Consider the following 60948-nt stretch of genomic DNA (forward strand, 5'->3'; position numbering starts at 1 on the left):
GTCGCTCAGCTTTTAAGGCTGAGTAGGTTAGCTCCTTACTGCAGCAGGGGTCACTGGGGTAGCAGGAAGGAGGTAGCACAGGCTGCAGGCATTGCCTGATCTGTGTGCTGCCTCTTCAGAGAGATCAGCACACGTCTTCAATTTGAGGGAGAACTCATGAAAATGAGAAGTTTCTACAGAAAGATCAGAAGAAGTTTTTTTCTCAAGACAGGTCTAATAGGGAACATGAGCTGGGTTTAGAGCATTGTGAGACAGGATGGGTTTACCCTACTGACAACTGATCAGAGGCTTGTGTCATTCTCATCAGAAACAGGCAACAGGTATTTAAGTGTGTCCAAAGTGTGAGGTGGTTGTGAGAGAAGAGAGGGTCTGTACTTACTTTATGGTTCCTCACTAATTATGTTTATGCTTCCTCACTAATTATGTTTATGCTTCCTCACTAATTATGCTATCCAAAAAAAAAAAAAATATGGGATGATAAGGTTTGGAGCAGACTGCAGAGTGGCTCTGCTCAGTCAGTATCCTGTATATAAAACAGAGTCATCTATCACTCTGGGCAGAACAAAATATTCTCTAAGCAAGGTTTAAGGTTTAAAGATCCTACCTGGAGTACTGCATCCAGTTCTAGAGCCCCTGTTACAAGAAGGATCTGGAGGTGCTGGAACATGTCCAGAGAAGGGCCACGAGGATGAGCAGAGGGCTGGAGCTCCTCTGCTGTAGAGACAGAGAGGGTTGGGGTTGTTCAGTCTGGGTAGATTCAAATTAGATGTTAGGAAGGCTAAGTTCTTCCCCATGAGGGTGGTGAGACACTGGAACAGTTGCCCAGGGAGGAGGTAGAAGCTCCATTCCTGGAGGTTTTTAAGGGCAGGCTGGTTGTGGCTGTGAGCAACCTGATCTAGTGTGAGGTGTCCCTCTCCGCGGCAGGAGAGTTGGAACTGGATGATCCTTGAGGTCCCTTCCAACCCTAACAATTCTATGATTCTATGATTGACAAATCATACTGAAGAAAGGATTTTCAGAAACTGGACTGCATTTAGAATCACGGAATCAGGGAATCAGAGAATGGTTTGGGTTGGAAGGGACCTCCAAAGGTCATCCAGTCCAACCCCCCTGCAGTCAGCAGGGACATCCTCCATTAGATCAGGTTGCCCATAGGCATTAGGAGACAATTCTTTCTGAATAAAAAAGATAATTACATTCCAGAGATCAGCTGAGTGCTTGTAGAATGTTTGTTTTTCCTACTAGTGGTAGTTCATCCACAAAACGTAGCCTACTCTTTTCTCCATAAATGAAGATGCAGAAAAAATTTTCTTGAGTGGGTTGGTACACTCACTTCAGAAACCAAATCTTTGTGTGATCTGTAACTTGCTAGACTGTTGTCAGTCAAGCAATCAGAGTTAGAAGAGCATGCTTGGGAAGATCAATATGGCCTGTGAAGCACCGGTGTGTTTGTGGCATGGTGTAGGAAGCATAACCTCATTCTGCTGTTCCCTGGGTAAAAGGAGAGCTCCCAGGAATGTTGGCAGATGCTGAGCAGAAATGCCAGAACACTAATCCTTCAGAGGAAATCTTCTTATTGCTACACTTCAACTAACATGTTGCTGTGAACAGGACCTGCAGATGGTAAGTACATACTTTCTTTATTAGATTTGATAAGAATTGGATCAGATTAAATTAATTACAGGGAATGCCTTCTACATCCCACATGGAACTTGTCACCTAACTGTGGGGCTTAATATGCTGTGTTACCTTCTTAAAATGTCCTCTAAGAATCTGTGTGAATGTTCCTGAGAAAGACTTGGTGTGCTGAGGTGGGGCAGGAGGAGAAAGCATTTTGAACTGATTTCCTGAGGTAACCATTACCAAAGTGAGTTGTGGAGTAGTTCTCTAGGAAGAAGGGCAGCTGAGGCCAATACTTTATGTGCATATGTAAAGGACAGTGTCTGGTGCTGAACATAAGCCTCATGGCTAGCTTGTCATACAAGACAGCAGTGGTGATGTCCATGCTCTTTCCTACTCCTGCTTTGCATCCCCACTGCATTGTGCATTTGTGGTTCAGCACTCCTGCATAACAAAGAGAAGCAAATATTCCATGCCTCCACATAGGCAATTTGGCAAATGGACGTTCATACACAGGAGGTCTTCTCTTTCCAGCAGCAACTTGCTGTTCCACACGTAGACTAAAGCAACTTAATCCCTTGGAATGGTCCTGAAAGGTCCTGAAAAGATAGTAGAAAGGTAGCTAAAAGTGCAACCTGTGCTTGAAAATGGGCAGGACTGAGTGTGCAGCCCAGGTGCACAATGCACACACCTCCTGTTTCCACACAAGTATTGTCACTTTTAGGTGTTTTTCAGAATGCCATTTCCTTCACACCCTTAGCAGCTGAGTGTCTCCAGTTACAGAACAGGTGAGTGAAGTAAAAGGGCTTAGAAGCCTCTAAGTCAAGTGCAGAAAGTAGAGGGACAACAGGTGGCAACAAGAGTCAGAGAAGGACAGAGAGGTGGATGGAAGGGAAATTAGGGTTACTAACATGATATTACTATTAGAAGGCAAATGACTCAGAAAAAAGAGGTTAGGTGGCCTGTTCCTTAGCTGACCCTCCATCTGTCACAGAACTGGAGAGGTGCTATGATGCAGGCAGATTCTGGTAGCTCTGATGTGTGTTTCCCAGGCACTCTAGAAGGAAAGTACAACTAAACTATGCTTTGCCTGAACTTTATGTGAATCTTTCCTGTCCATTTCAAGCTGTAAAGACCATTCCACTCAATCACTGCTCTACCCAGCATGCAGGCATGACCTTTGCATTCTGCATCCATGTTCTCAACTCCTTGCAGCTCTCAGGGATTTCTCCAGGAAGCCTTCTGTGTCCTCCTGGAGCAGGGTGACCTCTAGGGGCCTATGGGCAGAGCTGGCATGGAATGAGCACATGCCTGGCACTGCCTTCCACACCTGCAAATGCTGGGCATTGCCTCTGAGTTCCCATGATCTGAGGTCTCTGTGTGTGTCATACTCCAAGCAGTGTTGTCTTGTCATGCAAAGCACTGCCCAGGTAAGTAGAATGAGACTCTTCAGCAGACTTCCTCTCTCTCTTCCATGATAAAGATAGGATTGCTTTCAGCTGGCAGTTTATTCTGGGAGTTGAACAGACTTGTAAGGCATGAAGAGCTGAAGTTTCTTTCTGCAGAACAGGAATATTTTCAGTTAATATTATTGAATCAATGAAACAGTGCGTATTTACTTAGGGAGGCACATCACTGATGTCCAAATTATTACAGCTTTAAGAGTCTTTGCAATCCATACAGCTCCATTGGAGTACACCAGCTGTATCTATTTTAAACTTCTTCTCAGAGATGTTCCTTTATGGATCAAAGCCTTTTCTGTAAGGTCACTAACACTTACTTGCCAGCTAGCAGACAGTCTGACTCTATGGTGCGTTTATGCAAGCTGATTCTAATCTTCAAGGTATGACACCAAACTATAAATACATGAGAAATGAAACATATTTTAACGCATATGAATGAGTGAGAGAGATTTCCTCAGTACAAATAAGGAATATTTTCAGATTCACAAGAACTAAACAAGTATTTAAGACAATATATTTGATACTGGAACTTTTCTTGATATATGGAGCCTTGATGGAACGTGCAGGGTGAGTTGTTGCTATTAAACACTGTCACCACTGTAAGCATTCCTCATGTTAATTGTCGGTGTAGTTTAATATTTTCCTGTTTGAACAGTGAGAGTCTGGGTGTGCTTTGCTTGGCTTCACAGTGCCATTTTCACATCCACCTCACACAGGAGAATATTGTGGTTATTGTGTCTTTGAAGCAGCATAAAGGCAAACTATAGGAGCGGCTCATCTGCACTGCAGGCTGCAAAGGGCTTTCACTGTCTCCTTCCTGGCCTAAGACACTAGCAGGTCCTCATCTCTGGAGGCTGGATCTCATGGCCATCTGCAGATGAGTGAGGGTGACCCAGAGCCCTCAAGCAATTCCTGTCCTATGCAGGACCAGCCAGATCACAGCTCTCTAGAGTGGTGCTGCCATCACTCTCCTTAGGCTGCTCTAACCAGGAGCATGGTGGAGCTGTCAGGGCCACAGGTTCCTCATGATGCCTTTCCAGTAGCCATCTGTTTGCAAGCACCTACGAGGTGCCCTTTGTGGCCAGAGGCCCCAGTGCAAATGAGGCCCTGCACACTGACCAGCGGCTGCTTCTGTCAGCTCAGGGACTTTTTTCAGCAGTGCTAACCCTCACTCACATTTGCAGCCCTTTGCTGGCCTGTTGCACCTGGCTTTGTCCTGGCCCAGTGGTGAACACCTGAGGCTGGCTGACCCCTCTGGCTGCACTCTAACCAATCTGCTGCTGTGTGCTGGCCCAGCTGGGCACAGGAGAGGCCACCCTGGTGGCTCCATGCTGCCCTCCCCTGGCGCTGGGAGCCCTGAGCAGTGGCTCCAGTCGGTTGCTGCCTGTGACTGGCAAGAGCCTGCTGGAGCCCTCCAACCAAGAAAGCTGATGGGACCTGTGCCCTCCTAGCAACAGCCCAAACGGGGAGGCAAAAAGCTCAGCCACCATCCCAACCAATGTCTCTGGGCCCTACAACAGCACCCACCTTGTGGTCTCACCAGGGCTTGCTATGCTTCCTCAATCTGTCACCACCACCTGCAACCAATTGTCAGTGTGGGGGGACCTGGGCACTGCCTCATGGCACCCACAGTGTCCTCAGCCCGTTTCTGCCTGGAGATGAGTAGTCAGGTTTGCAGCCTCTGCCAGCACTCAGGCTCATAGGCTCAGCCTCCACCCGTTTGGCAGGATGCCTTCCTTCTCACCAACTCCTCACCACATGGCTTCAGCCTGGAGCCTGGAGATGCATTCTGCAGTGGCTCCTGCCTTGTGTGTACCATCTCAGTCTGGGGTAATGAGACAAGCCATGGGAATCTGGCTGGGAGGAGAATATTGTTTGGGCATATCACATGGCACAGCAGTTTTGCAGCACTGAAGTTCATTTATCTCCAGCCCAGTTTCCTAAGTAAAGAGAACAGGGAGGGCAAGAGCCAGCTGTCCAAACAGGTTGTTAAGAAGATGTCTCTCCACAGGCTCCTCAGAAGTGCTGAGGGGTGCCAAGTACACAGCTCCTGGCAGTTCAGCCTTGGTTCTCTCTCATCTGATAGCTGTGCAAGAGGAAGTGCTTCATACCTCAGAATGGATTTGTTTTTTCCACTAGGCACTTATAAAAATGTTATTGATGAAAGAGTTTTAAGCCCTGATTTAAGCAGGGTACTAAAAGGGGCATCCCAGACTTCTTCTGGCCTCCATTTATAGACTAGAAAAATCCTGCTGAGATAGAAATTTTATGCATACATGCCAAGATTTTAGGTCAGTCTACGGAGCTCAGATTTGTATGGCTAGTTCCTGAGGTGGGAAAGGATCTGCCAAGTCATTTGACACATTTTCAATAGTAAAACTTCTTGCAGCAGTACAGTTTGCCCTTTTCCTTCTATACAAGGTTATCTTATGAAGTCTCCCCTCAAAGCAAAACTGCATTTGACAGAGGCCCAGAACACCTGCACCTCATTCTGACTATGGAAGGGCCCTCACAATCTGCTAAAGATTTCACAGTAATCTGTGCATTGTCTGTTGCTCGATTGTAGGGTGTCTCTAGAACCTGTTTTACACATAAACTCACAGATCCTGATGGGGAACATGGAAGGTGAAACATCTTTGTTATGGGCACTTTGGTACATACTCTATATGTGGATCTAAGTGCCCATTCTAAGCCTAATGATAAAAATCATCTCACTGATATAGAAAAGTCTCATTAATCATAGAACCATAAGATAACAGGATCAGAGAATCAGAGATAGAATGGCTTGGGTTGGAAGAGGCCTTAAAGATCATCCAGCTCCAAATCCCCCTGCTGTGGACAGAGACACCACCCTCTAGACCAGGCGGTTCAAAGCCCAGGCCAGCCTGGCCTTGAACACTTCCAAGGGAGAGGTCATCCACAGCTCTCTTGGCAACCTGTTCTAGTGTCTTACCAACCACAGTGGAAAGAATTTCTTCCTAATATCTAAACTGAATCTACTTTCCTCCAGTTTGAGACTGTTGTCCCTTCCCTACCACTACACTTTGACAGAGTCCCTCCTTGACAGAGTTCCTTCCCAGCCTTCCCGTACAGGAAGGCTGCTGTAAGGTCTCCACAAAACTTTCTCTTCTCCAGGATGAACACATCCAATTCACTCAGCCCAACCTCACAGGGAGGTGCTCCAGCCCCCTGACCATCTTCATGTCCCTCTTCTGGTCCTACCTGAGTAGGTCACAGCCTTTCTTATGTTCAGGTCCAGAGAGCTGGACACAGCACTGCAGGTAGGCTCTCACAAGAGTGGATAATTTCCCTCAGCCTGCTGCCCACACTTTTTCTGATGTAGCCTAGGATGCTATTGGCTTTTTGGGCTGCAAGTGTACATTGCGAGCTCATATTCAGTTTTTCATCCACCAACACTCCCAAGACCTTCTCCACAGGCCTGTTCCCAATCCACTCATAATAAAAACTGTTTGCATTTTTACACAAAATCCTTCCTCATAGCAGCCTTTTCCCCTGTGGCATTATTCTTCCACCACTGCTTTCACTGGTTACCAACTGATGTTTAAAAGGCGCAGTTTCCCCTGCCTCAGTTATCATGAAAGATGATTTATTATGCAGGGACACGATGATCTCAGAGGTCTCTTCCAAACAAAACAATTCTATGATCCTATGGTTCTGTGACATCCAAGGCTTGTCAGGCCTTTACTGCTCACAAAGCATAACCTAACAGTAATAGCTGTTAGACTATTACAGTTATTAAAATGACCGAAAACCAGTTCAGGCCCAGACACATCCTAAGACTATGCACTGTCAGGTCAACACAAACCCTCCAGCTTTTTGCTATTAATGGCTAAAAAAAATTGTATTTACTGCTCTGCACTGATGGAGATTGTAAGAAACTGAAGCTTTTTAGTATAGACAGAGAATGGACATTCAGAGAAAGAAGTGAAAGAAGAGGAACTGATGGCAAAGACAGTGTCAAAAAAACAGAGTCAGGCTCTCAGGAAGCATGAGTGCAGAGAATAAAATGAAGTGAAAGACATCTGAAGTGCACTAGGGAACCACAGGAAGCCTTCTAATGTATCATGGGAAGGAAGAGTTAGAGAGACATCAAAGCTAGCTCTGTTGGATGGGTTTATTAAGCATTTTGTGACTAAACTCAGGTTACTTCCAAGAAGACTCACTCCCATCACTCTTTCAGACAGCAAATACAGAGAGCTTTGGGGTTTCTGCTTTGTCATCCTCACTACTGACAGCAAGACAACCACAAAACTTCTAATGTCTTGGTTAGTCTGCACCATTGTCTGGTGGCAGACCTTAAATGTGGAAGAAGGTGCCTGAGAGGTTCACATTTTGTGAAGCCCCCAGGGCACTTTGCTGCCTCATGACAGCCTCACTCCTCCTCTTCTATCTTCTTGCCATGGAACTCACGGCTTTTCACTCGGAGCTTGTTGACCTGCGACTCTGCAATGTCAGCTCTCTCCTCGGCTTCCTCCAGCTCGTGCTGGATCTTGCGGAACTTGGAGAGGTTGACATTGGACAGCTCCTCCTGTGCGGGGAGAGGGAGTCGGTGGGGAGGAGCCCAGGGCAGAGGCTTCACTCCTGATGCTCCTCCACCTTGCATGGCTCCAGCTCTTCCCTAGGGGCAGGCCCAGACCTCCATCCCCCACTCACCACTGCTGACATGGAAGCCTCCCACAGTCCTCCCCATCATCCCTATTCAGGACCCCACTGTGGCAAGCTTCACCAGGGCTGTGAAAGTCTTGAGAAACAAATTGGGTCCCTTTTGCCTGCTTCTGCTCCCTGCACTTCAGTTCAATTGTCAGTGTCACTTCCAACAGTGGATGTGCCCCTGGGCTTGTTTAGCCTGAGCTCTGCTCTAAAACAGGCTGCAGAGCTTCTCTCAGTTCATCCCTGGCTGCAGGGTGCCCAGACCTTTGCATGGCTTTATGTCACAATAGGGACAGAGTGTGGCCAAGGCTGTTGTGTCTTGGCAGGTTCTTTCATGCTCTCTCCTGCTATTCACACTCATCTCACTGAGCTTGCTGCCCTGGAGGAATGTGCCTTGTTCCCATTCTTGAGCAATACTTACAGCCTCCTCAGCTTGTCTCTTGTAGGACTTCACCTTCATTTGCAGCTTGTCCACCAGATCCTGCAGCCTGAGAACATTCTTCCTGTCTTCTTCAGACTAGATGGGTTAGTAGACAGGAAAGACACAGATGGATGAGTTCTGCATCGTGTCAGGTGATTAATTCCCTTGGGATGGTGTGTGCAAAGTTTGACTTGCTGTGAGAAAGCTCTGTCAGGCCAAGTGTGTCTCCTGCCTTACCTGGTAGGTCAGCTCCTTCACCCTCCTCTCGTACTTGCGCACCCCCTTCACAGCTTCAGCGCTGCGCTTCTGCTCAGCATCCACTTCCCCTTCCAGCTCTCGCACCTTGAAGGGAATATAGATCATCATTGGAGTTTCCCTGGTGGCTACTTAATCGACATCTTCAGTGAAGCATATATAAAAGCCCTACGCACTCTGGCCTCCAGTTTCTGTAACTGCTTCTTGCCTCCCTTCAGGGCCAGCTGCTCAGCCTCATCCAGACGGTGCTGCAGGTCCTTCACCGTCTGGTCCAGGTTCTTCTTCATCCTCTCCAGGTGGGCACTGGTGTCCTGCTCCTTCTTCAGCTCTTCTGCCATCATGGCTGCCTGAGGAGAGCAAAGGGTCAAAGCCATTTTGGTGCTGGAGACAGTTTGGGGGAGAATTCATCTACCAGCAGCACTGAAAGGAATCCCCAACTCACATCAGTGATGGCCTTCTTGGCCTTCTCTTCTGCATTTCTGGCTTCCTGGATTGTATCCTCCATTTCACTCTGAATTTGCATGATGTCTGTTTCCAGCTTCTTCTTGGTGTTGATCAAGCTGGTGTTCTGTGCAACAGCAAAGCAGGATTGGTACTTTCAGAGAAAAAGTCTCCACACCAAGTGTGAGTATTGTTTAAAAAAAATCTTTAAATCAGGAGTCCTTTTTAGGGCCACAACAGCAAAACCAACATCAGTCTCCAAATGTTTACATAGCAGCTACTGACAAGTTGCAGAGCAGTTTCATTCTGTGTCATCCCTTGTTGAGGGGATGAATTTCCAGCAGTGTCCTACCTGGGTATGGAGCAGCTGCACACGTTCAGTGGCATCCAGAAGCTCCTGCTCAGCCAATTTCCTTGACCTCTCTGTTTGCTCCAGGGCTGATCTTAGCTCCTCTACTTCAGCCTGCAGCAGGTTTGCTCTGCGCTCCACCATGGCCACCTGCTCCTTCAGGTCCTCCTGAGTCCTGACAGCATCATCCAAGTGTAGCTGAGTATCCTGGAAAGAGAGACAAGAGGAATGACACAGTGAAGGTGTGAGCTTGGTGCCAGAAATAACAGCAATGACTCTTTCTGCAATTTTGCTGAGGAGACCTTGAGCACAGCCTGAGTGTTCCTCAGGTTCTTCTGTGCTTCTGCAGCCTGGCGGTTGGCATGGCTCAACTGGATCTCCATTTCATTCAGGTCTCCTTCCATCTTCTTCTTCAGCCTCAGAGCTTCATTCCTGCTCCTGATCTCAGCATCCAGAGTGCTCTGCATGGACTCCACAATTCTGAGGTGGTTTCTCTTCAGCTGGTCGATCTCCTCATCTTTCTCTGCTATCTTCCTGTCAATCTCAGCTTTCACTTGGTTGAGCTCAAGCTGCAGGCGCAGGATCTTCCCCTCTTCATGTTCCAGGGAGGCCTGAACAAGACAACAGGAACAGTGACTCAAACTACAGCTTCCTTCCTAAAGAACCTCTTACACATTATTTCATGGGCCTTCTTTCCTGCACTTTCTGCAGAGATATATTTCCATGCATTCAGTCTGGACATCATTTATTAACACCCTGTATACCTCAGCTTCCTCCAGGGAGGCTTGGAGTTCAGATTTCTCCTGCTCAACCTGCTTCTTGACCTTCTCCAGCTCATGAATTGCCTTTCCACCCTCTGCAATCTGCTCCGTCAGGTCAGAAATCTCCTCTGTGGAAGCAAAGACCAATGGCAGGGGAGGCACAGAACAGCATGGTAAGGGCCCTGCCACACCAACCTGACAGGCACCTGTGTCACCTGCAGGCACAGACCCATGTGGAGCAGTGGGGGTGGTGGATGGCAAGGAAGGCCATCCAGGAGCAGAGGGCCAGGCACTTACGCTGCAAGTTCTTGTTCTCCCGCTTGAGTGTTTCCAGGTGGTCCAAGGACTCCTCATAGGCATTCTTCATCTTGAACAGCTCTGTGCTGAGAGAGCGAGACTCCTTCTGGGAGGCTTCCAGCTCAGCCTGCGTTTCCTCATACTTCTGCTTCCATTCTGCCAGGATCTGGAGAGAAATGGGATGTGAGTATGGATGTGCTGCTCAGGAGGACATGCTCTGCCCTGAAACCCCAGGGCTGGAGCCCAAAAGACCTTGTCAAAGTTCTTCTGCTTCTTATCCAGAGCTGCACAGGCAGCATTTGATCTCTCCACATCAATCATCAGGTCCTCCACTTCATTCTGCAGCCTCTGCTTTGTCTTTTCCAGGGAGGCACATTTGGCATTGACAGCTTCAACATGTTCCTCTGCATCCTGCAGGCGTTGTGCCAGCTTCTTCCTGGGGGTGGTGAGCACAGGTTATGTTAGACCTCAAAGGGCAGCCAATTTGGTATTGCTTGAGAAAGGGCAGTTGGCCAGTTTCTGAGCCCAACAATCTTCCATATGTTTCTTCTGAACCAAGACTGCATACAGTCTGCAGTGTCAGCCACGTCTCTATCCTAGCACCAATTGAGTGTTCAGCCCATCTCAGCCTTTCCAGCCCCGAGGCCTACTCTGTCCTTCCAATACACACTTTCTCCACAGCACACTCTTCCTCTACTCTCCTCTCTCCCCTCTCCCACAAAGACTCTATTGCTCTGCCTCTGTGCCACCCCTGTCGTGACCCACTCTCAGACACACTTGGCAGCCTCAGCCTTCTCTAGCCATTCAACATCCTGGTTCCCACGTACTTGGCCTCCTCCAACTCCTCCGTGCGCTGGATGGCGTCCGTCTCGTATTTGGTTCTCCACTGAGCCACTTCTCCGTTGGCCTTGGACAGGGCTCGCTGCATCTCTGCCTTGGCTTCCTGCTCCTCCTCATATTGCTCCCGGAGCAAGTCACAGTCATGGCGAGCAGACTGCAGGGCATGGGCCAGGGCGTTCTTGGCCTGTGGAGACATTGATATTGGCAACCTGAGTACTTGTTTGAGATGCCTTTTGACAGTGAAATCAGAATGAAGCTCTAACTGGCCAAATGTAAAGGCAGGAACTGGTGATGCCTTCAGCAGTCAATTTTGGAGTTGTTAGTGACAGGTTTTGTGGTTCCTTACTGCATTTGACATGGGTGTCTGAATTCTGTCTTTGAGGCTGTCATCAGCATCTCATGGAAGCCCTGTGGATGTCTCCCTCCAACACCAAAGACTCTGCATTTCCCTCCCTCTACATAAGCAGGGGTGTGTGCATTTACTGCTGTTGCCTCCAGTAACACTTGTGTTTGGGCACAGAGTATTGAATCAGTCCTGGGTCAGATAGAGCTCTGGTTATTTGTTCAGGGGTGATGTGAGCTGTGGACAGAAGAGTACTTCCAGACCTTGATTTCTTCCTCCAGATGTCTCTTGAGTTCCTCAATCTGCTGGGTGAATCCTTGCTTGCCCCTAGACAGTTGAGAAATCAGAGCATCCTTCTCCTCCACCTGGCGTGAATATTCACCTGGGGAGGGTAAAAGGAACAGAGGTAAGTGGACTGTGAATAATGAGACAGTTTCTGCCTTTAAATTCACAGGGTCAGGAGAGGGCTGAAGAGGACACAGCAGATGTTGCTTTGCACACTGTGGTATCCACGTGGCATGCAGGTCCTCCCACTGCAGCTCAGCAAGGAGAATGTCTCACCTGATTCTGTCTGCAGACGAGCTCTTTGAGTGTTGAGGTCATTGATCATGCGCTGGTTCTGCTCCTCCTTGGTTTTCAGCTCACTCAGCTGATCTTCCAGAGTGCGGCACATCTTCTCCAGGTTTGCCTGCAGAGCAGTCACAAGGAAGGACATCAGCGAACACCTGCCCTCTGCCTTATCACCACAGAGCCTTCCTGATGAGCATCTGGCTGGTAGATGCAGCCTTTGTGACATACCTAGGCCCTGTGAGCATGTTCTACTGCAATTCCATACCTTGGCTTTGGAGACAGACTCCATGTTGCTGGCCAGGTCGTCAATCTCCATCTTCAGCTCACTCTTCTCCTTCTCCAGCTTCTGCTTCACTCTCTGCAGGTTGTCGATCTGCTCCCCAAGCTCAGCGGTGCTGTCCGCGTGCTTCTTGCGCAGGGCGGCAGCCGTGGCCTCGTGCTGCAGCGTGGCCTCTTCCAGGTCACGACGCATCTTCTGGAACTCTGCCTCACGCTTCTTGTTCATCTCAATCTGTGCTGCTGTAGCTCCTCCTGCCTCTTCCAGGCGCTCACTGATCTCCTCCAGCTCCCGGGAGAGGTCAGCTCGATGCTTCTCTGCTTTTGCGCGAGAGGTTCGCTCGGCCTCAATTTCCTCCTCCAGCTCCTCAATGCGAGCCTGGGGAACACGAGGGACCCTTCACACCCATGCCCTTCTCCTGCCTGACCTGAGTCTAGGTGCAAGAGGGGAAGCAACAGAGACTTGCCTGCAGCTCTTTGATCTTCTTCTGGAATTGCATGCCCAGGGCTTGCTCATCCTCGATTTTGCTCTGGATCTGGCTGATCTCAAAGTCTTTCCTTTGGGCAGAGCAAACCATGTTAGAGCTTGTAAGAAGTGGTCTGAAGAACATTACCTGCCTGTTACTGTCCTCAGGAATCAGGACCCCCCCACCCCAAAACTTGGACTAATGTTGAGGCTAACATCTTAGCATGAGTTTACAGCAGCCTGCTCCATAGTTATTGATTAAGTTACTGAGCTTGTACAATGGAATGCAGTCTCCATTGACATGCAGGTACAAGTTCTATGGGAAAAGACCTACATGGTACTAGGAGCACCCAGCCATTCTGGTGACTGAGTGGATGTCTGTTAACAGAGAGTTCACAGTATCACAGTGTATCAGAGGCTGGAAGGGACCTCAAGAGATCATCGGGTCCAACCCCTCTGCCAAAGCAGGATCACTTAGGGTAGTCTGCACAGGAATGCATCCAGGTGGGTTTTGAAAGTCGGCAGAGAAGGAGACTCCACAACACCCCTGAGCAGCCTGTGCTGTCCCAGCTCATTCCTTCCAAATGAAAATCATACTGTCTTGGGTTGAGGGGACAGGAAGCTAATTTACCCCTTCCCAAAGGAGTAAAATAAAAACTCTCCACAGAATTGGAAATTTTAAATAGAAATGCTATTCTTAAATATATACAGAAATGCAAAATACACAAATTCAAATTCAGCCTCGGTCCAGTTCTCCAACCTGGGCTTACCAAAACCTCACTAGGCCAGCATCTTCCAAAACTTTCCCCCCAGCCAGGCCAAAACCCAAGCCTCAGTGCCCCCTCCACATGACTCCCTGCTTCACCCCCACAGCCTAGGCCCGAATTGCGTAGCTAAAAATTAGCTTTGCCAAGACCACAGAAGGCTGCAAACCTCCCCTGCAAGAGATAAGGTTCCAATCTGGGAGCAAGGAGAGGGAAAAAAGGGGAAGAACTGGCCATGCAGCCTGTTTATATAGAGCTTGCAGGCTGATAAGATGAAATAATAGTAATTACAATTTCCTGTGTCCACTCCATGGACTGTCTAGTCCCTGGAGGACTGTACTCTATGGTTAAGACATCTTAAACCCATAACACATACCAAATATCAAAGGGGATTGATGCCCTGCTGTTGCTAAGGAAACCATGAACCTTAGGCAAACTTCACTCATTCTAATGTCATTATAATATGAAAACACACCTCCTGGTCAAGAGCTACCTGCCTCCAACCCCATATATCCCTCCTTAGGCCCAGACCACACCTCAGACACTTCTCCTTGGGCCTCTTTGGAAGCCTCACTCGTGAGGGGCAGAAAGAGGTAGAGATAGGACTTGAACAGCTGTGACTGACAATAAAAGATGTTCCCTACCAACAAGACTTTGAAAGCTTTCCCCACCAGGATCAAGAAAGGATTGGAAGGACCAGCAGGACTGAACTTGGAACCAGAGAGGTGTCTTTGGGCCCTCACGCTGGCAGTTGCAATATGCCTCTTTCTCTTTTCCCTTCACTTTATTCTACCTTATATTACTTTTCTCTTTTCTCCTCTGTTGTGAATATTTTTACAATATTCATGGAGGAATATGTGATTTGTGTCAAGTAAAAAGTTAAGTTCAGTGAATTTTGTTTGGAAGATTGTTTTCAAGGGGCTCAATTTGACCTCTTATTAGACAAATCAAAGATAAAGGTGGCCTTGCTTGGCTCTGCCTTGGAATGAGTGTGTCAGATAAGTATGTAGGAGTTCTGCGGCGTTCTGTGAGAAAGATGCTTTTACTCTCTGATCCCTTTTTTTTTTCTCTCCTGAGCACTTCAGAACATTCTGGGGGCTCATTATCATGTCCTGCCTTCTATTTAACATAAGTCTGTTTATGTAAATGAGATAGCTATATAAGAAGGAGAGAAAAACTCTTCCTTTGCTGGATTTTTGTCCCCTTTTCTCAGCCCAGCATGCTGTTTTCTTTGCTTGTCCTTATTCTTAATAAAACTTTAAAAGACACTTTTGGTTAGTTCATTTACTACATCCTCTCACCTTTTCTCACCTAAGACATGCACCATATGGGCAAACCATAAAGTTTTACTGTTAATTGAAGTGATCTCCTCTGTCATGGTCACTTGAGTTTTTGTACTTCAAGATCACGGCAAACAAACCATCATAAGTCCACTGAGTGGATTGTGGCAGAGCCCAAAGGAAAGAGAAAAGTACAGCATCACAGTGCTCAGCTGCCCCACAGCCTCACTTACTTCTTCAGTTTCTCATCCAGCTGCTGCTTATCATTTTCCAGATCCATGATGCTGTCTTGGGACAGCTTCAGGTCTCCTTCCAGTTTCCTCTTGGCTCTCTCCAGGTCCATGCGCAGTTTCTTCTCTTGCTCCAGGGACCCTTCCAGCTAAAGACAAGAAGGCCATCAGTGTTCTGCCACACACCTCAAACTCCACACCTGTCCTCTTCTTGCTCTTTGCCTGTGTGCTTACATCGTCCACTTGCTGCTCCAGCTTGGTTTTAGCTTTGGTCAGAGTGTTGACTTTGTCCTCCTCTGCCTGCAGGTCATCCAGTGTCTGCTGATGTGCCTCTTGGAGGGCTTTCTTCTCTTTTGTCAGCTTAGCAATGGTCTCATCCAGGGCTGCCATCTCCTCTGTGAGGTTTTTCACCTTTGAGAAGAAGGAAGAGGTGTCAATAAAGGAAGTCAGTAGAGAAGTCCTGGAAGTGCACAGTGCTCTTTTCTGAGTTGTGAGGGAGCCCTCCTGCCTCATACCTTGTTCTCAGTGGCATGCTTTTCCTTCTCCACCTTGGCCAGTGTTAACTCCAGGTCATCAATATCTTTCTTCAGCTCTGAACATTCATCCTCCAGTTTTCTCTTCTTGGCTGTCAGCTCAGCATTAATTTCTTCCTCGTCTTCACATCTTTCAGTCAGTTCCTTAATTTTGGCCTCCAGCTGGATTTTGTTTTTGATGAGCTGGTCACATCTCTCCTCAGCATCAGCCAAGCTATCTGCTTCCTGGTTGGGAGACAGTGATTGTTGTGGGTTTTCATGGTTTGAAGTTTGTCTCTGTGTCCCGTGTATCCCTGAGTACGCAGGAGTTAAAATGGGAGCTGAACCTGGCCTACAATCCAGCAACTAAAGATCTTGCCCAGTGTTTACTGGGCAACCATTTCATCTCGTATCAACTGATTTCAAATTTTTGGTGACTTTTTAAAACACCTCACACAGAGGATAGATGTGAAAATAGCTCATCTGCTCACAAGCAAATCAGAATCACTTCACTTACTACCTTCCTCAGGAACAAGCTCCTGGAGTATTTTTTCATGGCAGAAACATTATTTAGTAGCTTTTTCCTTTCAGTTGTCTAATTGAGAAACTTATAACATCTGAGAGGTTAAGGCTTCTTAGTTTTTAACAAGAGTTGGGAAAGAAATTTATTACTTTTTAAAATGCTTTTAAAATTGTTGCAGAACAAATAGAGGCCTTGCCTTTGCTACCAGCTACATCTATGCCTTCCATCCAGGCCATGCCTAGCATTCCCTGTAGTGCCTAGTTGATCACTTCCTTGGAAGTGAAGATACTGCCTGTTTCTGACTGAGTCTGCAGGGGAAGCATCCATGTATTGGAAAGTAATCAAGGCCTTCTAGTGAAGCTGCAAGTAGGAAATGTGAGTCCTTCTCAGCTTTGCCTTTACTCTCTTAGCAGATGCTCTGCTTGGAAAGGTGAGCAGATGGAGATACTTCCCCTCCAGCTCAAGGCTCTCTGCTGTGGCTCTTTCTTCAGGCAGCAGGAGTGACAAGTCTCACATGGAACTACTCTGAGAGTCACCATGCCCCAGCAAGCAGCTGCTTACTCAGTGTCAGCCTGACTCACTGTGTGTCAGTGACTCACAGTGTCACACACTCACTGTGTGAGTGCATCTGTTCTCTACTGCACATCTGTCAGCTTCCTGGGAATCTCTGCTTAGGACAGGAAGCATTCTGCCTTTGTAATGGTCTCTTTCCTGGGACAGATGAAGTGTGATACTCACAGCCTGCACTTGCAGCTGCAGGTCATTTTTTTCCTGCAGCAAGGCCACCATTTTCTCCTCCAGCTCCTTCCTCTTGGCCTCAGACTTTGCAAGCTCTTCCTTGGTTTTCTCAAACTCTTGCTTCATGTTGGCCATTTCCTTCTCAGACTCTGCACTCTTCAGCAAGGGCTTGATCTTGAAGAATAGCTTCATCCAGGGCCAGTGCTTGACGTTCATGAATGCTCTAACATTGTACTGGATGCAGAAGATGGAATCCCTGAAATGAAATTCACATAGCTATTGTATAGCTTCAGTGTGATAGATTTAAAGTTTAGTCCAGCACCATGAGAACAAATTAAATATGAGGAATGTCTACCTCCTCTCCACCATTTTCCTGTACTCCACTCTCATCAGGAAACCTCTGCACCTGGCCTGAGTGCGAGTGATGATCTCTGCCAGCTTGTCATCTCGCATCTCCTCCAGGAGTCCCAGCAGCCCAGCTTTGAAGAACACCTTGAGAAAGGAAATGTTGCAGCCTGCCATTGTCAGGTCGTACAGGACAGTCACACAGTATCTTAACGGCCATGACGAGCGTCACCTTGGGCCCCCTCCCAGACCTTCTGACCAAGGACAAATGAGCTTCCTATAAGTTCAGCCCTAAGCATTCAGTCCCTGTCTGAGCTATGTGGTAGGAATTATGATTTCCAGCCACATCTTCAGCCACATCTGTGCCTTATCACGGACCCTGGTGAGCTCAACCATGTCCTGGGGACTTACTTCCTGGCTTCATGTCAGATCAATCTCATTGACGTGGATCTGTTCAGAAATTAAGGAATAGTGCCTGGGCCATGTTAGCCTACCTGTATGTGACCTTAACTAGCCTCTAATACCAAGACCTTATAGCCTCACCTCCAACATTCCTTATTGTCACAAACTTGCCTGATGATCCGAACTCTTAACCTCACTACCATTTCAGGGTTTTCCTCTCCTGCCTTCCTTGAGTACTGTGGAGCTGAGCACTGAGGCTTCTACCCTTACCACTGCCTGACTAAATTTTCAGACGAGTCTTGTGTCTACCTTGGTGTGACCAAATCTGTATTGGGTGTGGTCCACATCAATGGAGCCAAGAAGCATTTCTGAAGCCTTCTTGCTGTCCATGAACTGTCCCTCTGGGATAGCACTGGCATTAAGCACCCTGTATCTGTAGGAGAAAGCAGAACACGATGAAATCCCCATCACAGACATCACCATTGTGGTTGAAGTTGAAAGCCTTCTGAGATTCAGGTGAGCTGGAACATGTCCAGAGAAGGGCCATGAGGATGAGCAGAGGGCTGGAGCTCCTCTGATATGAAGATGGATCGAGAGAGTAGGGGTTATTCAGTCTGGAGAGGAGAAAGCTCCGAGGAGACCTTCTTGTGGCCTTCGAGGATCTGAAGGGGACTACAAGAAAGCTGGAGAGAGACTTTTTAGGGTGTCAGAGAGTGATAGGACTCAGGTGGATGGAGAAAAACTAGAAGTGGGGAGATTCAGATTTGATGTTAGGAAGAAATTCTTCCCCATGAGGGTGGTGAGACACTGGAACAGGTTGCCAGGGAGGTGGAAGCTTCATCCCTGGAGGATTTTGCAGCCAGGCTGGATGAGGCTGTGAGCAACCTAATCTAGTGTGAGGTGTCGCTGCTTATCCTCTCAGAACAGGATATGGAGAGTGTTTTTACTATTAACTCTACATGTATTTGAATCCTGATCTCAGCAGTGCCATACTGCCATGAACTAATGGTGAAACATTTCTATATTACTGCTCATTAGCAATTTAAAGTGTCATGTTTAACATTTTTTGAGATACTTCAGCTTGCTCTGAATGGGCAGAAGGGTGAAGCACTCTCACCTCTGTTTGAAGTCGGCGTAGAGGACTCTGCTGGGGAATCCCTTCCTGCAGATGCGGATCCCTTCCAGCACACCGTTACAGCGCAGCTGGTGCAGCACCAGCTCATGCTCCATGGCACCTAGCAAACACCACCATTAGTGACTGCCCTCTTGTTTGGTACTGAGGAGAAGAGATTGGGTACATGGAGTTTTCCTCCTCTTGGGTCACTTACCAGGTGTTTTTGTTTCATTTGGGATGATGCATCGTACAAAATGGGGATGAGTGCTTCTCAGATTAGTCATCAGCTTGTTTAAATTCTCCTGTGGGATTATAAAAGTGAAGTTTAACTTATTAAGCACAGGTACTGGAAGCTTAATAATGGATATATCAAACTAAGTATTTCAGGATGCAGACCTGTCTTCTCTCCATCTAGCAGAACTCCCAAAGGGAAATTTGAAATCTGAGGACTCTCAGAGTTTTTGGAGCTGACATCTCACAATTTTCCTTTCAGCTCACAGAATTTAGTTGGGTGATATGTTACAGTTGGTACATTCAGTGAGTGACATGCTGGTGTTGGTACATTCAGTGACTGACACAGACTCTCGGTTAAGTGTGACTAGCATCTAATTTGGCAGCTAAATAAGTGCTTCTGAAGTGGATGGAATATATGTACAGCCTATTTAAGTTTGTTTTTAATAGTACTTCACTCTCACTCTCTCCATATCAGCCAAATGAAACCTTGACAACATAACTGAAACCCGACCTCAACATTCCATAATTTCATGTAAATCTGTGTTTCTCTTCCTTGTATCTTGGATTCTACAAGAACTTTTGTAGAATTCTTGTTTCAAATACTACAGCATGTCAATATTGAAAATCCTCATAGATACATAAAAGAAGTATAGGAAACATCTTTGAAGTCTCCAGGGAAGATTTTAAGGAAGGTCATGAAATATCTTTGGAGTCTCCAGAGAGGATTTAAGGGAGTTCCTCAGATCTGTTCTTCACTCCCAGTTTAAGAAGGTGAACTTCATACTTCCGTGATTTTTATAGATTATTCAGAGAAGGCAATAACAAAACTAAGGCAGGTGGAAGAAATCAGCCAAAATACAAGGATGCAGCATCAAGAGTTCTTTGGAAAAAAACAGTCTGAGCCAATTTGCTAGGGAGTTCCAGGAAGAAACAAGGCCATTCCCTCTTCTGAAATAAAGGGAAGTTCATGAATGAACTAAAGCAGGTGTTGTGGTGTCCAAGCAAGTTAACCGTGCAGTATTGAAGGGAATGATGCGATATTCCCCTGCCAAAAGGCACAGATTTGCAAGGATGACAAAAGGTATGACCAAAAATGCAACAGACATTTCAGAACCACAATCAAATTCCTGTCCATCTCCTAACAGATAATGACTTTTTCCTTACCCGGAAAAGAGCTGAGACAGTCTGGAAAGAGGAACCCTTCTTCTTGCCACCCTTTTTGCCACCACCAGCATCTGTAAATGGAAGAAAAAAGAAAAGAAAAATGTTAAAACATGGATGCCACATATTGGAGACTATGGAACACAAAATAATTTAAATGTTTAGTGCTTTTTTTTTCCCCTACTATTTTAATTTTCTGTCAACACTGCTCCGCACTGCAAATACATTTCTCACAGAGCTGACCTGCATCTGCTCCACCATAGTTGGCAAAGAGCAAGGCCAGTGTCTTTACAGATGATTTCTGGTACAGCCCAATGACAGTTTCATTCAGGGGGTCCTTGTTCTTCTCCAGCCAGCCAGTGATGTTGTAGTCCACAGTGCCAGCATAGTGCACCAGGGAGAAGTGAGCCTCAGCCTTGCCTTTGGCAGGTTTGGGCTTCTGGAAGTTGTTGGACTTGCCCAGGTGCTGGTCGTAGAGCTTGTTCTTGAAAGAGGTGTCAGTTGCCTTGGGGAACATGCACTCCTCTTCCAGGATGGAGAAGATGCCCATGGGCTGGAAGATACCACAAGAAGTGAGAGATGGTCATGATGAGAAACATCTTATGAACATCAAAGGTACCAGCATGTGGCTGGTAGCATCTCAGCCTGGGGAAGGACCAAAGGATGCCAGTTTGCTTTAAAGAAGGAGTCCAGGCTATCCTTTCCATGCCTGAAGACCAGGGAATGCAGGAGTCATGGCACAGATTGGTATTCCCTAATTCCTCTTTCCTACACCAAAATAAACTTCATTGCCAAGTATCTTTTTGACCTGACCCTCAATGCTGCGTGTGAATGAGCTCTGAGCCGCATCTGGCTCAGACACATCACAGAACATCATACCCTTGGATGGGAAAGTACCTTCTCAATGAGCTCGATGCAGGCAGCCAGGTCCATGCCAAAGTCAATGAACTCCCACTCAATGCCTTCCTTCTTGTACTCCTCCTGCTCCAGCACGAACATGTGGTGGTTGAAGAACTGTTGCAGTTTCTCATTGGTGAAGTTGATGCACAGCTGCTCAAAGCTGTTGAACTGCACAAAGCATAGAGAGGTGCACAGCTTCTCAAGGTGTGGCAATCACCACAGGCTTTTGCTAACACTGGTTCAAGTCCCCCAGTCAAAGCACCACTCCTAAACCTACTGCATCTCCCAGTGTAAAACTGACTGTCCCCAAGGATCCTGTTGTTATCACTTGTGAACGCAAGCTAGAAGTAACAATTGCTTCTTACTGTACTACTCAAAAGCAAATCCTGTAGTAACTTTAGCTGCAGCACTGTCTGCTGTCTCAGCTCTCTGATCCATCAGAGAGTGTCCCACCCAAGAATTTCTCTGCCCTCAGACCAACAACCAGGGCACTTCTCTGCTCTGACACACACGTCCTAGCACCGTCACTGCTTTTACAACACAGGAAACATGCTGCCAGCTTTCTCATACAACCCCCTTTCCTCATCCCCTTCCTGCCCCTCTCTGGGCTATGGTGTCAAATCCTCGTGCCTTACATCAAAGATCTCAAAGCCAGCAATGTCCAGCACACCAATGAAGTACTGCCTGGGCTGCTTGGTGTCCAGCTGCTGGTTGATGCGAACAACCATCCAGAGGAACATCTTCTCAAAGACAGCTTTGGCCAGGGCACCAACTGCGTTGTTCACCTACAGCAGAGAAGAAAGGACCAGAGTTCCTTCCCAGGGTCAAAGAAGACCACTCAGGTACTCTTTCAGTCTTGTCTGTTCCACCTTCAGCTCTCACCTGGGTCACGTTTTGACCTTTGGTCACGTATTCATTGCCGACCTTGACTCGGGGATAGCACAGGGCTTTGAGCAGCTCAGCTGAGTTCAGGCCCATCAGGTAGGCAGCCTTGTCAGCCACTGAGGAGAGGAGGGAGAGAGAGGAAGAAGCATTTGTCTGTGGGCAGTGGCTAGAGTCTGGTCAGTGTGAACATTCTACTGTGCGTGTTCTAGAAAGGGGAAGGCACTGCTCTGGTCCCAGAAGCTCTGAGAAGGAAGATAAATTCTAGAAGCTAGTGATGGCTTGCTTTGAGAGCAAGGACAGACACACTTGCAGAGGGAGAGCTTGAATCTGGAGGTTCCCTGAGGAACTCCAAAATGCCTGGTGCAGCACAGCTATTTTCCATGGAAGGTGGATTTCTGCATGGCAAAGAATGCAGGATTTATTTCACAAAAACTAGGACTGCAAACACGATGAGTTGGTGGTTGAAGGCTATACAGAGGCAGAGCTGTGCCGTGTGAGGCTGAAGCTTCCCCTCCCAGGCCCTGTGTGTCTGGACTGTGTCCAGTGGCTAAGAGAATTGCCCTTCCCGTGGGCAGGGAAGCAGCCCTGCAGTTAGACAGCAATGAACAAAGATTTTCCTCGGGGGTTTAGTGGTGGCACAGGCCAACAGAGGCCTGTATGTGGAGGCTAAGACAGCATCTCTGCTAGCAGAGAAGCTCTTTGAAGGAATTCCCTAGTACCTTCTGTGCCATCAGGCTCTGCCTGCTCCTCTCGTTGTTTCTGCTTGAACTTCAGGTTCCCATAGTGCATGACAGCCCCTGTCAGTTTGTAGATGGCTGTCTTCTCATCAGCAGTGAAGCCCAGGATGTCAATGGCACTCTGCCATCAAAACCATGAATTAAAACACTTGTCCTTGGCAGGCTGCCTTTGTCACCTTTCTCAGCTGTAGAATAGGTGCCTCCTGGCTGTGTTACTTACATCTGTAGCCATCAGCTCCTCTTGGTCATCAATGCTGGGAACAGTGACCTCACCTTGACTCACATAGTGGAAGTCATAAGGGTTGGTGGTTATCAGGAGCATGTCTGAAAAGAGCAGGAGGTAAGGCACAGGATTAGCTTTACCAGACAGGTGGCTACTTTTCAGTGATCATCAATCAAAGGTCAGAATAATCCATCCTACCAATTAGCTCTGGCTTCTTGTTCGACATGATCTGATAAAAGATGTGGTAGCTTCTTTCTGCTGGCAGCTGGAAAGTGACTCTGGACTTCTCCAGCAGATCTGGCAAGGATGGCAGAAAGAGTCAGGCACAAGAAGGCAGGTAAAAGTGGGAACTGAGGAAGTTAAGGTGGGAATTTAGGAAGGAATGGGATTGTTTCAGGAGGCCTCTTACAAGTTTCAATGTCAGCAGAAGCCAGTTTGCCTGTGGCCCCAAAGTGGATTCTGATGAATTTGCCCTGTTAAGGAGAAGCAGCAGCATCTCAGCCTGAGTAGGTTCTTTTGACATCTCTTTTACATGGAGTACAGCTTGGACCATCACTCATCTTGTCATGAGAGGGAGAGGTTTTGTGCAAAGCAACAACTTACAAAGCGTGAGGAGTTGTCGTTCCTCACGGTCTTGGCATTTCCAAAGGCCTCCAGCAGAGGGTTGGCGCTGATGATTTGATCCTCAAGCGTGCCCTGCAGGATGATCATCATTGGAGGTCATCTTTTTTAAAATATTCCAGGAATGGAGGAAGGCATTGATTCAAGCTAACATCTATTAATTTAACACTAAACGTGGTGATAATAAGCAAGGTGATCATTATTCACTGACAGAGTTCAGCTGACCTGGCAACTACATGTTGAGTGTTCAGTTTGTTTTCCCAACTCACCTGCATCTTGCCTGATGTCTGCTCCTCCTTCTTCTTCTCCCCACTGGCTGCAATTGTTGCAAAGTACTGGATGACACGCTTGGTGTTCACAGTCTTGCCTGCACCAGATTCTCCACTGCCAAAGCAAAGGGAGAAGCAGAGAGCCTGTGCTCAGGCAGGAGGTCCCCTGGCACCGGGCAGCCCTGCAAGGGACCCGAACAGGGAGGGTACCTACGTGATCAGGATGGACTGGTTCTCCCGATCTGTGAGAGACAGAAAGAAAGATATTGTTACTGACTTTCCTGTATAGAATTTGTGAGTGCTAAAAGCAGTTCTTTTTGGGAGGATAGGTGTCTTATGGAGAGGCTTAGAGTGATCAAGTTTGTATTGCTCCTGCACGGTTTTATTTTAAACTCCCTTTTCAGTCATTCAAATAGGACACATTCTTAATTTAATCTCCTTCTTTAATCAACCTCGTTTTCCTTTCCATTGACTTCAAGAAGTCAAAAGGATTATCTTCCTTACAGAAGTCTGTTACTGATAGTGGAAGGCTCTGATACGAAAGAACCTGCTGTAGAATCCACAGAGATTCATATCACATTTCTTGTGTGCTTTTTTATGATCCCAGGAAGTGTAACTAACAATTTGCACATTAGCAAGTTCTTAGACAGTTCGAGATTTTGAAGTCAGCTTATAGCTGTTCTCCTTTAACAAAGTACCCTTTGAAAAGTCTGGCAGGTCACATTCCTAAGTAGCAAGGGATTGGAGCACAAATTGAACGAATCAAAAGCTTCACATCTCCTCCTCTCCTAAATCATAAATGTATAATTGTAGAGATTTGATCAATGCTAGAAATGGTTAAACAAGTTCTTTTTTTCTCTCCTTTTTCCTATTTTTTCCTTTTAACCAGTGCTTTAGAAGGAACAAAAGATTTTTCTGAATTAAGAAAAAATGCTGGGTTTTCTTATTCTGGTTTGATTGGTTTCAGATGATCTCTGCCCATTTTTTGCTTACTTCTGTCTTTGCAAATCTGTTTTTAAAGGCACAAACTACAGAAAAGGAAGAAAGAAATAGTAAATTTGAAAAAAACCTATAAAATACTTGTTATTAGCGAACCTGATTCAGTGTTAAAAGTGGAAGTGAAAAAGGAGAAGAAAAAGAACTACTCTCTTTTTTTTTTGTAAATTATGGAATTTAAAAATTCAGTAACTTTTTTAATAGTAAACATTATTATCACTACTGTTCAGTAATGTCCACTTGGAGTCATGAAACAAAAGCATTATCATCAAATCATTGATTCCCTTCTGCAGATTGTGGTTTTCATGCACAGAATTCTAGTCTTTTTCAACCAAGTAACATTCATGTTTTGAAAGCAAATCCATAGTAAAGGAATATTAACTACAAGGGAATTTGCAGTCAAAACAGTTATCACTGTTTGCAGAGGGTGCAAGTGGGGATTCTGGCCTTTGATCATTGCAAGTATCACTATAACGCTTGAAATCAGGTAATTTCCTATTTCAAGCAATGTAGTGATGAAGCCAAACCAGGTAAAAATTAATCTACAACAGTTTGGGGAGAGATAAACTAAATTGTTCAGAGCTCTATGAATATTTCCTGACAGATTTTGCTAAATCTGATCTCAACAGCAAGTGGGGGAGAATTTTTGTTTCCCCTGATTCATTTAATCCTATTAATTATTCTTCTAACTTTTTTTGTGCTGCTGTCTACATCACCCTGGAGATATTCAAGGTGAGGCTTGACAAGGCCCTGGGCAACCTGGTCCACTTGGGGGTGTCCCTGCTGACTGCTGGGAGGTCGGACTGGATGACCTTTGGAGGTCCCTTCTGGTCCAGACCACTCTATGATTCTATAATCACTAGGACATAACTGTGTCTCATGCATAACATCAGCCTCTGATTAAGTAAGATAATTAAAGGCTCATGCTGAGGTTTACACACAGGAATTCTTTTAAAAAAAAAAACAAAAAACCCCCGAATTTGATATGGCTATGAAGATGCTGCCATTGTCTCACCAGTCAGCATGAACTGATAGGCATTGTCAGAGATGGAGAAGATGTGTGGAGGAGCCTCCTGGCGCTTCTTGCCTCGGTAGGCCAACACCACCTCCGGGTTGTACACCGGCAGCCACTTGTAGGGGTTGACAGTGACACAGAAGAGACCTGAGTAGGTCTGTGGGGAAGGGAGACAGCAGGTTGGCTTCCCCTCAGCCTGGCACAGCAGATCCTGCTGGCACCCCAAGGCAGACTGCTGCTGCTACTTACGTAGATCATCCAGGCTGCATAACGCTCTTTGAGGTTGTACAGCACGGCGGGTTCGTGCAGGTGGGTCATCATGGCCATGTCCTCTATCTTGTCATACTTGGGAGGGTTCATGGGATAGACCTGATCTTCCTTCACAGTCAGGGTCTGTCAGAGGAATGAAAGATACACTTGTGTCACTGGAGATCTCATTGAGGGAATTAAATGTTGTTTGTAAATCTTGCATTTTACCAACCTCTCCTGCTTCAGTCTTGACGGTGACCTTCCCTGATTCTTTGCTCTGGATTGTGCTTTTCACAAAGGATTCTTTAGGATGCACCACGAAGACAGATGTCTTGGCATCAAAGGGCTTGTTCTGGGCCTCGATTCTCTCCTTCTCTGACTTTCGGAGGTAGGGAGCAGCCTCCCCAAACGCTGCCATATCAGCGTCTGGAGTTGCCATGGTTGCACTTGTCCAGGAGGCACAGCCAGCACAGAACCCTGTGAGAGAGAAATTCTGTTGAGTTAGTGAGAGATCAGCTTTATGTACAAAAGAAGAAACCTCCTGCACCTTGATCTGTTCAAATATTTAAACTAGATGCTGGGTTTAAACTTCCCAGGCTTGTCTGGAAATGCTTGCATCCTCTCCAGAAATTAATCCTTATATATTTTGCTAAGGAACAATGTGCAGAACAGATCTTCAGTGTTTCAATATTGCAATACAGTTTAGAATTATCACTTCAAATTCATGGATTCTAACGAATTTGGACATTGCCATAATAGAGATTTCATATTTCCATAACAGAGACTTGATATTAAATAAATCCTTGCTTTTTGCTACTCAGGATCCATTAAGAGCCCTCCTTGTCTGACAGAAAACGGCAGCTTTTCTCTGGAAAACTGACTTGCTATGGACCATTTATCTTGTATTATGACAGTTTTAACTGTCACCATTGCCTAGTCTGCTTTCCAGAAATCTTAAAGTGTTGAGTTTCTTAACAGTTTCCTTAACAGTTGGTCAATTTTGGTATTAATTCTGGTGGCAGAGGCTAGAAGTCAGTCACTGCTCTTTGAATACACAGCAATTCATTTGTGTTGCACAGGTAACCAGAGCTAGTATATAAGCTGTAGGAAAAATGCTGCCCTCCAATCTAGAATAAAATCACTGGTGAGACAGTCCCTGATAGAAACGGATATTCAAGTCTTATAGGAAGTCAAATGGAGTAAAAAGGCACATGCTTTGTCCAGAAGTTCACAGGAGCCATACACTTACCTTGAAAGTTTCTGTAAAGACTGGGCACAGAGCTCCAAAGAGACTTTTATAAGGTCTGGTATGCAGATGCTCTGGATGTTTCCTTTTCCTTCAGTAAAAATATATTTGGGGAAACCATCTTGGGCAAATACATTGTCAGGCAATGTTAACTAATGGCATAAATGTCATTTGATTTGACTGGGTATATTTAGAAATGTTTTACATCTTACCAGTCTTGTAGATACCTTTCCTATAAATAGTTTGACAGGGATATTAATAAGGGAACCTTGACAAGTCAAGGCACTTAAAAACTTGGATGCAGAATTTATAGGTTATTGCACTGTGTCTACTGATAATTTGATCTTTGACCCAGGTGAGATTCTCCAGCATTTCTGTACTGCAACTATTCCAAGTTTAAAATGGGAATAATAGAGCATAACTTGTGCTCACGGTCCTATGAAATTTGCAGCATGAGAAAAGATAATTCTACAAAACACAAATCCTGACTAGATGTCATTCAAAGGGGAAAACCAGAGATATATTGTGGGCAAGGACTTTGCTAGATGCAGAGGGAATACAAGAGACAGTCAGAATATGCAATTCAAGCCTGGATACACAATTCCTGCCTGGAACATGAAAGGTGATTCTTTAGTTAGAAAAAGAATTTGTGTGATCAAATCAGCACTTGGTATTCTGCAGAAATTGAAAAATTCAGAATGTACATGCTAGAGGAATGTTCACTGTTGCTGCAGTCAGTCCTAACTGGTACTACAGGAAACTCTTACCTAGTCTTAAACAAATTACTGATGGTACCTCCTACCTGAAAAAAAGAAAGAAAATTATACTGCCCTTTTTTTTAAACATTTCTGATTTTAAGTACCAGTGCTTTTGTTGCAGAAACAGCCTGGTATGTTTACTGACTGGCACTTTTAGTAATAGAGAAGTTGTTCACAATCAAAGTTAATTCTGTTTCTCAACTTTTATTAAAGACAGTGCAAGGGTTAAGAGATAGAAACATGCAAAAGTTACCTAGGGTTGGAAATACCTTCAACGTCAAATATAAAAATATATATATGTGCATATTCAACTAATGCACAGTGATTATTCCCATTTCCCTTCACACAAACAAGAAGTGCTAGCATGCCTTAAAGAGCTCAAGCCTGTGCCTCCCATGTATGTGTGCTCTTTTTCAACACACATCAAGCATTGTCCTCAAGCAAGCCAGGAAGCAGTGGAAGTCCTTGTTGCCCTTCACTACAGACAACTAAAAAAAAAAAAACACCACCCCTGCACTCAAGGACAACTCCACACACAATCACACACACAGCACACAGCCCAAGCACCCTTGCACTCCAGCTCATCCTCAGTCCAGCACTCCTATCTTGCACACTTACACATCCATACAGCTCCAGAAGCAAAAGCCATCAATGCAGTGTTGCCTACACCAGAGCATTAGGGATGGAGGCAGCCCTGTGCAATACTGATACTCAGAGAAAGGGGGAACTTGCTGCTAGTCCAGGAGGGTGACTGATCTAGTTCTAGGAAAAGGGCATAGTCACTTGAGCTGCTTCAAACACCGTCACTTCTCCTGGTCATTGGCATTTTGTTTATTGAAAGAGCTCAGTGGATAAAGCTCTGTGAATGACCCAGGGGCAAAGTCAGACAAGTGATGCCTGTGATCCAAAGTAATATCCAGCATCAAGCACTGGCTTGTGCATGAAGATCTTGTTGCAAGGAAGGCTCTGGCATTGCAGTACCCACATTTTTTGGAGTTCAAAGCCAGAGTTCATCCCTGGGCTCCCTGCACAGCACGTGGAGAAGCTGATAGAAATTCCCTGTGCCCTACCCAGTAGGAGCCCAGAGACAATGATGCAGAAATGGTGAGTGCAGGAGTGCAGAGAAGTCCTGACTCTCTAAGCAATTTCTGACTCCCAAGGACATGCAAAAGTTAATGGGCAGAATCACGGAATGGCTTGGGTTGGAACAGACCTTAAAAATATCATCTAGTGCAACTCCCTTGCCATTGGCAGGGATATCTTTGACTAGCTCAGGCTGCTCAAAGCCCCATTCAGTCCAAGCTTGAACACTTCCAATAAAGGGGCTTTCCCAAATTCTGGAGCAAATATGTTCCAGTGTTTCACTAGCCTCACCTTAAAAAAAGAAGTAACCCTTATATCCAACCAGACCTTACCACCTTCACTTTAAAACCTTTGCTCCTTGCTACAGACCCTGGTAAAAAGTTGTTCTCCATCTTTCTTATTGTGCTAGTTTAACACAGCCTTTTCCCTACAACACAGAAGTGAGGGGAGAGCAAACACACAAAAAAAAAACCTTCTATGTTAAGACAAAGAATTAAGAGTTTACTGAATAAATGAGATAATAATAATACAACACACCATTGCCTTAGCCTATTTGCAGAAAAAGAGCAGCAGAAAGCAGCAGCAAACAGAAGCAAGCGAAGTAAAAGCACAAGCCAGGGAGCTACTCCTCCATCCCTGTCTGTCCTGGTGCCATCTCAGTGGAAGAGCCAACACCCAAACACCCAGAACCCAAATGCAGCAACCAGAACAGGAAGCCTCTCTTGCTATTATCTGAACTTCAAGCCCTATAATACTTTGTTCCAGCCAGCACTTTCATTTTGAAGCTGGCATGAGGCAGGATGGTTTTGAATAACAGCAGTGAATATTCAACTTAATCCATGACACTTATAAACCTACTTTATATATATTGAAAGGCCTCATTATGATCTCTTCAGTCTTCTCAACTCCGGGCCAAGCAGGCCCAGTGCTCTCAGTTGTTCTTCATAGGAAAGGTGTTCCATTCCTTGGACCATTTCTGTAGCCCTCCTTTGTACCTACTTGAGCAAGTCCATGTCTTTCTTGTAATGTTGGCCCCAGAGCAGGATACAGTGCTCCAGGTGAGGTTTCATGAGAGCAGAGCAGAAGAGCAGAATCAGCTCTCCCTGCAGGGCTGCTCTCCATTCCTTAGCAGATACTGTTAGTGGGGATTGTCTTGACCCAGTACAAGACCTTGCACTTGGCCTTGTTGAACTTCATCAGCTGACTGAGAAGGTGATCTGTCAAGCTGATCTAGGCCCCTCTGGATGCCATCCCTTCCCACTGGTGTATCAACGGCACCCGTTCACCTTGATGCCATCTGCAAAGTTGCTGAGGGTGTGCTCAGTTCTACTCCATATGTCGTTAATGAAGATACTAAGTACTGTTGGTTCCAGTAATACAAATGCCTGAGGGACACCACTGGGTTCCATTGGGACACTGAGTCTTTGGCTGTACTTCTGGGATGAGGCCATCTGGCCAGTTTCTTATCCATCTAACAGCCCATCCATCAAAGCCATAACTCTCTAATTTAGTGGGAAGAACGCTGGGGGCTGTGAGACCTCCAAGGGTTTTGGCTGTCTCATACAGCGCCACTGAAGGGCAGGTGTGCGTGCGGCGTCCTGCGCAGCTCGGGGGCGCTGCCCTTCCCCGCGCATGCCGAGCTTGGGCTGAGGGGGTGACAGGGGTCTTCCAGGAAAGCATGATGGAGCAAGGGGGGTGAGAGGGAAACGCGAAGGGGGAAGGCTTCCAGGGAAGCATGAGGGAGCAAGGGGCTGGGGGAAGCTGCTCCGTTCCCGCCGCTGCCTGTGTGCCTGAGGGCTTTACCACGGGCAACCTGCACCACCGGCCTTGAGCCATTCCGCTCCCCCTGCTGCCTGTGTGCCTGAGGGCTTTACCACGGGCAACCTGCACTACCGGCCTTGAGGCATTCCACTCCCTCCGCTGCCTGTGTGCCTGAGGGCTTTACCACGGGCAACCTGCACTACCGGCCTTGAGCCATTCCACTCCCTCCGCTGCCTGTGTGCCTGAGGGCTTTACCACAGAGAGCCTGCACCACCGGTCGGGCCTTGCGCCGCTCCGTTCCCGCCGCTGCCTGCCCCATGGAGGAAAGCCATGGCCGCCGCTCCTCGCAGTGTTTGCGCCTGCCGCCAAAACTCTTGAACTGCCCCTGCCACAATTCCACGATTTCAAGCCAGGGTGATATCCCTTCTCTGTGATACACATTTTCCCCACTGCTTTTCTTTCCCGTTTTCCCGCTGCTGCAGTCCGATCCAATGGAGTCGTTTCACCTCTCTTTACTCCAAGGGAATTATTTGAACCTTAGCACGACCCCCCGCATACGCACTGCTGTCCAGGGTTGGTGCAGGATAACCAAGCCATGACACAGGGGCCACATGAAAGGCCTTACAGAAGTCCAGGAAGAGGACGTTAGTTACTCTTCACTCGTACAGTGAAACACAAAGAATAATTCCAAGGATGAAAATAATTTCAGTGGAATGCTTGTGTAAGTATGTGAACCTGAGTGTGGGCAGAGTCAAGGGGACACAATGAGCTGATTTTCATTCAGATTTAGAAGGGAGGATATTCCTAAAGACCATTTGTAGGATGACAGGATCCCAGTATGTTAGGGGTTGAAAGGGACCTCTGGAGATCATCCAGTCCAACCGCCCTGCCAGAGCAGTCCTCAGGTCAGACAGGAATGCATTCAGATGGGTCTTGAAAGTCTCCAGAGAAGGAGACAACAAAGTGTGTAAAAGAGAACCCTGAAAACTGCAGAGAGCAGTGTCCTGAAAGGAAGTATTAGAAGGCTGCCTGACTGCACAAGGTGCAGAGGAATTGTGGCACACAACACATTGTCTCAACTAACCCTACATGTGGGGTGTTGGAGGAGGTTGTCCCTTGACAGACATTTTTTCTGGTCAAATGCTAACAGGCGAAACAAATCAGAGTATGAATGTATGCACTGACCACCTCTTGAAGAAGAAACTGCCACTGCAGCAGAGCTCTATTTGGAATTCCTGTGCTCATCACAGAAGTTCATCTCTACTAATAGCTCTGCATTATTGCCTTTGTCCTTAGTACACACAATGGAAGTTAGCATAAAGCAGTTACAGATGTGTGGGCTGTGTTTGGTGTGATTAACAAAACATCCTCTGATGGGTGATTGCTATTAAGTAAAAGGAATTCACAGAAAGCAAGCAAAGATAGGATTTAAAAGCAATCTCTGTGGGATTTGTGGTGTCAGCCACTGATTGCTAAAGTGGGAGCTGAAGTAAGGGTGAGGTGTTGGTGTTTCACCTAAACATCCACAATTTCTTCCTTCCTTATTACTATTTAACTTGTTTCACAAAAAGAATTTCCTACTCATAGGGTTAATGGTAAGGGAGATTCTCATGGGTGTTGCTCTTCTTAGGGGAAAAAATAAAGATGTCTTAAATCTCCCTTCAGTAACAGGCAGGGACTGCATTTGTTCTGTACCAAACTCGAGGTGCTTAGAGGAGAAGTGAAAGCATGAGCAGAAACCAAGTGCGTTTGAGAACATTCAGAGTAAGAAGTGTGGCTTTCAAATATTGTGGTCAGTTGTGCTGCAATTACTTGTTCAGCATGCTGAGAGAGAAGTCCCCAGGCCCAAGGGCAGCCAGACAAGGAGTGCCCAGCCTCCACTCTACCAGTGTCTCTTAGGGCAGCAGCCCCCCTGTGTAAAAGGAGAACTCCCAGGAATGCCAGCCCAAGCCAAACACAAATGCCATCGGCCTTATCCTTTAGAGAAGAACTGCCCTTCCCTGCCCTTCTGCCAAGACATGGCTGAGTGCTGAAGTCTGTGTGTGGTAGGGACATGCTTTCCTTATTCAGAAACCTGTTTGTTCTGCTGGTATGCACTGGGTCATGTGGAGTTAAACAGGAGGAGTGCTTTCTCTGCACCTGGCACATGAGTATTCCACATAAGTGTTTGTGGGTTATCAAGTGAAGAGATATCCTATCTCAGGGGAGCCATGAAGACATTGGCTTGGCATTCTGCCATTTCCTCATACTGCTTCGCCACTAAGGGACCAATTTCTTCAGGTATTTGCTGACCCCATAACAGAGCAAAAAGAAATGCATGCGTCTTTTCTTTAGGGAGACGGATTCACAGCTCTTTGTCTTGGTTGTTCCTTCTCTTTCCAGTGATGACATTCTTCAGTGGTTTCCGGCAGTCCGAGAAAGACTGAGCATCTCAGTGGAAAGGGACCAGATTGTCTAATTGGAAAGGTAAGCAGAGTGGCTCTTAGCCCTGTCATTTGAAGTTGGACTGCTCTTGCATGAGTGCCAAAGTTGCACAGTTACTGAGACACCTGTTACATTCTCAGCTAACATCTCTGGAAGAAATTAATGCTGGGCAGTGGGTCCAGGCTGAGAAGGTGACCTTCCAAATGCCATTACTATCACCTACTAAAGCAACTGGAGTGATTCTCCAACAAGTAAGGAGGGGAGCAGATCTCTTGGGTAAGACCAAGGAAACAAAATAGTCAAAAAAAGAAATAACGATGGCAATGTGCCACCAGATAGCCAGCAACCATAGCATCAGGGTGCTCTATTCTGAGGAGATTCCCTGCTTACTCTTCTAAAGGCCTTGGGGAGATACACTTTTCCCTTCACAAGGTTTGTGCTTCCGTGGCTTAGATGAATGGGTGCTTCACTGCATAAAAAACTGGCTGGATGGCCAGGCCGTAAAAATGTAGTGAGTGGAGTTAACTGCAGTTGGCCAGCCACAAATCCAGTAAATCCAGTCACCAGTGGTGTTCCCCAGGCCTCAGTGCCTGGGGCCAGTTCTCTTAAATACCTGTGACAAAGATCTGGACAAGAGGATCAAGGGCACCCTCGGTAAGTTTGCAGATGATACTAAATTGGGTGTGAATATTGATCTGCTTGAGGCTAGGAAGGATCTGCAGAGGGTGAATCAGGCCAGGCTGAATCGATGGGCTGAGGTCAGTTGTATGAAGTTCAACAAAGCCAAGTGCTGGGTCCTGCATTTGGGGCACAACAACCCCATGAACTCTCCAGGCTTGGGGCAGAGAGACTGGAATGTGCCCAGCAGAAAAGAACCTGGGGGTGCTGGTTGACAGCAGCTGAAGATGAGCCAGCAGTGTGTGCGAGTAGCTAAGAGTGCCACCAGCAGCCTGGCCTGGAGCAGGAATGATGTGGCCAGCAGGGGCAGGGAAGTGGTCATGCCCCTGTGCTGGTGAGACCAGACCTTGAATACTGAATTCATTACAAGAAGGGCTCATTGATAGGGCTTTAAACTAGTTTTGAAGGGGGAAGGGGTTAATAGTGTCCTTCTGGCCAGTGACAAACAGTGGGGCAGCTCACCAGAGGCAGAGGGATGGACAGCTAGTAAGGGCTCTCAATTTGCTGCCCTGAAGCAAGCCAGGGATGATGTACCAGGACACTCTGTGGAAATCAAGGGGAGTTGGCACAAGAGGACTACAGGGCCAGCCCAGTCCCTCTATGCAAATGCATGCAGCTTGGGCAACAAACAGGATAAATTAAGGGCACTGTGCTGCTGGGATGCCATGACATAGTGGCTATTACTGAAACTTGGTGGGATGATTCCCATGACTGGAAGCTAGGGATAGATGGGCACAAGCTCTTTAGGAAGGTTAGGCAGGGAAGGAGAGGAGGAGGCATTGCCCTCTATATCAGTGACCAGCTGAAATCAGTGGAGCTCCACCTGGGGAATGATGATGAACTGGTTGAGAGTGTATGGGTTAAAATTAAAGGCAAGACAGGGGAGAGTGATGTTACTGTAGGGGTCTGCTACAGGCAACTGACCAGCAGAGCCAAGCAGATGAGGCCCTCCACAGGCAAATAGAAGTGGCTTCCAGGTCACAAGCCCTGGTCCTCATGGGTGATTTCAACCACCCTGACATCTGCTGAAGGGGCAACACAGCAAGGCACCAGCAATCCAGGATGTTCCTGGATTGCATAGATGACAACTTCCTCCTCCAAATGGTAGAGGAACCACCAAGAAAAGGTGCTATGCTGGACCTTGTTCTCACCCACAGGGAAGGGCTGGTGACCAGTGTGAGGCTCAGGGGCAGCCTTGGCTTCAGTGACCATGAAGAGGTTGAATTTAAGATCCCCAGGGCAACCAAGAGGACGTATCCCAAGCTTACAACCCTGGACTTCAGGCATGCAGACTTTGATGGCTTCAGGGATCTGCTGGCCAAAGTACCATGGGACAAAGCCCTAGAGGGAAGAGGGGCCCACGACAGCTGGTCAGTATTCAAGGACCACCTCCTCTGTGTCCAGGAGCAATGTATACCAATGAAGAGGAAAGCAGGGAAGAATGCTAAGAGGCCTGCCTGGATGAGCAAGGAGCTGCTGGACACGCTATCACTTAAAAGGAAGCTCTACAAAGAGTGGAGGAAAGGACAGCTAGAATGGGAGAATATAAGGAAGCTGCCCGAGCAGCAAGAGATCTGGCTAGGAAAGCCAAGGCACAGTTTGAATTGAATCTAGCCAGGGAGGTTAAAGGGAACACCAAGAATATCTACAGGTATATTAATGGTAAAAAGAAGACTAGGGAAGGTGTGGGCCCCCTCAGAAAGGAAACAGGTGAAATGGTCACAAGTGACATGGAAAAGGTTGAGGTTGTCAATGACTTCTGTACCTCAGTCTTCACTGCAAAGGGCTCCAGTCACACTCCTGGAGTCATGGAAGATAATGACAGGGACCAGAAGGAAGAACTGCCCATCATAAGTGAAGATCAGGTTCGTGATCACCTGAAGAACCTGAAAGTGTTCAAGTCCATGGGACCCGACGGGATACACCCAGGGGTACTGAGAGAACTGGCAGATGAGATGCTAAACCCCTCTCTGTTATATTCCAGAAGTCCTGGCATTCTGGGGAAGTCCCCACTGACTGGAAAAGGGGAAACATAACTCCCATTTTCAAAAAGGGTAAGAAGGAAGAACCAGGGAACTACAGGCCAGGCAGTCTCACCTCTGTGCCTGGTAAGATCATGGAGTAGATCCTCCTGGAGGCACAGCTGAGACAGAAGAATAGTGAAGAGGTGATTTGGTACAGTCAGCAGGGCTGCACCAAGGGCAAATCCTGCCTGACAAACCTGGTGGCCTTCTGTGACAAGGTCACAACATTAATAGATGAGTGGAGAGCAACTGACGTCATTGACCTGGAGCTGAGCAAAGCCTTCCACACTGTCCCACACCACAGCCTGGGCTCCAAGCTGGTGCAGTCTGGGTTTGATGGATAGAGCATTCAGTGGCTGCACCCAAAGAGTGGCTGTCAATGGCTCCATGTCCCAGTGGAGGCCAGTGACAAGTGGAGTCCCTCAGAGATCAGTCCTGGGACCAGTCTTGTTCAACATCTTTGTTAGTGCCATGGACAGTGGCATTGAGGCTCCCTCAGCAAGTTTGGTGATGACACCAAGCTGTGTGGTGCAGCAGACAGGCTGGAGGGAAGGGATGCCATCCAGAGGGACCTGGACAGGCTGGAGAGGTGGGCACAAGCCACCCTCATGAGGTCCAACAAGACCAAATGCAAGGTCCTGCATCTGGATCGAGGCAATCCCAAGCACAAATCCAGGCTGGGCAGTGACTGGCTGGAGAGCAGCCCTGAGGAGAGGGACTTGGGGGTGCCAGTGGACAAGAAGCTCAACGTGAGCCAGCAGTGTGCACTTGCAGCCCAGAAAGCCAACCAGATCCTGGGCTGCATCAGGAAAAGTGTGGCCAGCAGGTGATTCTCCCCCTCTACTCAGCTCTGGTGAGACCCCACCTGGAGTAATGTGTCCAGTTCTGGAGCCCCTGTTACAAGAGGGATATGGACATGCTGGAAGGTATCCAGAGAAGGGCCACAAGGATGATCAGACGGCTGGAGCACCTCACTTACGAGGACAGACTGAGAGAGTTGGGGCTGTTCAGTCTGGAGAAGAGAAGGCTCTGAGGTGACCTTCTTGTGGCCTTCCAGGATCTGAAGGGGGCTACAAGAAAGCTGGGGAGGGACTTTTTAGGCTATCAGGTAGTAATAGGACTGGGGGAATGGAACAAAGATGGAAGTGGGGAGATTCAGACTGGATGTGAGGAAGAAGTTCTTCCCCATGAGAGTGGTGAGAGCCTGGAATGGGTTGTCCAGGGAGGTGGTTGAGGCCCCAACTCTGGAGGTATTTAAGGCCAGGCTGGATGAGGCTCTGGCCAGCCTGCTGTAGTGTGAGGTGTCCCTGCCCATGGCAGGGGGGTTGGAACTGGATGATCCTTGTGGTCCCTTCCAACCCTGACTGATTCTATGATCCTAAGGACATTGAGGGGCTGGGGCAGGTCCAGAGAAGGACAAGAAATCTGATGAAGGGTCTGGAGAACAGGGCTGATGAGGAGCAGCTGAGGTAGCTGGGGTTGTTTAGTCTGGAAAAAAACAGGAGGCTGAAGGGAGACCTTCTTCCTCTCTCTACAACATCCTGAAAGGAGGTTAGAGCCAGGTGGGGGTTGGCCTCTTCTCCCTAATAACAAGATAGAAGAGGAAATAGCCACAAGTTATTAGATGACCAAAGAAACTTCTTCACCATTGTGTTTCCCCTCCACTGATGGACTACTGCAGCTAACCCTTCCGTGCTTGCTGTCTGCTCTGACCTCTGTTGCCTTTGGCTTTGGAGAGAAGCTCCTGATTGAGGCCATGAGACACAACAAGACCATTAAGGGAAGCACCATTTTGAATCACATTGTGGTTTCTCAAGAGCCATGAAAGATTTCCCCAGGCAGAGTAGTGCCTCAGAGGGTAATGTGCCAGAGCCTCAGCATGTGTGGACACTGCTCTGGTTTACAGCAGTTAAAGGAATTAGCACAGAACTCTCTCCAGCATCCTCCAGTTCTAGTTCAAGGCCAAATGATGCTCTTCATGGTCCTGCTGTCTAATTAAAGACAAGAAGCAAACCTAGTGGAGAGTAAAGACCACTTTCTTTCAGCCACCTCTAAACCTGAAAACTCTGTTGGTTATTAGCCCTTCACAGATCTGCCTTGAACGACAGCCAGCAGAAAGACACAGCCCTGGCCAATGGAAAGAGACACAAAAGAAAAGCACAGCTCACGGTGTGTGTGCGAAGGTCTCTGCAGTCTTTATTCTCTACCTACTGAGATGGTGGCAGACCTTAAATGTGGAAGAAGGTGCCTGAGAGGTTCACATTTTGTGAAGCCCCCAGGGCACTTTGCTGCCTCATGACAGCCTCACTCCTCCTCTTCTATCTTCTTGCCATGGAACTCACGGCTTTTCACTCGGAGCTTGTTGACCTGCGACTCTGCAATGTCAGCTCTCTCCTCGGCTTCCTCCAGCTCGTGCTGGATCTTGCGGAACTTGGAGAGGTTGACATTGGACAGCTCCTCCTGTGCGGGGAGAGGGAGTCGGTGGGGAGGAGCCCAGGGCAGAGGCTTCACTCCTGATGCTCCTCCACCTTGCATGGCTCCAGCTCTTCCCTAGGGGCAGGCCCAGACCTCCATCCCCCACTCACCATTGCTGACATGGAAGCCTCCCACAGTCCTCCCCATCATCCCTATTCAGGACCCCACTGTGACAAGCTTCACCAGGGCTGTGAAAGTCTTGAGAAACAAATTGGGTCCCTTGGATTTCTCTTTTGCCTGCTTCTGCTCCCTGCACTTCAGTTCAATTGTCAGTGTCACTTCCAACAGTGGATGTGCCCCTGGGCTTGTTTAGCCTGAGCTCTGCTCTAAAACAGGCTGCAGAGCTTCTCTCAGTTCATCCCTGGCTGCAGGGTGCCCAGACCTTTGCATGGCTTTATGTCACAATAGGGACAGAGTGTGGCCAAGGCTGTTGTGTCTTGGCAGGTTCTTTCATGCTCTCTCCTGCTATTCACACTCATCTCACTGAGCTTGCTGCCCTGGAGGAATGTGCCTTGTTCCCATTCTTGAGCAATACTTACAGCCTCCTCAGCTTGTCTCTTGTAGGACTTCACCTTCATTTGCAGCTTGTCCACCAGATCCTGCAGCCTGAGAACATTCTTCCTGTCTTCTTCAGACTAGATGGGTTAGTAGACAGGAAAGACACAGATGGATGAGTTCTGCATCATGTCAGGTGATTAATTCCCTTGGGATGGTGTGTGCAAAGTTTGACTTGCTGTGAGAAAGCTCTGTCAGGCCAAGTGTGTCTCCTGCCTTACCTGGTAGGTCAGCTCCTTCACCCTCCTCTCGTACTTGCGCACCCCCTTCACAGCTTCAGCGCTGCGCTTCTGCTCAGCATCCACCTCCCCTTCCAGCTCTCGCACCTGCAAGCAGAAGCCCAACTTGGCAGCTTCCCTCATACCTCTCCAAGGGATCTCCTCACTCACACACCAATCCCAGCCCTACGCACTCTGGCTTCCAGCTTCTGGATTTGCTTCTTGCCTCCCTTCAGGGCCAGCTGCTCAGCCTCATCCAGACGGTGCTGCAGGTCCTTCACCGTCTGGTCCAGGTTCTTCTTCATCCTCTCCAGGTGGGCACTGGTGTCCTGCTCCTTCTTCAGCTCTTCTGCCATCATGGCTGCCTGAGGAGAGCAAAGGTCCAAGCCATTTTAGTGCTGGAGACAGTTTGGGGGAGAATTCATCTACCAGCAGCACTGAAAGGAGTCCCTAACTCACATCAGTGATGGCCTTCTTGGCCTTCTCTTCTGCATTTCTGGCTTCCTGGATCGTATCCTCCATTTCACTCTGAATTTGGGCAATGTCTGTTTCCAGCTTCTTCTTGGTGTTGATCAAGCTGGTGTTCTGTGCAACAGCAAAGCAGGATTGGTACTTTCAGAGCAAAACTGTCCACACAAAGAATGAGTATTGTTTACAAAAATCTTTAAATCAGGAGTCCTTTTTAGGGCCACAACAGCAAAACCAACATCAGTCTCCAAATGTTTACATAGCAGCTACTGACAAGTTGCAGAGCAGTTTCATTCTGTGTTATCCCTCGTTGAGGGGATGAATTTCCAGCAGTGTCCTACCTGGGTATGGAGCAGCTGCACACGTTCAGTGGCATCCAGAAGCTCCTGCTCAGCCAATTTCCTTGACCTCTCTGTTTGCTCCAGGGCTGCCCTTAGCTCCTCTACTTCAGCCTGCAGCAGGTTTGCTCTGCGCTCCACCATGGCCACCTGCTCCTTCAGGTCCTCCTGAGTCCTGACAGCATCGTCCAAGTGTAGCTGGGTATCCTGTGAAGAGAGACAAGAGGAATGACACAGTGAAGGTGTGAGCTTGGTGCCAGAAATGACAGCAATGACTCTTTCTGCAATTTTGCTGAGGAGACCTTGAGCACAGCCTGAGTGTTCCTCAGGTTCTTCTGTGCCTCTGAAGCCTGGCGATTGGCATGGCTCAACTGGATCTCCATTTCATTCAGGTCTCCTTCCATCTTCTTCTTCAGCCTCAGAGCTTCATTCCTGCTCCTGATCTCAGCATCCAGAGTGCTCTGCATGGACTCCACAATTCTGAGGTGGTTTCTCTTCAGCTGGTCGATCTCCTCATCTTTCTCTGCTATCTTCCTGTCAATCTCAGCCTTCACCTGGTTGAGCTCAAGCTGCAGGCGCAGGATCTTCCCCTCTTCATGTTCCAGGGAGGCCTGGACAAGCGGACACAAACATTTGTAACCCAGATAAAGCTCCAGCTGCTCTCTAGGTAATTAGGCACCATCTCAGGAAAGCTCAGCTGGCTGCACTCCCCAGCCAGCCCAGAGAGGGAGCAAGCACTTTCAGCCATGTTTCTCCTTTGCTCATATTTTGACTGCAGACACACTGATCATGGCCATGTACCTCAGCTTCCTCCAGGGAGGCTTGGAGTTCAGATTTCTCCTGCTCAACCTGCTTCTTGACCTTCTCCAGCTCATGAATTGCCTTTCCACCCTCTGCAATCTGCTCCGTCAGTTCAGAAATCTCCTCTGTGGGAACAAAGACCAATGGCAGGGGAGGCACAGAACAGCATGGTAAGGGCCCTGCCACACCAACCTGACAGGCACCTGTGTCACCTGCAGGCACAGACCCATGTGGAGCAGTGGGGGTGGTGGATGGCAAGGAAGGCCATCCAGGAGCAGAGGGCCAGGCACTTACGCTGCAAGTTCTTGTTCTCCCGCTTGAGTGTTTCCAGGTGGTCCAAGGACTCCTCATAGGCATTCTTCATCTTGAACAGCTCTGTGCTGAGAGAGCGAGACTCCTTCTGGGAGGCTTCCAGCTCAGCCTGCGTTTCCTCATACTTCTGCTTCCATTCTGCCAGGATCTGGAGAGAAATGGGATGTGAGTATGGATGTGCTGCTCAGGAGGACATGCTCTGCCCTGAAACCCCAGGGCTGGAGCCCAAAAGACCTTGTCAAAGTTCTTCTGCTTCTTATCCAGAGCTGCACAGGCAGCATTTGATCTCTCCACATCAATCATCAGGTCCTCCACTTCATTCTGCAGCCTCTGCTTTGTCTTTTCCAGGGAGGCACATTTGGCATTGACAGCTTCAACATGTTCCTCTGCATCCTGCAGGCGTTGTGCCAGCTTCTTCCTGGGGGTGGTGAGCACAGGTTATGTTAGACCTCAAAGGGCAGCCAATTTGGTATTGCTTGAGAAAGGGCAGTTGGCCAGTTTCTGAGCCCAACAATCTTCCATATGTTTCTTCTGAACCAAGACTGCATACAGTCTGCAGTGTCAGCCACGTCTCTATCCTAGCACCAATTGAGTGTTCAGCCCATCTCAGCCTTTCCAGCCCCGAGGCCTACTCTGTCCTTCCAATACACACTTTCTCCACAGCACACTCTTCCTCTACTCTCCTCTCTCCCCTCTCCCACAAAGACTCTATTGCTCTGCCTCTGTGCCACCCCTGTCGTGACCCACTCTCAGACACACTTGGCAGCCTCAGCCTTCTCTAGCCATTCAACATCCTGGTTCCCACGTACTTGGCCTCCTCCAACTCCTCCGTGCGCTGGATGGCGTCCGTCTCGTATTTGGTTCTCCACTGAGCCACTTCTCCGTTGGCCTTGGACAGGGCTCGCTGCATCTCTGCCTTGGCTTCCTGCTCCTCCTCATATTGCTCCCGGAGCAAGTCACAGTCATGGCGAGCAGACTGCAGGGCATGGGCCAGGGCGTTCTTGGCCTGTGGAGACATTGATATTGGCAACCTGAGTACTTGTTTGAGATGCCTTTTGACAGTGAAATCAGAATGAAGCTCTAACTGGCCAAATGTAAAGGCAGGAACTGGTGATGCCTTCAGCAGTCAATTTTGGAGTTGTTAGTGACAGGTTTTGTGGTTCCTTACTGCATTTGACATGGGTGTCTGAATTCTGTCTTTGAGGCTGTCATCAGCATCTCATGGAAGCCCTGTGGATGTCTCCCTCCAACACCAAAGACTCTGCATTTCCCTCCCTCTACATAAGCAGGGGTGTGTGCATTTACTGCTGTTGCCTCCAGTAACACTTGTGTTTGGGCACAGAGTATTGAATCAGTCCTCGGTCAGATAGAGCTCTGGTTATTTGTTCAGGGGTGATGTGAGCTGTGGACAGAAGAGTACTTCCAGACCTTGATTTCTTCCTCCAGATGTCTCTTGAGTTCCTCAATCTGCTGGGTGAATCCTTGCTTGCCCCTAGACAGTTGAGAAATCAGAGCATCCTTCTCCTCCACCTGGCGTGAATATTCACCTGGGGAGGGTAAAAGGAACAGAGGTAAGTGGACTGTGAATAATGAGACAGTTTCTGCCTTTAAATTCACAGGGTCAGGAGAGGGCTGAAGAGGACACAGCAGATGTTGCTTTGCACACTGTGGTATCCACGTGGCATGCAGGTCCTCCCACTGCAGCTCAGCAAGGAGAATGTCTCACCTGATTCTGTCTGCAGACGAGCTCTTTGAGTGTTGAGGTCATTGATCATGCGCTGGTTCTGCTCCTCCTTGGTTTTCAGCTCACTCAGCTGATCTTCCAGAGTGCGGCACATCTTCTCCAGGTTTGCCTGCAGAGCAGTCACAAGGAAGGACATCAGCGAACACCTGCCCTCTGCCTTATCACCACAGAGCCTTCCTGATGAGCATCTGGCTGGTAGATGCAGCCTTTGTGACATACCTAGGCCCTGTGAGCATGTTCTACTGCAATTCCATACCTTGGCTTTGGAGACAGACTCCATGTTGCTGGCCAGGTCGTCAATCTCCATCTTCAGCTCACTCTTCTCCTTCTCCAGCTTCTGCTTCACTCTCTGCAGGTTGTCGATCTGCTCCCCAAGCTCAGCGGTGCTGTCCGCGTGCTTCTTGCGCAGGGCGGCAGCCGTGGCCTCGTGCTGCAGCGTGGCCTCTTCCAGGTCACGACGCATCTTCTGGAACTCTGCCTCACGCTTCTTGTTCATCTCAATCTGTGCTGCTGTAGCTCCTCCTGCCTCTTCCAGGCGCTCACTGATCTCCTCCAGCTCCCGGGAGAGGTCAGCTCGATGCTTCTCTGCTTTTGCGCGAGAGGTTCGCTCGGCCTCAATTTCCTCCTCCAGCTCCTCAATGCGAGCCTGGGGAACACGAGGGACCCTTCACACCCATGCCCTTCTCCTGCCTGACCTGAGTCTAGGTGCAAGAGGGGAAGCAACAGAGACTTGCCTGCAGCTCTTTGATCTTCTTCTGGAATTGCATGCCCAGGGCTTGCTCATCCTCGATTTTGCTCTGGATCTGGCTGATCTCAAAGTCTTTCCTTTGGGCAGAGCAAACCATGTTAGAGCTTGTAAGAAGTGGTCTGAAGAACATTACCTGCCTGTTACTGTCCTCAGGAATCAGGACCCCCCCACCCCAAAACTTGGACTAATGTTGAGGCTAACATCTTAGCATGAGTTTACAGCAGCCTGCTCCATAGTTATTGATTAAGTTACTGAGCTTGTACAATGGAATGCAGTCTCCATTGACATGCAGGTACAAGTTCTATGGGAAAAGACCTACATGGTACTAGGAGCACCCAGCCATTCTGGTGACTGAGTGGATGTCTGTTAACAGAGAGTTCACAGTATCACAGTGTATCAGAGGCTGGAAGGGACCTCAAGAGATCATCGGGTCCAACCCCTCTGCCAAAGCAGGATCACTTAGGGTAGTCTGCACAGGAATGCATCCAGGTGGGTTTTGAAAGTCGGCAGAGAAGGAGACTCCACAACACCCCTGAGCAGCCTGTGCTGTCCCAGCTCATTCCTTCCAAATGAAAATCATACTGTCTTGGGTTGAGGGGACAGGAAGCTAATTTACCCCTTCCCAAAGGAGTAAAATAAAAACTCTCCACAGAATTGGAAATTTTAAATAGAAATGCTATTCTTAAATATATACAGAAATGCAAAATACACAAATTCAAATTCAGCCTCGGTCCAGTTCTCCAACCTGGGCTTACCAAAACCTCACTAGGCCAGCATCTTCCAAAACTTTCCCCCCAGCCAGGCCAAAACCCAAGCCTCAGTGCCCCCTCCACATGACTCCCTGCTTCACCCCCACAGCCTAGGCCCGAATTGCGTAGCTAAAAATTAGCTTTGCCAAGACCACAGAAGGCTGCAAACCTCCCCTGCAAGAGATAAGGTTCCAATCTGGGAGCAAGGAGAGGGAAAAAAGGGGAAGAACTGGCCATGCAGCCTGTTTATATAGAGCTTGCAGGCTGATAAGATGAAATAATAGTAATTACAATTTCCTGTGTCCACTCCATGGACTGTCTAGTCCCTGGAGGACTGTACTCTATGGTTAAGACATCTTAAACCCATAACACATACCAAATATCAAAGGGGATTGATGCCCTGCTGTTGCTAAGGAAACCATGAACCTTAGGCAAACTTCACTCATTCTAATGTCATTATAATATGAAAACACACCTCCTGGTCAAGAGCTACCTGCCTCCAACCCCATATATCCCTCCTTAGGCCCAGACCACACCTCAGACACTTCTCCTTGGGCCTCTTTGGAAGCCTCACTCGTGAGGGGCAGAAAGAGGTAGAGATAGGACTTGAACAGCTGTGACTGACAATAAAAGATGTTCCCTACCAACAAGACTTTGAAAGCTTTCCCCACCAGGATCAAGAAAGGATTGGAAGGACCAGCAGGACTGAACTTGGAACCAGAGAGGTGTCTTTGGGCCCTCACGCTGGCAGTTGCAATATGCCTCTTTCTCTTTTCCCTTCACTTTATTCTACCTTATATTACTTTTCTCTTTTCTCCTCTGTTGTGAATATTTTTACAATATTCATGGAGGAATATGTGATTTGTGTCAAGTAAAAAGTTAAGTTCAGTGAATTTTGTTTGGAAGATTGTTTTCAAGGGGCTCAATTTGACCTCTTATTAGACAAATCAAAGATAAAGGTGGCCTTGCTTGGCTCTGCCTTGGAATGAGTGTGTCAGATAAGTATGTAGGAGTTCTGCGGCGTTCTGTGAGAAAGATGCTTTTACTCTCTGATCCCTTTTTTTTTTCTCTCCTGAGCACTTCAGAACATTCTGGGGGCTCATTATCATGTCCTGCCTTCTATTTAACATAAGTCTGTTTATGTAAATGAGATAGCTATATAAGAAGGAGAGAAAAACTCTTCCTTTGCTGGATTTTTGTCCCCTTTTCTCAGCCCAGCATGCTGTTTTCTTTGCTTGTCCTTATTCTTAATAAAACTTTAAAAGACACTTTTGGTTAGTTCATTTACTACATCCTCTCACCTTTTCTCACCTAAGACATGCACCATATGGGCAAACCATAAAGTTTTACTGTTAATTGAAGTGATCTCCTCTGTCATGGTCACTTGAGTTTTTGTACTTCAAGATCACGGCAAACAAACCATCATAAGTCCACTGAGTGGATTGTGGCAGAGCCCAAAGGAAAGAGAAAAGTACAGCATCACAGTGCTCAGCTGCCCCACAGCCTCACTTACTTCTTCAGTTTCTCATCCAGCTGCTGCTTATCATTTTCCAGATCCATGATGCTGTCTTGGGACAGCTTCAGGTCTCCTTCCAGTTTCCTCTTGGCTCTCTCCAGGTCCATGCGCAGTTTCTTCTCTTGCTCCAGGGACCCTTCCAGCTAAAGACAAGAAGGCCATCAGTGTTCTGCCACACACCTCAAACTCCACACCTGTCCTCTTCTTGCTCTTTGCCTGTGTGCTTACATCGTCCACTTGCTGCTCCAGCTTGGTTTTAGCTTTGGTCAGAGTGTTGACTTTGTCCTCCTCTGCCTGCAGGTCATCCAGTGTCTGCTGATGTGCCTCTTGGAGGGCTTTCTTCTCTTTTGTCAGCTTAGCAATGGTCTCATCCAGGGCTGCCATCTCCTCTGTGAGGTTTTTCACCTTTGAGAAGAAGGAAGAGGTGTCAATAAAGGAAGTCAGTAGAGAAGTCCTGGAAGTGCACAGTGCTCTTTTCTGAGTTGTGAGGGAGCCCTCCTGCCTCATACCTTGTTCTCAGTGGCATGCTTTTCCTTCTCCACCTTGGCCAGTGTTAACTCCAGGTCATCAATATCTTTCTTCAGCTCTGAACATTCATCCTCCAGTTTTCTCTTCTTGGCTGTCAGCTCAGCATTAATTTCTTCCTCGTCTTCACATCTTTCAGTCAGTTCCTTAATTTTGGCCTCCAGCTGGATTTTGTTTTTGATGAGCTGGTCACATCTCTCCTCAGCATCAGCCAAGCTATCTGCTTCCTGGTTGGGAGACAGTGATTGTTGTGGGTTTTCATGGTTTGAAGTTTGTCTCTGTGTCCCGTGTATCCCTGAGTACGCAGGAGTTAAAATGGGAGCTGAACCTGGCCTACAATCCAGCAACTAAAGATCTTGCCCAGTGTTTACTGGGCAACCATTTCATCTCGTATCAACTGATTTCAAATTTTTGGTGACTTTTTAAAACACCTCACACAGAGGATAGATGTGAAAATAGCTCATCTGCTCACAAGCAAATCAGAATCACTTCACTTACTACCTTCCTCAGGAACAAGCTCCTGGAGTATTTTTTCATGGCAGAAACATTATTTAGTAGCTTTTTCCTTTCAGTTGTCTAATTGAGAAACTTATAACATCTGAGAGGTTAAGGCTTCTTAGTTTTTAACAAGAGTTGGGAAAGAAATTTATTACTTTTTAAAATGCTTTTAAAATTGTTGCAGAACAAATAGAGGCCTTGCCTTTGCTACCAGCTACATCTATGCCTTCCATCCAGGCCATGCCTAGCATTCCCTGTAGTGCCTAGTTGATCACTTCCTTGGAAGTGAAGATACTGCCTGTTTCTGACTGAGTCTGCAGGGGAAGCATCCATGTATTGGAAAGTAATCAAGGCCTTCTAGTGAAGCTGCAAGTAGGAAATGTGAGTCCTTCTCAGCTTTGCCTTTACTCTCTTAGCAGATGCTCTGCTTGGAAAGGTGAGCAGATGGAGATACTTCCCCTCCAGCTCAAGGCTCTCTGCTGTGGCTCTTTCTTCAGGCAGCAGGAGTGACAAGTCTCACATGGAACTACTCTGAGAGTCACCATGCCCCAGCAAGCAGCTGCTTACTCAGTGTCAGCCTGACTCACTGTGTGTCAGTGACTCACAGTGTCACACACTCACTGTGTGAGTGCATCTGTTCTCTACTGCACATCTGTCAGCTTCCTGGGAATCTCTGCTTAGGACAGGAAGCATTCTGCCTTTGTAATGGTCTCTTTCCTGGGACAGATGAAGTGTGATACTCACAGCCTGCACTTGCAGCTGCAGGTCATTTTTTTCCTGCAGCAAGGCCACCATTTTCTCCTCCAGCTCCTTCCTCTTGGCCTCAGACTTTGCAAGCTCTTCCTTGGTTTTCTCAAACTCTTGCTTCATGTTGGCCATTTCCTTCTCAGACTCTGCACTCTTCAGCAAGGGCTTGATCTTGAAGAATAGCTTCATCCAGGGCCAGTGCTTGACGTTCATGAATGCTCTAACATTGTACTGGATGCAGAAGATGGAATCCCTGAAATGAAATTCAGAAGGCTGTTGCATAGTCTTTGTGGGGTGAATTTAGACCCAGTTAGCTAAGTACCATTAGAACTTCATAGGAGGCCAAGGAGTTTTTACCTCCTCTCCACCATTTTCTTATACTCCACTCTTGACAGGAATCCCCTGCATCTGGCCTGTATCATGGTCATAATCTCTGCTAGTTTCTCATCTCTCATCTCCTCCAGCACTCCTATCAGTCCAGCTTTGAAGAACACCTTATAAAAGGGAACATATTTAGACATCCGTCACATGTTTTGCATAACAAAGGCACATAGTGTTTGAGCACAGAACCTATTTTTACCTTGGTATGACCAAATCTGTACTGGGTGTGGTCAACATCAATGGACCCAAGAAGCTTCTCTGAAGCCTTCTTGCTATCCATGAATTGTCCCTCTGGGATAGCACTGGCATTAAGCACTCTGTATCTGTAGGAGAAAGCAGAGCGTCAACAAGGCAAACACTGCAACTGAGCCCCACTACTCCTCAGCAACAATTGACTCTGTAAAGTATACAGATCATTCTTTCAAGACAGTGTAAGAAAACTCATTCTGTTGACTCAGAGCCCAAAAGAATCCTCACCACTAACATAATGTCAACCATAACTCACAGTACAACATTTTTATAATTTGATTCAGATTCTTTTTCACAGAATCACAGAATGTTAAGGGTTGGAAGGGACCTCAAAAGGTCATCTAGTCCAAGCCCACGGCCAGAGCAGGATTTTTGAATTACAGTTTTTCAACATTAAAATATCCAGGCTCTCCAGCTTGCTCTGAATGGGCAAAAGGGTGAAGCACTCTCACCTCTGTTTGAAGTCGGCGTAGAGGACTCTGCTGGGGAATCCCTTCCTGCAGATGCGGATCCCTTCCAGCACACCGTTACAGCGCAGCTGGTGCAGCACCAGCTCATGCTCCATGGCACCTAGCAAACACCACCATTAGTGACTGCCCTCTTGTTTGGTACTGAGGAGAAGAGATTGGGTACATGGAGTTTTCCTCCTCTTGGGTCACTTACCAGGTGTTTTTGTTTCATTTGGGATGATGCATCGTACAAAATGGGGATGAGTGCTTCTCAGATTAGTCATCAGCTTGTTTAAATTCTCCTGTGGGATTATAAAAGTGAAGTTTAACTTATTAAGCACAGGTACTGGAAGCTTAATAATGGATATATCAAACTAAGTATTTCAGGATGCAGACCTGTCTTCTCTCCATCTAGCAGAACTCCCAAAGGGAAATTTGAAATCTGAGGACTCTCAGCGTTTTTGGAGCTGACATCTCACAATTTTCCTTTCAGCTCACAGAATTTAGTTGGGTGATATGTTACAGTTGGTACATTCAGTGAGTGACATGCTGGTGTTGGTACATTCAGTGACTGACACAGACTCTCGGTTAAGTGTGACTAGCATCTAATTTGGCAGCTAAATAAGTGCTTCTGAAGTGGATGGAATATATGTACAGCCTATTTAAGTTTGTTTTTAATAGTACTTCACTCTCACTCTCTCCATATCAGCCAAATGAAACCTTGACAACATAACTGAAACCCGACCTCAACATTCCATAATTTCATGTAAATCTGTGTTTCTCTTCCTTGTATCTTGGATTCTACAAGAACTTTTGTAGAATTCTTGTTTCAAATACTACAGTATGTCAATATTGAAAATCCTCATAGATACATAAAAGAAGTATAGGAAACATCTTTGAAGTCTCCAGGGAAGATTTTAAGGAAGGTCATGAAATATCTTTGGAGTCTCCAGAGAGGATTTAAGGGAGTTCCTCAGATCTGTTCTTCACTCCCAATTTAAGAAGGTGAACTTCACACTTCCGTGATTTTTATAGATTATTCAGAGAAGGCAATAACAAAACTAAGGCAGGTGGAAGAAATCAGCCAAAATACAAGGATGCAGCATCAAGAGTTCTTTGGAAAAAAACAGTCTGAGCCAATTTGCTAGGGAGTTCCAGGAAGAAACAAGGCCATTCCCTCTTCTGAAATAAAGGGAAGTTCATGAATGAACTAAAGCAGGTGTTGTGGTGTCCAAGCAAGTTAACCGTGCAGTATTGAAGGGAATGATGCGATATTCCCCTGCCAAAAGGCACAGATTTGCAAGGATGACAAAAGGTATGACCAAAAATGCAACAGACATTTCAGAACCACAATCAAATTCCTGTCCATCTCCTAACAGATAATGACTTTTTCCTTACCCGGAAAAGAGCTGAGACAGTCTGGAAAGAGGAACCCTTCTTCTTGCCACCCTTTTTGCCACCACCAGCATCTGTAAATGGAAGAAAAAAGAAAAGAAAAATGTTAAAACATGGATGCCACATATTGGAGACTATGGAACACAAAATAATTTAAATGTTTAGTGCTTTTTTTTTCCCCTACTATTTTAATTTTCTGTCAACACTGCTCCGCACTGCAAATACATTTCTCACAGAGCTGACCTGCATCTGCTCCACCATAGTTGGCAAAGAGCAAGGCCAGTGTCTTTACAGATGATTTCTGGTACAGCCCAATGACAGTTTCATTCAGGGGGTCCTTGTTCTTCTCCAGCCAGCCAGTGATGTTGTAGTCCACAGTGCCAGCATAGTGCACCAGGGAGAAGTGAGCCTCAGCCTTGCCTTTGGCAGGTTTGGGCTTCTGGAAGTTGTTGGACTTGCCCAGGTGCTGGTCGTAGAGCTTGTTCTTGAAAGAGGTGTCAGTTGCCTTGGGGAACATGCACTCCTCTTCCAGGATGGAGAAGATGCCCATGGGCTGGAAGATACCACAAGAAGTGAGAGATGGTCATGATGAGAAACATCTTATGAACATCAAAGGTACCAGCATGTGGCTGGTAGCATCTCAGCCTGGGGAAGGACCAAAGGATGCCAGTTTGCTTTAAAGAAGGAGTCCAGGCTATCCTTTCCATGCCTGAAGACCAGGGAATGCAGGAGTCATGGCACAGATTGGTATTCCCTAATTCCTCTTTCCTACACCAAAATAAACTTCATTGCCAAGTATCTTTTTGACCTGACCCTCAATGCTGCGTGTGAATGAGCTCTGAGCCGCATCTGGCTCAGACACATCACAGAACATCATACCCTTGGATGGGAAAGTACCTTCTCAATGAGCTCGATGCAGGCAGCCAGGTCCATGCCAAAGTCAATGAACTCCCACTCAATGCCTTCCTTCTTGTACTCCTCCTGCTCCAGCACGAACATGTGGTGGTTGAAGAACTGTTGCAGTTTCTCGTTGGTGAAGTTGATGCACAGCTGCTCAAAGCTGTTGAACTGCACAAAGCATAGAGAGGTGCACAGCTTCTCAAGGTGTGGCAATCACCACAGGCTTTTGCTAACACTGGTTCAAGTCCCCCAGTCAAAGCACCACTCCTAAACCTACTGCATCTCCCAGTGTAAAACTGACTGTCCCCAAGGATCCTGTTGTTATCACTTGTGAACGCAAGCTAGAAGTAACAATTGCTTCTTACTGTACTACTCAAAAGCAAATCCTGTAGTAACTTTAGCTGCAGCACTGTCTGCTGTCTCAGCTCTCTGATCCATCAGAGAGTGTCCCACCCAAGAATTTCTCTGCCCTCAGACCAACAACCAGGGCACTTCTCTGCTCTGACACACACGTCCTAGCACCGTCACTGCTTTTACAACACAGGAAACATGCTGCCAGCTTTCTCATACAACCCCCTTTCCTCATCCCCTTCCTGCCCCTCTCTGGGCTATGGTGTCAAATCCTCGTGCCTTACATCAAAGATCTCAAAGCCAGCAATGTCCAGCACACCAATGAAGTACTGCCTGGGCTGCTTGGTGTCCAGCTGCTGGTTGATGCGAACAACCATCCAGAGGAACATCTTCTCAAAGACAGCTTTGGCCAGGGCACCAACTGCGTTGTTCACCTACAGCAGAGAAGAAAGGACCAGAGTTCCTTCCCAGGGTCAAAGAAGACCACTCAGGTACTCTTTCAGTCTTGTCTGTTCCACCTTCAGCTCTCACCTGGGTCACGTTTTGACCTTTGGTCACGTATTCATTGCCGACCTTGACTCGGGGATAGCACAGGGCTTTGAGCAGCTCAGCTGAGTTCAGGCCCATCAGGTAGGCAGCCTTGTCAGCCACTGAGGAGTGGAGGGAGAGAGAGGAAGAAGCATTTGTCTGTGGGCAGTGGCTAGAGTCTGGTCAGTGTGAACATTCTACTGTGCGTGTTCTAGAAAGGGGAAGGCACTGCTCTGGTCCCAGAAGCTCTGAGAAGGAAGATAAATTCTAGAAGCTAGTGATGGCTTGCTTTGAGAGCAAGGACAGACACACTTGCAGAGGGAGAGCTTGAATCTGGAGGTTCCCTGAGGAACTCCAAAATGCCTGGTGCAGCACAGCTATTTTCCATGGAAGGTGGATTTCTGCATGGCAAAGAATGCAGGATTTATTTCACAAAAACTAGGACTGCAAACACGATGAGTTGGTGGTTGAAGGCTATACAGAGGCAGAGCTGTGCCGTGTGAGGCTGAAGCTTCCCCTCCCAGGCCCTGTGTGTCTGGACTGTGTCCAGTGGCTAAGAGAATTGCCCTTCCCGTGGGCAGGGAAGCAGCCCTGCAGTTAGACAGCAATGAACAAAGATTTTCCTCGGGGGTTTAGTGGTGGCACAGGCCAACAGAGGCCTGTATGTGGAGGCTAAGACAGCATCTCTGCTAGCAGAGAAGCTCTTTGAAGGAATTCCCTGGTACCTTCTGTGCCATCAGGCTCTGCCTGCTCCTCTCGTTGTTTCTGCTTGAACTTCAGGTTCCCGTAGTGCATGACAGCCCCTGTCAGTTTGTAGATGGCTGTCTTCTCATCAGCAGTGAAGCCCAGGATGTCAATGGCACTCTGCCATCAAAACCATGAATTAAAACACTTGTCCTTGGCAGGCTGCCTTTGTCACCTTTCTCAGCTGTAGAATAGGTGCCTCCTGGCTGTGTTACTTACATCTGTAGCCATCAGCTCCTCTTGGTCATCAATGCTGGGAACAGTGACCTCACCTTGACTCACATAGTGGAAGTCATAAGGGTTGGTGGTTATCAGGAGCATGTCTGAAAAGAGCAGGAGGTAAGGCACAGGATTAGCTTTACCAGACAGGTGGCTACTTTTCAGTGATCATCAATCAAAGGTCAGAATAATCCATCCTACCAATTAGCTCTGGCTTCTTGTTCGACATGATCTGATAAAAGATGTGGTAGCTTCTTTCTGCTGGCAGCTGGAAAGTGACTCTGGACTTCTCCAGCAGATCTGGCAAGGATGGCAGAAAGAGTCAGGCACAAGAAGGCAGGTAAAAGTGGGAACTGAGGAAGTTAAGGTGGGAATTTAGGAAGGAATGGGATTGTTTCAGGAGGCCTCTTACAAGTTTCAATGTCAGCAGAAGCCAGTTTGCCTGTGGCCCCAAAGTGGATTCTGATGAATTTGCCCTGTTAAGGAGAAGCAGCAGCATCTCAGCCTGAGTAGGTTCTTTTGACATCTCTTTTACATGGAGTACAGCTTGGACCATCACTCATCTTGTCATGAGAGGGAGAGGTTTTGTGCAAAGCAACAACTTACAAAGCGTGAGGAGTTGTCGTTCCTCACGGTCTTGGCATTTCCAAAGGCCTCCAGCAGAGGGTTGGCGCTGATGATTTGATCCTCAAGCGTGCCCTGCAAGATGATCATCATTGGAGGTTATCCTTTCCCAAAGTCATATCGGGAACAGAGAATGCATTGATTCAAGCTAATACCTACTAATTAACTATTTGATCCTCAATCACCCATGCAGGGTGATCATTTTTCAATGACACGTTGAGTGGTCAGTCTGTTGTTCCCAACTCACCTGCATTTTGCCAGGCTCCTCCTTCTTCTTCTCCCCACTGGCTGCAATTGTTGCAAAGTACTGGATGACACGCTTGGTGTTCACAGTCTTGCCTGCACCAGATTCTCCACTGCCAAAGCAAAGGGAGAAGCAGAGAGCCTGTGCTCAGGCAGGAGTTCCCCTGGCACTGGGCAGCCCTGCAAGGGACCCGAGCAGGGAGGGTACCTACGTGATCAGGATGGACTGGTTCTCCCGATCTGTAAGAGACAGAAACAAAGGGGTTACTAATGTATATAATGAATACATGGGATAAAGTCTTCCTGAGTCTTTCAGAAGATGCATTGGTACTATGCAGCTAATTCCTTTCATAAACCTGCTTGCCTTCACCCCTTGTTACTTTTGAAATTGTCCCCAGCTGTATCAGGGGAGCTGACATAGCAGCAGCGATGTGGATGTCAGCTGTAGAATGTGTGTTCCTTTTTCTGCATATTGTCCCAATTTCAAGGTGCTTATTTTCTTTATAACAAGGATTCCCGCTAAGGAGTATTTTTCTAGACTTGCTGATTTATTTAACTCTGTGTAAGCTAAAGTGGATTGGAGAGGGTACTTCTCATATGCTTTATAGCAGGAATAACCATTCCTGAATAGGCCTCCTCAATGTTTTTATCTGCCAGTGGCAAAGTGATCATTGTCTAAATCAAATCACCAAAACACCATGAGCTTGCAATAATAATTTCCTGGAACACTCATTCAGTCTCTGGAATATTGACATTTTTGTGCTTCACAGATCTCAGAATATCACAGAATCACAGAAATATTTAGGTTGGAAGAGAACCTCAGTATCACCAAGTCCAACTGAGAAACCTACTCTACAAGGGTCACCCCTAAACCATATCCCAAATCACCACATCCAAACAACCTTGAAACACAGCCAGGCTTGGTGACTCCACCACCTGGGCAGCACATTCCAGTGTCTGACCACTCTTGCTGGGAAAAGATGTTTCCTACTGTCCAGTCTAAACCTACTCAGTGGCAGCTTGAGGCCATTCCCTCTTGTTCTATCACTAATTACATGTGAGAAGAGTCCAGCACCAACCTCTCCACAACCTCCTTTCAGGTTGTTGTGGACAGTAATGAGGTCTGCCCTCAACCTCTTCTTTTTCACACTAACCATCCCCAGCTCCTTCAGTTGCTCTTCATCAGATTTCTTCTCCAGGCCCTTCACAGCTTCCTTGCCCTCCTCTGCACTGGCTCCAGCACCTCCACATCACTCTTGTAATGAGGTGCCCAAAACTGGACCCAATACTCAAGGCATGGCCTCATCAGAGCTGAGTACAAGGGGACAGTATTCACAAGGAGATGCAAGGAGATATTCACATGTCCAGTGATTGCCTTGAATAGAAATTTCTGCTGGTTTGCTGCTTCCAAAATCAATCTTATTGATACCTATTCCTTAAAACTCTCTCACAACTCTTTTTGATTCTTTATGTAACACTTAGCACTTGCCAGGCAATTTTCAGTGAGAATTTTTGATCTGTAGAGTTCCACTGTAATGTTTGGTTGTTTTTTGTGCTTGCAATTTTCTAGGATTTATTTTATTGCTTTTTGGGTTTTTTTAAGGACACTTCAACCCAAAGAAATTCCTCTGATGAGTCCCACTGCAAGGATTTCCAGAAATTACTACCTCCCACACTACCTTAAGGTAAATGACTTAAAATCTCTTTTAGATACTCTGATATGGCTTTCTGATTCCCAAGCTGTTGTTTTAAAGTTTAACTGTGTCGAATATTGCATCTAGTTGTTCTGTGGTCCCCAGTTCAAGAGGAACGGGGATCTACTTGAGAGAGTCCAATGGAGGACTACAAGGATGATGAAGGGACTGGAGCACTGCCTTGTGAGGAAAGGATGAGAGTCCTGGGGCTGTTTAGTCTGGAGAGGAGAAGACTGAGAGGGAATCTAAAAAATGTTTTCAAATATCTGAGGGTTGGAGCTCAGGGAGGAAGGGACAGGGACAGCCTCTGCTCACTTGTGCCCTGGGACAGGACAAGGGGCAATGGATGGAAACTGCAGCACAGGACGTTCCACCTCAACATGAGGAAGAACTTCTTTACTGTAAGGTTCACAGAGCAATAGAACAGACTGCCCAGGGAGGTTGTGGAGTCTCCTTCTCTGGAAGACTTCCAGCCCTGTCTGGATGTGTTCCTGTGTGACCTCTGCTGGATTCTGTGGTCCTACTCTGGCAGGGGAGTTGAACTCGCAGATCTCCAGAGGTCCCTTCCAACCCCTAACAACCTCTGATTCTGTGATCCTGTGGTGGCATTTCCCAATAGTCTGCTTGCAAAGTGAAGAGGCTCAGCCACTGGGTAACTACCTCCTGGTATAAAAGTCTGGGTTTGCATTCAAGTGTCTCAAGTCTCTTGAAGGAGCCAGCAAGCGTAAACATACCACAAGATATGAAGAGTGCCATGATAAGGCACACTAACCAAACAGCAATTTATTAGTGTTCCCCTTCCACACTATTGTCTTCCAGCTGACCTTACTGCCCTGAGTACTGCCAAACTGATCACAGTGGTTGGGGAGGGAGTAGGGCACAAGATCTACTTTAACAAACCTCCTTTGGTTTACTGATTTTCTGACCAGTCTGCTCCTTCTTGAAAGTTTGGAGGTTCGGACAATGTTAAAAAGTTTTCACCACTTTTCTTTCTTATTGCTTCCATTTATATTCATGAATGGAAAACCAGAAATTGTGTCTGACACGGAGGGAGAAGCATCCCCTTCCCATGTCTCCATATAACCACCACAGGGAATATTGGCTTCAATGTTGAAGCACTTTTCCCTTTACACACAGCCTTGTTCACAGAACTTCAGCCTTGGAAGGCAACTGTTTCAAAGAACAATCTTCTTGACTAAGAATAAACACCAAATTTCTTTGAAGAAAAATCTGACCATCTATCCAGCGTTATGCCACACCCTCCCAAATATCTTGGACAGTAAATGCTGATGGTGATTGGTGGCACAATATCTCAGTGATGGTGTCCAGTGGAGAATTTCCAGTTATGACAGCTCATTTACTCCCCCAACACCAATTAACTGAACTATTTTGCAGTGAAAAGACTTTTTTCTCCTCTGTGATTGTTCACAGCCTAATAATTATGAAGAAACCAACTAACTCACCAGTCAGCATGAACTGATAGGCATTGTCAGAGATGGAGAAGATGTGTGGAGGAGCCTCCTGGCGCTTCTTGCCTCGGTAGGCCAACACCACCTCCGGGTTGTACACCGGCAGCCACTTGTAGGGGTTGACAGTGACACAGAAGAGACCTGAGTAGGTCTGTGGGGAAGGGAGACAGCAGGTTGGCTTCCCCTCAGCCTGGCACAGCAGATCGTGCTGGCACCCAAAGGCAGACTGCTGCTGCTACTTACGTAGATCATCCAGGCTGCATAACGCTCTTTGAGGTTGTACAGCACGGCGGGTTCGTGCAGGTGGGTCATCATGGCCATGTCCTCGATCTTGTCATACTTGGGAGGGTTCATGGGATAGACCTGATCTTCCTTCACAGTCAGGGTCTGTCAGAGGAAGAAGGAGATGCATGTATGTCAGATAAGAATTGAAGGTGGGGTTCAAATGGTGTCCTTCAGCCTTGCTTTTCACTCACCTCTCCACCTTCAGTCTTGACGGTGACCTTCCCTGATTCTTTGCTCTGGACTGTCCCTTTCACAAAGGATTCTTTAGGGTGAGCCACGAAGACAGATGTCTTGGCATCAAAGGGCTTGTTCTGGGCTGCAATTCTCTCCTTCTCTGACTTTCGGAGGTAAGGAGCTGCCTCCCCAAAAACAGCCATGTCAGCGTCCGTCGCCATGGCTGCACTTTAGCCGAGAGACCACAGCAGAGAGCACTCTGGCAGAAAATAAAGACAGCATCAAGAGATCATTAATGTACCTTGCTTGCAAGGAGAGGCATTTCCCAATATTTTAAAATTCCTTAGTGTTGCTAAAACTAGGCAAACTAGCCTTCCTGCTGTTTAATGGCTTAGAGCCAGAAGAGAAAAATCTTTTTCCTTAACTAACACAGAATAATCTTTTAAAAACTGTGTTATTTGTGTCTTTTGACGCTGCACAGGTTGTGCATTGGCTTCATACACAGTAAAGGTTATGTAGTGTCATATCTGAGAATATGATTTACAGTAAAGGAACCTCCTTACTCCTATGTAAAGTTCAAAAGGTTATCTGTGGAAAATACACAGATGCCTTGAAAACAGGTGGAAAAAACCTATGTAGAAACTAGTTCCAGAAGGAAGAAAGTACTGCATAATATGCCCTAAGGGAAGATGCCTGAATTCAACAAGTCCCTGGAGCCCACACGCTTACCTTGACACTTCTCTTCGAGACAGGGCAGAGTGCTGCAAAGACTCTTTTATAGTGTCTGGCTGGCAGATGCTCTGGATTCCTGCTCTTTCTTTGGTCAGAACATTTTTTGGCAAACTTTCTTTGGCAAAGCATTGTCTGGCAAACTGAACTAATGGCATAATTGTCATTTGATTTAACCAGATATATTTAGAAATGTTTTATATCTTAACAATGATGTGAATGTATCAACTATAAATAATTTGACGAGAGACTTAAGGAGAGAATCTCAGTTGGTCCAGGCATCTGGAGAACTTGGATGTAGGACTTATGGATTCTGTGGCTGTATTTCCAGCCATTTCCTCCTGGACTCAAGGTAGATTTTCACTGCATATCTATGCTGCAGTGCATCCAGTTGCATTGTGCAGACAATATTACTGTTTCCCATGTGACGTTCCAAAGGTAATGAGGAATTAAATACTCTAAGGGCAGTACTTAAACTGTGTATAAAATAGTAAAATATTCCTGATAAATGAATTTACCTCTTACATTCATCTAATACTTGAAATGAAAGAAACAAAATGTCTAAAATGTACAAATACAGTCCCAGTTTCTACAGCACAAATATCTTTCATGCTTACACTTCCATACAGCTCCAGCAACAAAATCCATCAACACAGCTCTGCCTACACCAGAACATTAGAGGTGGAGGCAGCCCTGGGCAATGCTGATACTCTGAGAAAGGGTGGTCCTGGAGGGTGACTGATCTAGTTCTAGGAAAAGGCACAGTCATGGCCATGTCCTCAGTTTTATCATACCTGGGAGGGTTCATGGGGAAGATTTGATCTTCCTTCACAGTCAGGGCCTGCCAAGGAAGAGACTGATACATGTCACCTAAGAGCCCGGAATGAGCATTAAATTTTGTTCTCATGCCTTGCATTTTCCTAACGTCTCCAGCGTTAGTCTGAACTGTGTCCTCCCCTGATTCCCTGCTCTGCATTGACCCTTTCACAAAAGATTCCTTAGGATGCACCACCATGAAGACAGATGATTTGACATCAAAAAGCCTCGATGCTCTCCTTTCCTGACTTTCAGAGATCCATCTGCCCAAAGATGGCCACCTCAGCATTCATTCGAGCGATTTCCCAAAGCAGATCATCTGCAGGGAAAAGAAGACCCTTTCCATCTGTTAGACATCAGTTTTCTGTGATAATGATGAAAACTCTCATAGTTTCTATCTTTCTAATATTTAAATAACACCTTCTGAGAGCTAGTTTTACAGAATCAAAGAATATTAAGCACTGAAAGGGACCTCGAAAGATCATCCAGTCCAACCCCCTGCCAGAGCAAGATCAGCTAGAGCAAATCACACAGGAACGCATCCAGGCAGGCTTTGAATAACTCCACAGCTCCCCTGGGCAGCCTGTTCCAGTGTTCCGTAACCCTCACAGTGAAAAATTTTTTCCTCATGTTTACATGGAACTTCCTATGGCTCAAATGAACACCTGAGTACTTCCATCCCCCTTGAGAATGAGTCACCGTTCTAAATAATTGTAGTCTGCTAACTAGGAAGAACATTTTCGTATTGACTCTAATTTTGCAATGACTGTTTTGTCATTTTTTGCTACTGGATACCGAAGAACTAAACCTAAAGCAAATCTTTCCCTTCTGTGGCCTTTAATCATTGGCAGATTCTCCAAGAAGTCCTTTCACTGCCCATGATCTGTGGAAGCTGAATTTCTGGGCTTTCACACTGTGTATACATTCTCGGGTTCAGTCGACTCTTCTCTGCAGTGGGTATGAATACAAAAGCTGTGGAAAGAATATCATAAAACTACCTCAAAGTAATTGGGCTAACAGCTGATAACTTAGGTGCTGTCTGTCATGACAGACATCAGTTTCTAGTATACTAACAGGTTGGTAATTTTCTTCTTACATTCCAGTGCATTCCAGGATAAATTTTAAGTTGGAAATAAAAAGATGTCATGGAAAGTAGACTGAAAATTCCATCCATCAGAACCAAGCCCCAGTTTCTGATTATCAGAAGCAGTCTGAGTGCAGTGTCACAGGCATGAGAAATTGCTCAGTGTCTGCAGTCCTACAGAACCCTTGAAACCTTCAGTCAGAGCAGGGCAAAATAGTTCAAAGAAGATTTTACAGAGATGCTCTGAATTCTTCCTCTTTCTCCAGTCCAAGATTTTGTGGCCAATGTTTTTTTTTGGCAATGCACTGTTTTTCAGGTTTACCTAAAGACAAAATTGTCATTGATTTGTCTGGATAAGATTAGAATTTTTTGATATCTTATGAACTGTGGGGCTCTGTCTACTGTAAATAATTTGACAAGAAAACTAAAGAGGGAATCTTGGTCAGTTAAGGTACTTAGAGGACCTGGGTGGAGGATTTATGAATTATGCTGATATACTTCTGTGTGATCCAAGATAGATTGTTTGGTCCACAATGCTGCAGCAAGCCAGACTGTGCAATGCAGGCAGTGGTGTTTATCTTCACAGGATGTTGTGAGGTTTATACTTGAAAAATAACAGTATACCAAAACCTACAATTCACTATGACTAAAATCAAGGTGTTTTTCTTGAAAACAGAAAAGCAGAAACCTGCTGTAGCTCTGTCCTGATTTTGAGCCAAGAGCTGCCCAGGGCAAAAGGACAAAAAAGACATTTTACCCCTTCCCACGGAGTAAAACAATAAATACTCCACGCTGGATTGAAAGGTTTAAATGGAAATACTATTTACAAACATATACAAAGGGAATTCAGGTGAAAGGAATACACCTGGGCCTACCAGGCCAAAACTTCCCAGGGCCTTCCAGAAGCCTCCACCCCACTCAGCCTCAGCAGCCCCAAGAGCAGCCACACTGCCCCCCACCCCCCCCCCCCCCCCG

At 46.8% G+C, this 60948-nt stretch overlaps 2 protein-coding genes across 6 annotated transcripts; both read right to left on the reverse strand.

Annotated features, from left to right (window-relative positions):
- Positions 1 to 6702: 6702 nt before the first annotated feature.
- Positions 6703 to 26410, reverse strand: LOC128976481 (myosin heavy chain, skeletal muscle, adult). Of its 3 annotated transcripts, none has more exons than XM_054393755.1 (38): positions 26204 to 26410; positions 25972 to 26115; positions 25723 to 25879; positions 23926 to 23953; positions 23712 to 23826; positions 23425 to 23517; positions 23231 to 23294; positions 23020 to 23118; positions 22819 to 22922; positions 22581 to 22719; positions 21859 to 21977; positions 21612 to 21761; positions 20974 to 21144; positions 20320 to 20629; positions 20080 to 20150; positions 18896 to 18983; positions 18685 to 18802; positions 17877 to 18000; positions 17176 to 17312; positions 16821 to 17076; positions 15563 to 15805; positions 15282 to 15458; positions 15051 to 15196; positions 12775 to 12865; positions 12297 to 12686; positions 12023 to 12149; positions 11725 to 11843; positions 11106 to 11302; positions 10531 to 10714; positions 10279 to 10444; positions 9985 to 10109; positions 9523 to 9831; positions 9224 to 9427; positions 8873 to 8998; positions 8607 to 8777; positions 8413 to 8517; positions 8176 to 8271; positions 6703 to 7632 (listed from the first exon to the last, which is right to left on the reverse strand). In XM_054393755.1, exons 1-38 carry the CDS (start codon positions 26408 to 26410, stop codon positions 7477 to 7479), a joined length of 5826 nt encoding a protein of 1941 aa, XP_054249730.1. In that variant the 3' UTR covers positions 6703 to 7476. The 3 variants fall into 3 exon arrangements, with proteins under 3 accessions (XP_054249730.1, XP_054249731.1, XP_054249729.1); XM_054393756.1 differs by having other exon boundaries at positions 20311 to 20629; XM_054393754.1 differs by having other exon boundaries at positions 20281 to 20629.
- An 11712-nt stretch (positions 26411 to 38122) lies between these two features.
- On the reverse strand, positions 38123 to 57565 carry LOC128976480 (myosin heavy chain, skeletal muscle, adult-like). Of its 3 annotated transcripts, none has more exons than XM_054393752.1 (38): positions 57362 to 57565; positions 57129 to 57272; positions 56880 to 57036; positions 53935 to 53962; positions 53727 to 53835; positions 53462 to 53554; positions 53268 to 53331; positions 53057 to 53155; positions 52856 to 52959; positions 52618 to 52756; positions 51896 to 52014; positions 51649 to 51798; positions 51011 to 51181; positions 50357 to 50666; positions 50117 to 50187; positions 48933 to 49020; positions 48722 to 48839; positions 48220 to 48343; positions 47997 to 48133; positions 47637 to 47892; positions 46379 to 46621; positions 46098 to 46274; positions 45867 to 46012; positions 43591 to 43681; positions 43113 to 43502; positions 42839 to 42965; positions 42541 to 42659; positions 41922 to 42118; positions 41347 to 41530; positions 41095 to 41260; positions 40801 to 40925; positions 40302 to 40610; positions 40003 to 40206; positions 39653 to 39778; positions 39388 to 39558; positions 39197 to 39301; positions 38960 to 39055; positions 38123 to 38405 (listed from the first exon to the last, which is right to left on the reverse strand). In XM_054393752.1, exons 1-38 carry the CDS (start codon positions 57563 to 57565, stop codon positions 38250 to 38252), a joined length of 5817 nt encoding a protein of 1938 aa, XP_054249727.1. In that variant the 3' UTR covers positions 38123 to 38249. The 3 variants fall into 3 exon arrangements, with proteins under 3 accessions (XP_054249727.1, XP_054249728.1, XP_054249726.1); XM_054393753.1 differs by having other exon boundaries at positions 50348 to 50666; XM_054393751.1 differs by having other exon boundaries at positions 50318 to 50666.
- Between the last annotated feature and the right edge of the window lie 3383 nt (positions 57566 to 60948).

Source organism: Indicator indicator, chromosome 29 (assembly GCF_027791375.1).
Source record: "Indicator indicator isolate 239-I01 chromosome 29, UM_Iind_1.1, whole genome shotgun sequence".
Classification (NCBI taxonomy): Eukaryota; Metazoa; Chordata; class Aves; order Piciformes; family Indicatoridae; genus Indicator; species Indicator indicator.

Excerpts from the sequence above, each read along its gene's own strand:
- LOC128976481 (XM_054393754.1), bottom strand. The coding sequence starts at position 26,410 with ATGGCAACTCCAGACGCTGATATGGCAGCGTTTGGGGAGGCTGCTCCC. Across the intron at positions 15,806-16,820 it reads TGCAGCTGCAAGTGCAGGCT|GAAGCAGATAGCTTGGCTGA; the intron begins GTGAGTATCACA and ends TCTCCCAACCAG. Across the intron at positions 12,687-12,774 it reads AGAAGATCAAAGAGCTGCAG|GCTCGCATTGAGGAGCTGGA; the intron begins GCAAGTCTCTGT and ends CGTGTTCCCCAG.
- LOC128976480 (XM_054393751.1), bottom strand. The coding sequence starts at position 57,565 with ATGGCGACGGACGCTGACATGGCTGTTTTTGGGGAGGCAGCTCCTTAC. Across the intron at positions 47,893-47,996 it reads AAGAAAATGGTGGAGAGGAG|GGATTCCATCTTCTGCATCC; the intron begins GTAAAAACTCCT and ends ATTTCATTTCAG. Across the intron at positions 40,207-40,301 it reads ACACTCAGGCTGTGCTCAAG|GATACCCAGCTACACTTGGA; the intron begins GTCTCCTCAGCA and ends CTCTCTTCACAG.